The sequence below is a fragment of the Poromitra crassiceps genome (genome assembly GCF_964638095.1).
Source record: "Poromitra crassiceps genome assembly, chromosome: 17".
NCBI lineage: Eukaryota > Metazoa > Chordata > Actinopteri > Beryciformes > Melamphaidae > Poromitra > Poromitra crassiceps.
In genome coordinates, this window is record NC_139635.1 from 26189248 (window position 1) to 26261336 (window position 72089).

The following is a 72089-nucleotide window of genomic DNA, read 5'->3' on the forward strand; positions in this document are numbered from 1 at the left end:
ACTCTCAGATTGCTTCCACCCAGTTTTAGCAACAAAAGCTGGGACAAAGTTCTCTGTCTCTCTCTGAGAACTGAGTCTAGTCTTCATTGGGATATACTGTACATCGTATGGATGGATGGGAGGAAGGTTACACTCACATACCATGGGTTGATATAATGCGGTAGATGGAAAATAAATTAGATTAGGGACATAATAACAAAAGTGTCGTACTTTGAGCGTGTCCCCGTCGGCGTACAGGACATAGACGGTGACCTCGATGTTCTTCTGGACGCTCTTGCCCCCCCGCTCAAACTCCCCTCGCTCCAGCGTGAGGTACAGGTCGTTACGTATGTCACCTGGGACACAAAAACGTGGGGAGGGGGGAAGGACATGGTTAGGCCTGACACACTCATAACTGCATGAGAAACGTTCTACACCGTTCTCGCAGGAACGTCCTCGCCTCAATGTCACTGCTAGTCACAAAAAACAAGACAGAATACATCTCCAGAAATTCCCAGACTAGGATCAAAACAACATGGCGTGGTTAACCTAGTGTCCTCTAGAGAGAGAGTGGCGTCAGCGGAGGACCAAAATGCGAGACCCATTAGCCAATGAACAGCCAGGAATGGGTCTCGCGCTACTTTTGCATGCTAAAATAAAGCTGATAATGTACAATTTGATTCAAGGGAAGAAAAACCCTTTCAGAGTACAACACAAACTGTCTATTTTGCTGCAACTCGACAGTGCTGCTTAATCCAGGACCTTACTTCCTGGAACTCTTGAGAGTAAAAAAGTGGTCCATTGGAGGGAATGGAGATGTCGGGACTCTTCTATCTACACGGCTCTGGGTTAACCCATTGATACCTGATGCAGCATTTGTGTGTGTATCCCTTTAAGACCGCGAACCGCGTCGTCCGCAAATGCTGCATCAGGTATCAATGGGTTAATAAGATATAATGTACACGTGCACAGACCTTTCAACCAGCCTCTGCTTCACACATGAGCCCAGAGTGGTCAACATAAATTAGGCCACAGAGGCACCACACAGGGTTGGAAAGATGTGCACCACACCTCATTGTTCTTGTCAATGAAAAATGACCCACCTGAGTTGTTGTAATACACTGGAGCTCATACGCCCCAGCACCCCTTTGTAAGGTCAGCGCTTAATGGAACCAATATCAGTGCGGCAACAGTGTTGGGAGAGATATCGCCGTTATTTATAAGATCAGATGATAGTTATTTATATCCAAGTCATTTCCCTGGGGGACAGATGAGTCACAGTGAGTGGTATTGAGAGGTATTTAGACCGAGTGGGGAGAAGAGGAGGGGAGAGAGAGAGGTGTGTGCGTGCGCCATACGCTCTCAATGGAAACCGAGCAGAGCTGATGAAACAAATCGAAATAAACACACACACACAAATGCAGGGTATCTTTCTCTCTCTCTGCTGCTCTCTCTCTCTCTTTAGATCTCTCTGAACAGTTCTTGTCTTTATCATCTGCTCAGCACCTCCTGACCTAAATGCTGATCTCATACAAATGAAAGCCATCTATATAGCCCTCCGCGGCACAGAGCCAACGCGTTGCTGTGAAAACAGACCTATGTTGCTATTTCATCTGTAGCATCGCTCTCTCAGCTCCGCCCACGCTGCTGCTCCCCGCGCTACATCTCCTTCAACGTTACCCCCCGCTGTTCCTATTTTTCTATTTGATCCCTCCCCCCCTCTTCTCCACGCTCCCTACATGGCTCTCTCCTCAGGTCTCACGCAGGCGCAGAACGTATGTGCTTGTTGCCCGTCGGCTGTCGTGTTTGTTTGCAACTTTTTGGCCCTGACACAGGAGACGTGAGGTGACGTAACGGTTAGCATCTAGTTGCCTCTAGTCCTTTCAAGTGTTTTCACTGTGTCAGACTCAGCACCTATAGACAGACTGGTTGAACACGCTTCTGTCTCTTCCTTGCTCACAGCACCAGGCAGTGTCTTTCCTGCTGGCTGAGATGGCCATGAAGGTGGAGCTGGCCAGGATGGCCTACCAGCGCTCGGCCTGGGAAGTGGACATGGGGCACAGGAACACCTACTACGCCTCCATCGCCAAGGCCTTCGCCGGAGACATCGCCAACCAGGTGGCCAGTGACGCCGTGCAGGTCTTTGGAGGCAACGGCTTCAACAGCGAATACCCGGTGGAGAAACTGATGATCCAACAGGTGGGTGACGTTACAACAACAACAACAACAACAACAACAACAACAACAACTTAAGTGTTTGGGAAGACCTCACACTCTAATCCTGGGATCTCTCTCTGCTTTGCAGATCTACGAGGGCACCGCTCAAATCCAAAGAATGATCATCGCCCGCGAACACCTGGGAAAATACAAGAAATGAACTCTGCATGCCTGAACAGATTGTGCTCAAAATGTCCTTTGTTGTAATATTTTTTTATAAACATATTCATGCAAATAGATATGATCAAAGCATTGCAGGATAGGTCCAAATGTAAATTGCCTCACGTCCAGCACTTATCCATGCCTTGTTCTTTTTGCTATCACAGTTGACTGTAACCAATCAAACAAATGTAAAATAGAGCAGCAATGCCAGTGTGAACAATTTATTATTTTATAACCCGACTGCCAGATACAACCACTCTTGTTGAATTTAATAAATTATGTACAGTAAGAGGAACATGTTAATTTATGGATGGTGTCTTATGTCATTGTTAAATTAAATGTGAAAATGCATTGTATTGTTTGAAAATGGCAGCCTGCCGAATTGAGGGATGGTCAAAGGGATGTCAGTCATTTTTGTAACAAGGTCGTCATTTTAAATTAGGGGGGTATAAACAAACAGGTATGCAGGAATGGATACAATTTATATTGTTGGGAGGAACTGGGGAATAAAAATGGAAATCAGAAGAAAGAGGAAAGTATGGAAATTCACCATCGCACTGCTTCACCACCTGCACTCTCATTGTGCATTCTATATTTCATCTTTATCAGTGCCTAAAAACTGATCCCACGGTCATGAAAAACCTGGAAAATTCGTGGAATTTCAAAATCTTGTTTTGCAGACATGGAAAAGTCATGGTATTTGTAAAATCCTTAAAAGTTTTGGAAAAGTCATGGAATATTTGTCCAGTGTAGTAGCCTATTGATTGAGTCACCACCTCACATTAAATGGAGATTATATTATGCATTCCTGAAAATTATTAAATGTGTATGCCTAAACCAGTAGGTGCTCAACCTTGCCCTACTTAGGAGCCACATTTTATTTGTATTTTTTATTTACTAGCAATCTTGCACTATGCGCACTCGATTCCTAGGCTCACCCGCCCTGCAGCTCGCCCATTACATAATGCACATGCTTGGCCTGTAATAGCCTCACCCAGGAAATGTGGCATCACTGATTACATCATCACTGAACTTGTAGCCTCAGCCAGGAAGGATGACATCATCACTGATGATGCAATCAATCACCTAATTAAAAACTCCCATCACCTGCATGGGTGCGCATAGCTGTGGCCGCGCGTGTGCGTGTGCGGGGGGGGGCTGCCTCCAAACAAACTAACTTTTCTTTACAGCATCATGTTTTGAATAGAACATCTAGTCGCAAAACAAGTGCAAGTAGCATACTAACAGAATTACTGTATGTTACAGAACACAGTTATGAGTAATTTCGTAGCTTTGCAGCATGTCTTCCAAACAAAAAATATTTCCTTTTCACAGAGAGAGGGGGTGCACCGTTCCTGGAGGTACTGCAATACCAGGTCGATGCGTGGAGTGGACGGAGCAAGCCCCTATTCTATCTCCCAGTTCCAAAAATCAATTTAATATATGGTCCCCGGGTAGGGGACGTATCAGATATTAAACTGATAAGAACAGATTTTTTTTTTTTTTTTTTTGGAAAAATATTTTTATTTATCATCATCAAATGACAAAACATGAAAGACATTACAATACAGTACAGAAATCATAATTGCATATCCCGTTGTAAACTTGGCATTAAACAAAAGTGCATGTAGATACAAAAAAAGGTGGGATATCTTTTCACTCAAAAACAAACAAGTGCAAAACCGTTAAATAAAAGACTACCCCATCCTGAGATACAATAAATGTACAAAATTACAGACTCCTCATACAGTATACTGTAGTCTTCCCTGAGAAAACAGGCCACAAACCTGGCTGTCACCATACTTCTAAGAAAAGAAAAACTCTTGAATGTAATATATTTCACAGCCTAGACATGAGCAGATTTTTTTTTTTTTTTTTTTTTTTAAGAAACTCAAAGAAAAGGTTACATTTTCATTCAAAATAAATAAATGCAAACACCATTCAGGGATATCACATTCGTGGGTCTGTCGGGAATATAATTTTCCATTTGTCCTTAATGGAATCCCAGCCCCATTTCTCTATCTCAAAACGACATATCTTTTGGATTTCCATTTCTACCCATCTTGTGACCCCACAAACCGTCCAATCAAAAGAATGGTTGACAACCGTTTGTCTGGCGTTCCATAACTTGGCTTTGACCAGAGAAATTAAAGTGACAAAAGGCAAAATATTTTCCTTTTTTACATTTCTTGGATTAAAGTGCAACACTATCTCATAGTCAACTGAAACAATACAAATAAAACGACGCTTCAAATTCTCCCACACAGATGAAGCAAATTGACACTCCCACAGAACATGACATATTGTTTCCTCAGCCAGACATGTACCTCTTGGACAATATTTATTCCATGTTAGCTTATGATCATATAAAATGGAGCGGACTGGAAGTTTCCTGTGTAATACAAGCCAATTAAAATCTTTCAATCTATTTCCTAATCCCTTTGGTTGAGGTCTCATCCAATTTATCAATCTTATGTGAATGTTTTCTGTTCCGACCAATTTCTCTACTAACTTCTTATACAAAATTCTATGACTTTTAACATCATCTTCGTTCTGACACTCAGTGTTTTTCTTTGACCAGTTCACAATATATCTAAAGTGCTTGGGCATAGTTTCTGCTTTGGGTGCTCTATTGTCCCACACAGTCAAAAAACGAAAAGGAATAGTGAGCCAAAATTTTAAGAACACTTGACATTTGTGTACATAATCCCTTGATAACAAAATACAAATATTGGAAAAAAATAAAACATCTAATTTCAGGGGAATGTTAGGAAGGTCTCTTCCACCATCTCCTATAGCCTGATAAATCCTGTCTCTTTTTATGTATTCATATCCTCCCCAAAAGAAGTTGAACAGTGCTCTAATCAGGGGTCTCCTTACAGGAAAGTGCATTGGAAAGACATAAGACAGATGTAGTAGTGTTGGGAGAATGCCTGCCTTTATCGCCATTACCTTCCCAAGGTATGTCATCTGACGATTTTTCCATAGTCCGATCTTCTGATTAACTAACTTTAATTTTTGGGACCAGTTATAGCTCCTGTCACCCTCAGGGTGTCCAAAACTGACACCCAGTACATCCATGGGGCCAGTACATAGACTTAGCCCCCCAACTAAATCTCTCCTCCAGCTCCATTTCCCTAAAAACTTATATTTTGTTTTCTTTTTATTTATTTTTGATCCCGAAGCAAGGGAGAAATCCTCCAACACCTTTAGAGCTTCCTTCAGGCTACTGTCATCCATCAGATATAACATTGTATCATCAGAATATTGTGACACCTTCAAAACCTCACCCCCTGGGAGTGGTATCCCTCTAATGGTTGTGTTTGCCCTAATTGCACATGCCAACGGTTCTGCATATAAAACATAGAGTAACGCGGATAAGGAACAACCTTGACGGAGGCCTCTCGTTTGTTCTATTTGTCTACTAAGGTTACCATTCACATTTACCCTGCAGTTAATGTCATTGTATAGAATTTTTATCCATGTTGTGAATTTGGAGCCAAATTCAAATCGATCTAAAATCCTCATTAACAGGGAGTGGTTAACTCGGTCGAAGGCTTTTTGTTGATCTATGCTAACACAAATTACTGACAGGTTTCTGTCTTCTATGTACGCCAGCATGTCTCTATGTAGTTGGATATTCCATGTGATTTTTCTCCCTTTAACTCCACTTGTCTGATCCACACCTACTATAAAGGGCATGGCTGTGGATAGACGGTTAGTGATGACTTTGCTCAATATTTTATAATCCACACACAACATTGTGAGTGGCCGGTAATTCGCTAGTAACGTTGGATCATCTTTTTTGTATAGTAAGGATACCACTCCCTCACGCATGCTCCTATTCATTTTGCCAGATTTGTAAATATCATGGTATACTTCCAGCAGGTGACACCCTACTGAATCCCAGAAAGACAGATAAAATTCTTTTGTAAGTCCATCTATTCCTGGTACTTTATTGTCCTTCATAGACTTTAGAGCAACATATAACTCTTCTATTTTTAGTTCTTTATCTAATTCCTGTCTAATTTCCTGTGATATGCTTTTGTCTAAATATTCTATAAATTTGTTTCCTTTTTCTATATCAATATCTTCCGCTTGGAAGAGTTTGCCACAATGCAGCCTAGCCATTTCCACTATCTCCTCTCTGTCCACACATAAATCGCCATTCTCTTTCTTTAACCCCTGTATTACCCTCTTTTTCCCCCGTGCACGTACTGTTTTAAAGAAGTATGCAGAGCATTTCTCATCTTCTTCGTGTTTCTCCCTCTGCAACTTGAAAGCAAAGGTTTGAGCTCTCTGTTCAAACATGTCCTGTTGTTTTTTTTGTAGCAAGTTTAAAATATCTCTATCTATCTTTGTTCCCGATGTGTTGTTTTCAACATATACATTCTGAATCTCTTTTTGTAAGTTGTAAAAGGACTTATATTGATTTTTTGATCTTTCCTTACAACAATCAGATATGTACCGCTTTATTCTATTTTTTGTGTCATCCCACCACTCCATGACCGAGTGATATAAAGTCTTCAACTCTACACATCTTCCAAAAAAGTTTCGAAAATTATCTCTGAATTCTTTGTCTGATAATATATCGTTGTTTAGCTTCCAGTAGCCTTTGCCATATTTTTGTGTGTTTAGGTCTATCGTGACAGAAAGGAAATTGTGGTCTGTGTAAAACACAGGAGATGTTTGAACAGATAAACCTTTTGTACCCTGTGGGATGAAAACATAGTCTATTCGACTCCTGTTCCCTCTGCTATTTTCCCACGTGAAGCCTGGTTCCTTTTTGTTAGACACTCTGTATGCATCTATAAGGTTAAATTTCCCCAACAGGGATTTGAGTGGCAACACATTACTTCCTTTATCAAGTGAGGTGTTGAAATCACCTGCGACGTATACAATTCTGTTTGTCATAAAGCAATTGTCCAGTGAATTCAGGAGTTCCCTACGGGCTGCAGGTTGTGTGTGTGCGTATACGTTAATTATTCTTATTCGTTCCCCTTTCCAGTTTAAATCAACCACCAAAACCCTGCCCTGGACAGGAGAAAAGCTACTTTTTATTTCCATGTCCTGCTTATTTCCACATAATATTCCCACCCCAGAAGAATACACTCCCCCCACGCTCCACCTGGAATCCCCCTTTATCCACTCTTTAGTGAAGTCAGAAATGTCGTTTTCATTTCTCAAGTGAACTTCTTGTAGTAAACAAACGGCAAAATCAAGTGTGGCTAAATGGGAAAAAACTGTAGCTCTTTTAGTTGTTTTTTGAATCCCTCTGACGTTCAGAGTGATGATTTTAAAACCCATTGGCCTACATTTATGGGGGGTGTATATACATTAGAGTTAGCTTATCAGTTGAAAAAAAAACTCACATTAAGGATTTCCTTTTCTTCCACTTTCAGTCTCTGGTGCAGAAGCCTTGAAGGGAGACTGAGAGAATAACCTGTTGGAGCGTCGTCTTTCTCCACCTGTCACCTCCTGGCTGTGTGGAGCGGCCGGGAAACCACTGGGGGGGATGCCCGAGCTGGTTCCGCACAGCTGGGAGGGGCCTGTCTGTTCGTTGTCACCTTCGCTGAGCCCATCATCTTCTTCACTGGCGCTGAGCTCATCTTCCTCCTCTAGAGTGCTGTATTTGTTGCTGGTGGGTAGTTGTTGATCTGGTGTCGTTAGTGGTGGGGTGTTGGGGCTCATTAGTTTTCTTTTCTTTCTCCTCCGTCCTCGTTGGCCTTTCGACAGGCTCCACTCGTCTTGGGCTGGGGTCAGTGGACCCGGGGCTACCTGGACGTCCGTCCCCGCGCTGTCTCTCTCCCCTGGCTCCTGTTCGTCGCTGGCAGTGGCTGGCGTGTTGGCTATCTCGGTCTCGCTGTTCTTCTCAGTATTGCTGTGGTCTTGTCTTGTCTCCGTTTGTGTCTTTACCGGTTCATCACGTGTGCTCTGGTCTTCTTGTCCTGTCGCTGTCTGTGTCTTTGCACGTTCTTCACGTGTGCTCTGTTCTTCACGTGTGCTGCTCTGTCCTTCTTGTTCTTGTCCTGTCTCCGTCGTGTTCTGTGTCTTCTCACGTTCCTCTCTCAATTCTTGTAGCACCACCTCAATGTCTCTCAGTCCTTCCGACTCCACTGTGGCGTCTTCCCCGCCCTGTACACGAGGTGTAGCCGCTTTGTCTTTTAGCACCGCAGCGTAGGACTTTGGTTGCTGACAGTGCCTTGCAAGGTGTTCTTCCGAACCACACAGGTCACATTTTTTCGCTTCATGGCAGTCTCTCATGCTGTGTCCCAACCCCCCACAGTTCCGGCAGCGGGTCTGCGTGCAGTTCTCTGCCACGTGTCCGTGTGTGTTACATTTCCTGCAAAAGCGTGGCTGTCCAGCGTACATGAGAAACCCACGGTTTCCTCCGATGGAGAAGGAGGCTGGGGGGTGTGCGTATCCATCATGTCCGCCGGTCTCATCTTTCAGTTGAATTCGAAACTGCCTTTTCCCCGTCCAAATGCCCAGAGCGTCTTTTATCTCTTTGACACCAGGCAAAACCTTAGCGTACCTGCCGAGGAAGCAGCGGAGTGTCTCTTCCCCCACCCAGGGGTTGTACATGTGGACGGTCACGATACGGTTGTTGTTCCGACACAATGACAAAACTTGGAAAGGCTTCAGAGTCGAGCTAGCTAGCTGCACGGCTAGCTCACGTGCTTCCTCCATACGAGGAAAGGTAGTGAAAGTCACATCGTAGTAGCCACTAGCTATGTTCTGTTGCAAGCAGAGGAGGTCGTCTGGTCCCAGTTTCAAAGCGTCGAAAAGCATGCTTCTTCCAAAAGCAACTCTGTTCGGCAAAACACCTTCTTTCTCCGTAGATTCAAAACGCAGCGTGTTCTTCAAGCTGAGTCCGGGGAATCTCTCCGCCGACTGCATAGTGGCCAATGCTGACGCCATTGCCACCTGTTGGTTGGGATGAGTAGTTTCTTCTACCTGGGCTTGATCTGATCTTAGCCAAAAGGCCGAGAAGCGATACCGCAATGCTTTCGGAGCGACGGGGGCATTCTCCGAGGTGTCTCTCTCTGTCGCGGTGTTCTACTGAATTCCTACGCAAGACCACAGAACAATATATAAAGAAAATGCTGTTCAGCCGGTTATGAGTAAAACAATATCAAAACGCTAAATATGCTTTTTTTTTAAGAACACCAGAATGCGTCTTTTCATCCGTTTCTGGTCACGTGTTGTGCCACAGCCCAATAAGAAACGAGTACGATCTAAAAAATTAAAATCCTAAATACTTCTTTTAGCCGTAAAGTTGTCGTCTCGGATAAGATGGAGATGCACCAGAACTGATTTTCCGAAAAGAACAGTGTCCGGATTCAGTGAATTTCAACATTGTTTCAAGGGAGGGAAGAAAGTTACATTGTTGCAATCTGACGCTACACGCACACACACACACACACACACACACACACACACACACACACACACACGCACACACGCACACACGCACACACGGAGCTCTGTCTCCCTCATGTGAAGGACCAGGCTAACTGCACCCATTCACACCTTTCTATTTTACTTCACACATACAAACTACTTTGCACTGTATACAGTCAGGGATATCGAACCACCTTGAGGCACAATACACCTTGTATTGAATTTGGGCGTAGCCGTAGGTGTGTGTGGTACACGCATCATGCATGCAGCTTGAATGGTCTGAATAGCGTATTAATGTTGCAGACTATGCATTTAGCACAAAGCTTCTGCTGAAATAATAAACTATGCTACTTAAAATAATAAAGCAACATGAAAATTAAGGTAAAACTGAACTTTTTTCCCGGATTACAATTAGGTTTGAAAGTAAAAGAGATTAAACCTAGACAGGAATTTTAAAATATAGCCGTGAAAGATAGAAACGGTCCTTCATGCCACAGGGATGAAGAGAGAGGAGAGGTTGAGATGACAAAACCAGTAGTTGGATTGTTAAATTGGTCTACAAGGTAGGTAGTAGATTCCAGCTGTCAAAAGAAGACAAAAGACTTGCTCCTGGCCAATCCCGGCGCTTGACTGCTGCGTAGGCGGGCACAGGGCGTGGTCTGGCTCAAACCGCGGTGGGCTCCATAATAACGCGTAAATAAACGGTTCATGTGTGAAATCCAACAACTACCGTGAAAAAATTATCGCATCCGCCCGGTGCAGATCCTACACCGGATCAGAAGCATCGGCAGTTGCGGGATTTCACCACCCATGGATTTCACGCGATATCTTTTTTTTTTTCCCATGATGGCGAAGGCATAACCCGCCCCTCTCTGCCTCTGATTGGCCTAGCGTCAAACGTTAATCCAATCACATTCGCTTGGCTACCCCTCTCTGCCTCTGATTGGCCTAGCGTCAAACGTTAATCCAATCACATTCGCTTGGCTACCCTGCATCTCTTTCTACAGTCTGTGGTCAGACTCATTGGGTCAGACAGACAGACAGAGCAGTTTTGCTTGCTAGCCTGCATGAAAGACGCCACTGTGTGTTTGTTTTGAATATACTCTGGTCTATGGTTTATAACGCTGCCGCTACTCTTGGCAGTGCACTTAATGTATCCGCACCGGATCTGTTGATCTCCATTCGTAGTACAGACCCCTGGAGGACTAGGCCTCTGATTCTTTCTTTGTCCTCTGATCCAGTCTACAACTACTGCCCACAAGCGAGGACAACTTTGGAAACGCAAAGACTCAAGTAAGGCTGAATCATCTAGGCAGAATTAGATTAGCTTTATTGTTAGCGTCTAGTGCATAATATGGAATATATCTTCTAGAATCATTGAGGATTGTGAAGATCTCCATTGTTTATTGAATAGTGATTACTAGAGATTAATCTAACGTGCACACTGCACAAGTCTCTCTCACTAGAGAGTGATCTCCCTTATTAGTCCCTTAAAAGTCCTCTCATATCCCAACGAATTGACTCAGTTTTAAGGGTCTTAAACCAAGGCTCTGATGGCCTTTGCACTCTCTCTCTCTCTCTCACACACACACACACACACACACACACACACACACACACACACACACACACACACACACACACACACACACACACACACACACACACACACACACACACACACACACACACACACACATTGTAATTGCCTACTGTTTGATATAGCCTATAATACAATAAATCAAATTCATTGATACAGTAATCTGCTTATTGTCTTTCATTTATTCATTGAAACCATCCTCTATTTAAGAACTCACAAATCTTCAACCATTATGATTGCTAATATTTGTATACCTTCACCTAAGTATGATTATCTCAATACATTTTAAGCAACATACCATTACATTTTGAACAATTTCCTAAAGAGATTGAGACCCCAAATTTAGAATTGAATTTGACAAGACTGATTTAATTTAAACCTGTTGTGCCTACAGAGCTGCTCGGTGGGAGGACAGACATCTGGTGTAGGAGGGGAGGAACGTTGTGGAAATGAATTCTTCAGAAGAGGTGAGAGAAATCACTGATGATGCAACTCACACATACACACTGTTCCTCTGTCCTAATTCTTTCTTTATATCTTCCTTTATGGAAACAGAGAGACACCAACAGACCCAAACATCACCGCTGTCAGCAGTGTGACGACGCATTCACAACACTTCAGAGCTTAAAGCATCATCAGAGAGTTCACTCAGGGGAGAAGCTTTACTCCTGTCAGCAATGTGACAAAGCATTCAAAACATCTTACAACTTAAATATTCATCAGAGAGTTCACTCAGGGGAGAAGCCTTACTCCTGTCAGCTGTGTGACAAAGCATTCAAAACATATCACAACTTAAAGATGCATGAGAGAGTTCACTCAGGGGAGAAGCCTTACTCTTGTCAGCAATGTGACAAAGCATTCAAAACACCTCACAACTTAAAGATTCATCAGAGAGTTCACTCAGGGGAGAAGCCTTACTCCTGTCAGCTGTGTGGGAAATCTTTCAGTCAGTTAGGTAACCTAAAAATACATCAACGCATTCACACTGAAGAGAAGCCCTACAACTGTGAGCAATGTGGGAGCAGTTTCAGTGAGTTAGGTAGCCTAAAAATACATCAACACATTCACACTAAAGAGAAGCCCTACCTCTGTGACCAATGTGGGAGCAGTTTCACTCAGTTAAGTAGCCTAAAAACACATCAACGCCTTCACACTGGAGAGAAGCCCTACCACTGTGACCAATGTGGGAGCACTTTCAATGACATAGGTCACATAAAAAGACATGAACGCATTCACACTGGAGAGAAGCCTTACCACTGTGACCAATGTGGGAGCAATTTCACTCAGTTAGGTCACCTAAAAAGACATCAACGCATTCACACTGGAGAGAAGCCCTACAACTGTGACCAATGTGGGAGTAGTTTCACTCAGTTAGGTAGCCTACAAAGACATCAACGCATTCACACTGGAGAGAAGCCCTACCGCTGTGACCAATGTGGGAGCAGTTTCACTTTCTTAGATAGCCTAAAAGTACATCAACGCATTCACACTGGAACGGGCTACTGGTGTGACTGCTGTAAGAAAATGTTCAGTCAGTCATCTAATCTGAAGAAACACCGCTGCGTCCCTGCCGAAGAGCGCCCTCCACTGTCTGCAGGGGGAACAAGCTTCTCTCTGTCCAACCAAACATGTCATGCATCAAAGTTCACTAACAGCAGAGACTGACTATGCATAATTATGTTTGTTTCTCAGCCATACATCGAATGTAAATCATGTAAAAATGTCACTACAAAGTAATATAGTTTGGATGGAGAGCTTGTGAAACTGTGATGGTTAAGTGTCTGATTTGTGTTTGTGATTACTACTGGAGAATAACGTGGAGCTAATGTCATAATCATTTTTTTATTTTTTCTTATGACATTATAGACATAACATTCACATTAACATGTTGGCTGCCTCCATTCCCCTTCCCCATTCACCATGTCCTGTACACACCAAAACATATAAAAGAGCATACATACAATCACATATACAGTGCAGATATATGCATGCAAGCACGCTATACAATATGATACACTTTACATCACTCGACATAGGCTACCGGTATATTGTTTTACTAATTCGATTGTATCTGTAAGAGCTTCAATTGTTTCCCTTTTTGCACCATTTACCCTTGCTATGGATGCTTCTAAAACAGGAGTACTATGAAATAAAGACATCCACTGATCTACTTTAAGGACATGGGGTGGTTTCCATCTCATTACCAGAATCTTTTTTGTAGCTGTAAGGCCAGAGAAAAATATTTATTTGGTTTTACCAGATATATTGAGGGAGGAATCATCATTTAACAACATAACATTGGGTAAACAGGGTATTTTAGAGCCAATGATATCTTGAAAGTGGAAAATGCTTGATTTTCACGGTTAGGAATATGCTTGAATGTGAATATACTCATTGAAAAGTGTTTATCAACATAATCTGGTCTTTCAAATTAAACTTTGAAAATAATTACACACTAAAGAAGGCTAGAATAGCTAGATCCTCTGTCTGGAAATAAGCAAGCGTTAAATAATCATGATCAAAACATACAAAGTTAATATGAACAGCTGGTAAAATAAACAGTGAAAATATACATTAATTTCTGTGTGTGGTATATTTTAATTTTCTTTTCATTCTTAAAAAAAACATTCCTTCTCAAACTTACCAATGCTACATGTTATTTATTCCTTCTCAAACTACTTCCTACATGGTGCTACTCTAGTCTATCAAAATATCTTAGCTGTCATTGATTGTGTTGCATAGTTGTTTTCTGTACTGTTGACAAAATGTGATATTGTAAGTCGCTTTGGACAAAAGCGTCAAATGAATGTAATGTAATATGTAAAGGAATATTGTAAACTTTATTTTTTCGCAATTGCATTTACAGTATCACTTTTAACTAAACAATTTAGATGTGATGATAAAGGCTTAGAGAGTCTGGAAATGTTTGTTTTTGGTACCTTGAAAGTGCTTGAATTTTATTCTTAAAAAGCTGTATATTGTCCCTAAAGTTTACTAACATAAATTTAACATAAACAGTGACAAAAACAAAGGTGAGTTCATATTAAAGCCACAATGAATTTAAACCACATGTCTTCACTGTATTACTTCTAGCCTGGCATGAACTGAAGTGACTTATACCTTTTTTACATCTAAAGTAGGCTACCACTTATACACTTTTTTTTACCCAGGTAAGCAGCATGTTCGTAGTCTCAACGCCAGACCCATGAGAGTTCTTATGCTGATACACTACGTTACTGCATGCTGCAGATAATTTATGTAGTATGCAGAGCACAGCGATTCAATGTAATATTTGAGTCTGGGAGAGACTAGCTAGCATATTAGTAACAGTCATTTGACACATTGACATTGCCTCTCAACATATTACAGCTGCTCCTCTGCTGCGAGCGTTTCAGTGCTGGTAACACTTTACAATAAGGTACGCAAGATTTACAGTAGTTACTAGGGATCTAATGAGGAACTAACTATTAGCCAGAACTAGAACTAGCTTCATCAGTTCTGGTCTGCACACCCAGAAGGACCAGTAGTATTGAAGTAGCGGGGCAGAGCAAAAGTATTGACTGGAAGCAGCAGTGTCCTCCTCCAAGGCTGCAAGCTCTCTTTAGAGCATGGAGCAGGGTAAATCCTTTACTAAATCTATACTTAACCTTGTCCATAGGTCCATTTGAAAAGTGAATGCAGGATTTAATTTTTTTCAAAACACGTGAAAAAATACGTGAAAAATCTTTTTGAGAAGAAAATAACACTTTTATTTTGTTAATGAACAGCCTGACACACCAGAGTAGTCTGTAGTACTAGAGTAGTCTCAAAGAGATAGTTCAGAGATACAGTAGTATTGGGGAATTTTACTGTTTCCCAGAGTCAGAAAGAAAGAAATGCCTTTTTATAGTCTGAAGCTAGCTTGTTTCAATTGTTGAGATCAAATAATAGCACAATCATGATCTCATAGGCATCCAGGAATCATCATCATCAGTATATAAATGGGAGCTAGGGCTCTGTCTGTTGTCATAAATCCCACTGAGACATCATCAGTGATGTCATAAATCCCACTGGGACATAATCAGTGATGTCATAAATCCCACTCTGACATCATCAATTATGTCATAATTCCTCAAATCCCACTGATTAAATCCAACTGTGACATCATCAGCGATGTCATAAATCCCAGTGTGACATCATCAGTGATGCTGGTGTCATTGGCCGCGCAGCGCCCGAGCTGGAATCGAGCGTGCGTAGCGCTTAAGATCCCTAGTTTAGCAAAACTATGGTAAACTGGGGAGTGGGGATGCATTGTCTGAAGGGAGACCCACAGCCTCAGACTTTAAAAACCCCTGAGTAGCCTATTTAGTTGCCATTTAAGAACAACTAACTTTTCAAATATATATCTGGTGTTACAGTAAAGACCAGTGGTTCAATTCCTGCTGGTTCTGTGTATCTCTATTTTTTATAAAATTTTCTCTCAATTCAATGACGTACGGCTAGAATATATCAAAACTGAAATAATCACTCGTACCTTATTTACTGTAGAGTGTGAAGTCATTCACTGGAATAATAGCCTACTTAACTAAACTGTATTCCTTATATTACTGCCTAACATAAGCATTTGGCCACTTTGTAATTGATGTAGAAAAATCAGTTACATTAGTCGTATTTATGTAATCAATAGTTTAATGCAGTTAGACACAGCCTAGTTATTAATACTGTACTAGTAAGGCATAAAGACACAGAGACACATTGACCTATGATCCATTTTGCAGCTCCTCTCTGCTCTGCTCCACTGTCTCTACAGGGTCCTCCTGTTCTCTCCGTTATAGTCAAAACATGCTACTTGTACCACACCAGGGCTATAAAGGCTTCTGTTCTCCATAAATCATTACCGTATATAAATGTGTATATGACATTAAGTGAGTACAGAGGTGCATCTCTTTGCAAAGAGAATGTAAATGCATTCATTTAAGACGACTTGAAGACTCCTGCCTCAAGCTATTTGATCTCAAGTGGGTTTTCTTCATTGTTACCTTTTTGGCTTTGAAATTCTGCATCAGTAATATTATGGTTCATGATATTTCCGCCTTACTGTATAAGTTAACCTAAAACCTGATTCTATAGCTGAAATAGGACTTGTTTCTGTCCAAATGTATTTGTTGTAATAAAGAAATAAAATAAATGGTGAGGGTTTACAGTATGTATATAGCTACCCTGTTCCAGTGACCCAATTCTCCTCTGAGGAAAGTTTGTTCATCCAGTTATGAAAATATACCTTAGACAAAGGAGGAACCAAATTGCTAGTTTTGCTAGAGTTTTTATTCAAATACCAAAAATGAATGAATAAAGTATTGTGTTAATGAATCAACAATAATCAGAGTCTCATGCATTGATTCCAGGAAAGTGTCCCTCATTAGTGGAGTCAATCGAGAAAATAAAATAAAAAATAAAATGGAAAAAAATCAATGACTAAAAAATGGAGAGAGGAAAAAAGTAACAAAGACAAAAGAGGATGGACCTGATGGACCGGCATGATTCCATAGGCACCTTCTTGCTTGTCGTGAAGGGGCTAATAACGCTCCAACATTTAGGCTAAAAGGGGCATGGCCATTTTCAAAGGGGGCCCTTGACCTCTCACCTCAAGATATGTGAATAAGAATGGCTTCTATGGGTCGTAGCCACGAGTCTCCCCTTTACAGACACGCCCACCTTATGCTAATCTCATGCAAAATCAAAACGTCAAAATAAAGAAGATGCCATGTTTGCATGCAGGATACATGCGTTATTTTCACTGACTGTAAAGTTGAGACTCTTGTGAATTCAACGAGCCCAATTGTATTCATGTGTGATATTACAGTTAGTCCCCATAGCAGCCATTTCATTGTAGTGAGACCATTTTTCAAAAGTTGACCTCACTGAATAAAATGAGCTATTGTGACCTCTAGGATAATCACAGCCTCACGAAAATACAAACTACAGATGTAGGACATTCAGGGGCTGTATGGCTTTCCTAAGTAGGCTATAAGGCTATACTATATATAATGACAATAAGGGGGTTTTGCTAAGCAATTTCCAGAACAAAATTGCTCACCACCCAATTGCAGCGAAATGCAATTCGCAAATCAGGACATGCAATTCTCCAGATTGCTGCGTCGGCGGGCGCAGGGCGTGGTCTGCCCAAAACCGTGGTGGGTTCTGTATTACGCGCCACAGAGGTATCCCCACTGGCACGCCCACTTAGGAGACCAAAAGAGTAGGCCCTACCATTTCCACACAGGTGTGTGTTGATGCAGAAATGGCTCGCCTTCAGAAATCGCTTGGGTATTTGATTGGCTGTACGTCGGGCACGTGGTGGGATTAACGTGGGCAAAATGGCCGACCACTTTAGATTAGCTAACAAGATAACGCTAAGGTACTGATGATGTCAGACATAATAGACATTAAAAATATGAATCAGGGTTAGGATTAGGATTAGGGTTAGGCTGATCCTCCCCCCCCCCCCCTCTTTTTGTTTTTATCTGCCCCGGGATCTTTTATACAGTCAATGGCCGTAACCTGGTCAGAAAAGTCTTTCCAGAACGCACAGTGCGGTGCGTGTCAACCATACCTCAAAGACCCTGGATGTATTCCATGGCTTCCTCTGGGCTGTCAAAGTATCGGGGGCGTTTTCCCACGAGAATCTTCAGACTTGCAGGGTAGATCATGGTGAAGCTAATGTGGCGTTCATCGAGTACACTTTTGCAGCGGGCAAATGCATCTGCCTTCGATCCTCCTTCCTCAGAGAAATCCCCGCAAATAAGCACCTTGTTGTTATTCCAAATTAACGGTCTCTTTGCCACTGATGTAAACATGATGTTTTGGATATCTTTGAAGCAAGTAAAGCGGCCCATGATTGGTCGTGGTATATGTGGTTCTTCGTTTCTGTTCCAGATAGGTTGCGGTTCTGTTGTTTTTCGTTTCCTGTTCAACACCCTCTGAGCGCTTTCCACTTGGATGCCACCGATGCCCAGGGTCGTTGAGATGAATTTGCTGAGGAATCCAGTGATGTCGTTTTTTTCGGCCCCCTCCGGTATCCCGATAAATCGGAGGTTGTAGCGTCCGGCTTTGGTTTCAGCTGTCGCCAGCCTCTCTGTCAGAAGTTCTACAAGCAGGGGAAGGCCAGTTTATTTACAGAGCACGTTTCAGACACGAGGCAATTCAAAGTGCTTTACATAAAACATTAAAAGCATCAAGACAAAGTGAAAAGATTCAATTCATATAAAATAATCAAGTCAAATAGAGATTTTTTACGAGGGATGGGCAACGAATTTCGAATTTTCTAATCATCGTTTTTATTGTCAAGATCGACTTTTATTATTGAAAGTCAAAAATAGTTTATTTATTTTAGTCCGTACGATGTTTGTTAACGCGATATCTGAGGAACGCCTGGACGGAATTTCATCAAATTTGTCTCAAACATCGACTTAGACTCAAGGATGATCTGATTAGATTTTGGTGGTCAAAGGTCAAAGGTCAAGGTCACTGTGACCTCTCGAACGCCATTTTCAAGCTTGTTAACGCGATATCTCAGGAATGCCTTGACGGAATTTAATCAAACTTGTCTCAAACATCGACTTGGACTCAAGGATGAACTGATTACATTTTGGTGGTCAAAGTTCAAGGTCACTGTGACCTCTCACACACCCAATTTCCAAGCTCTGTAACGCAACATCACAGGTGCGCCTTGACGGAATTTCTTCCAATTTGCCTCAAATGGCGATTTGGACTCCAGAATGAACTAATGGCGGAGGCATAAGTCCACGTTGCGGTCGTTCTAGTTTCGTAATTGCATTTACAGTATCACTTTTAACTAAACAATTTATATATATGTGATGATAAAGGCTTAGAGAGTCTGGAAATGTTTGTTTTTGGTACCTTGAAAGTGCTTGAATTTTATTCTTAAAAAGCTGTATATTGTCCCTAAAGTTTACTAACATGAATTTAACATAAACAGTGACAAAAACAAAGGCGAGTTCATATTAAAGCCACAATGAATTTAAACCACATGTCTTCACTGTATTACTTCTAGCCTGGCATGAACTGAAGTGACTTATACCTTTTTTACATCTAAAGTAGGCTACCACTTATACACTTTTTTTTTTACCCAGGTAAGCAGCATGTTCGTAGTCTCAACGCCAGACCCATGAGAGTTCTTATGCTGATACACTACGTTACTGCATGCTGCAGATAATTTATGTAGTATGCAGAGCGCAGCGATTCAATGTAATATTTGAGTCTGGGAGAGACTAGCTAGCATGTTAGTAACAGTCATTTGACACATTGACATTGCCTCTCAACATATTACAGCTGCTCCTCTGCTGCGAGCGTTTCAGTGCTGGTAACACTTTACAATAAGGTACGCAAGATTTACAGTAGTTACTAGGGATCTAATGAGGAACTAACTATTAGCCAGAACTAGAACTAGCTTCATCAGTTCTGGTCTGCACACCCAGAAGGACCAGTAGTATTGAAGTAGCGGGGCAGAGCAAAAGTATTGACTGGAAGCAGCAGTGTCCTCCTCCAAGGCTGCAAGCTCTCTTTAAAGAGCATGGAGCAGGGTAAATCCTTTACTAAATCTATACTTAACCTTGTCCATAGGTCCATTTGAAAAGTGAATGCAGGATTTAATTTTTTTCAAAACACGTGAAAAAATATGTGAAAAATCTTTTTGAGAAGAAAATAACACTTTTATTTTGTTAATGAACAGCCTGACACACCAGAGTAGTCTGTAGTACTAGAGTAGTCTCAAAGAGATAGTTCAGAGATACAGTAGTATTGGGGAATTTTACTGTTTCCCAGAGTCAGAAAGAAAGAAATGCCTTTTTATAGTCTGAAGCTAGCTTGTTTGTTGAGATCAAATAATAGCACAATCATGATCTCATAGGCATCCAGGAATCATCATCATCAGTATATAAATGGGAGCTAGGGCTCTGTCTGTTGTCATAAATCCCACTGAGACATCATCAGTGATGTCATAAATCCCACTGGGACATAATCAGTGATGTCATAAATCCCACTCTGACATCATCAATTATGTCATAATTCCTCAAATCCCACTGATTAAATCCAACTGTGACATCATCAGCGATGTCATAAATCCCAGTGTGACATCATCAGTGATGCTGGTGTCATTGGCCGCGCAGCGCCCGAGCTGGAATCGAGCGTGCGTAGCGCTTAAGATCCCTAGTTTAGCAAAACTATGGTAAACTGGGGAGTGGGGATGCATTGTCTGAAGGGAGACCCACAGCCTCAGACTTTGAAAACCCCTGAGTAGCCTATTTAGTTGCCATTTAAGAACAACTAACTTTTGAAATATATATCTGGTGTTACAGTAAAGACCAGTGGTTCAATTCCTGCTGGTTCTGTGTATCTCTATTTTTTATTAAATTTTCTCTCAATTCAATGACGTACGGCTAGAATATATCAAAACTGAAATAATCACTCGTACCTTATTTACTGTAGAGTGTGAAGTCATTCACTGGAATAATAGCCTACTTAACTAAACTGTATTCCTTATATTACTGCCTAACATAAGCATTTGGCCACTTTGTAATTGATGTAGAAAAATCAGTTACATTAGTCGTATTTATGTAATCAATAGTTTAATGCCGTTAGACACAGCCTAGTTATTAATACTGTACTAGTAAGGCATAAAGACACAGAGACACATTGACCTATGATCCATTTTGCAGCTCCTCTCTGCTCTGCTCCACTGTCTCTACAGGGTCCTCCTGTTCTCTCCGTTATAGTCAAAACATGCTACTTGTACCACACCAGGGCTATAAAGGCTTCTGTTCTCCATAAATCATTATATAAATGTGTATATGACATTAAGTGAGTACAGGGGTGCATCTCTTTGCAAAGAGAATGTAAATGCATTCATTTAAGACGACTTGAAGACTCCTGCCTCAAGCTATTTGATCTCAAGTGGGTTTTCTTCATTGTTACCTTTTTGGCTTTGAAATTCTGCATCAGTAATATTATGGTTCATGATATTTCCGCCTTACTGTATAAGTTAACCTAAAACCTGATTCTATAGCTGAAATAGGACTTGTTTCTGTCCAAATGTATTTGTTGTAATATAGAAATAAAATAAATGGTGAGGGTTTACAGTATGTATATAGCTACCCTGTTCCAGTGACCCAATTCTCCTCTGAGGAAAGTTTGTTCATCCAGTTATGAAAATATACCTTAGACAAAGGAGGAACCAAATTGCTAGTTTTGCTAGAGTTTTTATTCAAACACCAAAAATGAATGAATAAAGTATTGTGATAATGAATCAACAATAATCAGAGTCTCATGCATTGATTCCAGGAAAGTGTCCCTCATTAGTGGAGTCAATCGAGAAAATAAAATAAAAAATAAAATGAAAAAATCAATGACTAAAAAATGGAGAGAGGAAAAAAGTAACAAAGACAAAAGAGGATGGACCTGATGGACCGGCATGATTCCATAGGCACCTTCTTGCTTGTCGTGAAGGGGCTAATAACGCTCCAACATTTAGGCTAAAAGGGGCATGGCCATTTTCAAAGGGGGCCCTTGACCTCTCACCTCAAGATATGTGAATAAGAATGGCTTCTATGGATCGTAGCCACGAGTCTCCCCTTTACAGACACGCCCACCTTATGCTAATCTCATGCAAAATCAAAACATCAAAATAAAGAAGATGCCATGTTTGCATGCAGGATACATGCGTTATTTTCACTGACTGTAAAGTTGAGACTCTTGTGGATTCAAGGAGCCCAATTGTATTCATGTGTGATATTACAGTTAGTCCCCATAGCAGCCATTTCATTGTAGTGAGACCATTTTTCAAAAGTTGACCTCACTGAATAAAATGAGCTATTGTGACCTCTAGGATAATCACAGCCTCACGAAAATACAAACTACAGATGTAGGACATTCAGGGGCTGTATGGCTTTCCTAAGTAGGCTATAAGGCTATACTATATGACAATAAGGGGGTTTTCTAAGCAATTTCCAGAACAAAATTGCTCACCACCCAATTGCAGCGAAATGCAATTCGCAAATCAGGACATGCAATTCTCCAGATTGCTGCGTCGACGGGCGCAGGGCGTGGTCTGCCCAAAACCCTGGTGGGTTCTGTATTACGCGCCACAGAGGTATCCCCACTGGCACGCCCACTTAGGAGACCAAAAGAGTAGGCCCTACCATTTCCACACAGGTGTGTGTTGATGCAGAAATGGCTCGCCTTCAGAAATCGCTTGGGTATTTGATTGGCTGTACGTCGGGCACGTGGTGGGATTAACGTGGGCAAAATGGCCGACCACTTTAGATTAGCTAACAAGATAACGCTAAGGTACTGATGATGTCAGACATAATAGACATTAAAAATATGAATCAGGGTTAGGATTAGGGTTAGGCTGATCCTCCTTCCCCCCCCCTCCCCTCTCTCTTTTTGTTTTTATCGGCCCCGGGATCTTTTATACAGTCAATGGCCGTAACCTGGTCAGAAAAGTCTTTCCAGAACGCACAGTGCGGTGCGTGTCAACCATACCTCAAAGACCCTGGATGTATTCCATGGCTTCCTCTGGGCTGTCAAAGTATCGGGGGCGTTTTCCCACGAGAATCTTCAGACTTGCAGGGTAGATCATGGTGAAGCTAATGTGGCGTTCATCGAGTACACTTTTGCAGCGGGCAAATGCATCTGCCTTCGATCCTCCTTCCTCAGAGAAATCCCCGCAAATAAGCACCTTGTTGTTATTCCAAATTAACGGTCTCTTTGCCACTGATGTAAACATGATGTTTTGGATATCTTTGAAGCAAGTAAAGCGGCCCATGATTGGTCGTGGTATATGTGGTTCTTCGTTTCTGTTCCAGATAGGTTGCGGTTCTGTTGTTTTTCGTTTCCTGTTCAACACCCTCTGAGCGCTTTCCACTTGGATGCCACCGATGCCCAGGGTCGTTGAGATGAATTTGCTGAGGAATCCAGTGATGTCGTTTTTTTCGGCCCCCTCCGGTATCCCGATAAATCGGAGGTTGTAGCGTCCGGCTTTGGTTTCAGCTGTCGCCAGCCTCTCTGTCAGAAGTTCTACAAGCAGGGGAAGGCCAGTTTATTTACAGAGCACGTTTCAGACACGAGGCAATTCAAAGTGCTTTACATAAAACATTAAAAGCATCAAGACAAAGTGAAAAGATTCAATTCATATAAAATAATCAAGTCAAATAGATTTTTTACGAGGGATGGGCAACGAATTTCGAATTTTCTAATCATCGTTTTTATTGTCAAGATCGACTTTTATTATTGAAAGTCAAAAATAGTTTATTTATTTTAGTCCGTACGATGTTTGTTAACGCGATATCTGAGGAACGCCTGGACGGAATTTCATCAAATTTGTCTCAAACATCGACTTAGACTCAAGGATGATCTGATTAGATTTTGGTGGTCAAAGGTCAAAGGTCAAGGTCACTGTGACCTCTCGAACGCCATTTTCAAGCTTGTTAACATGATATCTCAGGAATGCCTTGACGGAATGTAATCTAACTTGTCTCAAACATCGACTTGGACTCAAGGATGAACTGATTAGATTTTGGTGGTCAAAGGTCAAAGGTCAAGGTCACTGTGACCTCTCGAACGCCATTTTCAAGCTTGTTAACGCGATATCTCAGGAATGCCTTGACGGAATTTAATCAAACTTGTCTCAAACATCGACTTGGACTCAAGGATGAACTGATTAGATTTTGGTGGTCAAAGGTTAAAGGTCAAGGTCACTGTGACCCCTCGAACGCCATTTTCAAGCTTGTTAACACGATATCTCAGGAATGCCTTGACGGAATTTAATCAAACTTGTCTCAAACATCGACTTGGACTCAAGGATGAACTGATTAGATTTTGGTGGTCAAAGGTCAAGGTCACTGTGACCTCTCAAATGCCATTTTCCAGCTTGTTAACGCAATATCTCATGAATACCTTGACGGAATTTCATCAAATTTGCCTCAAACATCTACTTAGACTCAAGGATGAACTGATTCGATTTTGGTGGTCAAAAGTCAAAGGTCAAGGTCACTGTGACTTCTCAAACGCCATTTTCAAGCTTGTTAACGTGATATCTCAGGAATGCCTTGACGGAATTTAATCAAACTTGTCTCAAACATCCACTTGGACTCAAGGATGATCTGATTAGATTTTGGTGGTCAAAGGTCAAAGGTCAAGGTGAGCTCTCGAACGCCATTTTCAAGCTTGTTAACGCGATATCTCAGGAATGCCTTGACGGAATTTAATCAAACTTGTCTCAAACATCCACTTGGACTCAAGGATGATCTGATTAGATTTTGGTGGTCAAAGGTCAAAGGTCAAGGTGAGCTCTCGAACGCCATTTTCAAGCTTGTTAACGCGATATCTCAGGAATGCCTTGACGGAATTTAATCAAACTTGTCTCAAACATCGACTTGGACTCAAGGATGAACTGATTACATTTTGGTGGTCAAAGTTCAAGGTCACTGTGACCTCTCACACACCCAATTTCCAAGCTCTGTAACGCAACATCACAGGTGCGCCTTGACGGAATTTCTTCCAATTTGCCTCAAATGGCGATTTGGACTCCAGAATGAACTAATGGCGGAGGCATAAGTCCGCGTTGCGGTCGTTCTAGTTTCGTAATTGCATTTACAGTATCACTTTTAACTAAACAATTTATATATATGTGATGATAAAGGCTTAGAGAGTCTGGAAATGTTTGTTTTTGGTACCTTGAAAGTGCTTGAATTTTATTCTTAAAAAGCTGTATATTGTCCGTAAAGTTTACTAACATGAATTTAACATAAACAGTGACAAAAACAAAGGCGAGTTCATATTAAAGCCACAATGAATTTAAACCACATGTCTTCACTGTATTACTTCTAGCCTGGCATGAACTGAAGTGACTTATACCTTTTTTACATCTAAAGTAGGCTACCACTTACACACTTTTTTTTACCCAGGTAAGCAGCATGTTCGTAGTCTCAACGCCAGACCCATGAGAGTTCTTATGCTGATACACTACGTTACTGCATGCTGCAGATAATTTATGTAGTATGCAGAGCGCAGCGATTCAATGTAATATTTGAGTCTGGGAGAGACTAGCTAGCATGTTAGTAACAGTCATTTGACACATTGACATTGCCTCTCAACATATTACAGCTGCTCCTCTGCTGCGAGCGTTTCAGTGCTGGTAACACTTTACAATAAGGTACGCAAGATTTACAGTAGTTACTAGGGATCTAATGAGGAACTAACTATTAGCCAGAACTAGAACTAGCTTCATCAGTTCTGGTCTGCACACCCAGAAGGACCAGTAGTATTGAAGTAGCAGGGCAGAGCAAAAGTATTGACTGGAAGCAGCAGTGTCCTCCTCCAAGGCTGCAAGCTCTCTTTAGAGCATGGAGCAGGGTAAATCCTTTACTAAATCTATACTTAACCTTGTCCATAGGTCCATTTGAAAAGTGAATGCAGGATTTAATTTTTTTCAAAACACGTGAAAAAATATGTGAAAAATCTTTTTGAGAAGAAAATAACACTTTTATTTTGTTAATGAACAGCCTGACACGTCAGAGTACTCTGTAGTACTAGAGTAGTCTCAAAGAGATAGTTCAGAGATACAGTAGTATTGGGGAATTTTACTGTTTCCCAGAGTCAGAAAGAAAGAAATGCCTTTTTATAGTCTGAAGCTAGCTTGTTTCAATTGTTGAGATCAAATAATAGCACAATCATGATCTCATAGGCATCCAGGAATCATCATCATCAGTATATAAATGGGAGCTAGGGCTCTGTCTGTTGTCATAAATCCCACTGTGACATCATCAGTGATGTCATAATAAATCCCACTGTGACATCATCAGTGATGTCATAAATCCCACTCTGACATCAATGTCATAATTCCTCAAATCCCACTGATGAAATCCAACTGTGACATCATCAGCGATGTCATAAATCCCACTGTGACATCATCAGTGATGCTGGTGTCATTGGCCGCGCAGCGCCCGAGCGTGCGTAGCGCTTAAGATCCCTAGTTTAGCAAAACTATGGTAAACTGGGGATGCATTCTCTGAAGGGAGACCCACAGCCTCAGACTTTGAAAACCCCTGAGTAGTAGCCTATTTAGTTGCCATTTAAGAACAACTAACTTTTCAAATATATATCTGGTGTTACAGTAAAGACCAGTGGTTCAATTCCTGCTGGTTCTGTGTATCTCTATTTTTTATAAAATTTTCTCTCAATTCAATGACGTACGGCTAGAATATATCAAAACTGAAATAATCACTCGTACCTTATTTACTGTAGAGTGTGAAGTCATTCGCTGGAATAATAGCCTACTTAACTAAACTGTATTCCTTATATTACTGCCTAACATAAGCATTTGGCCACTTTGTAATTGATGTAGAAAAATCAGTTACATTAGTCGTATTTATGTAATCAATAGTTTAATGCAGTTAGACACAGCCTAGTTATTAATACTGTACTAGTAAGGCATAAAGACACAGAGACACATTGACCTATGATCCATTTTGCAGCTCCTCTCTGCTCTGCTCCACTGTCTCTACAGGGTCCTCCTGTTCTCTCCGTTATAGTCAAAACATGCTACTTGTACCACACCAGGGCTATAAAGGCTTCTGTTCTCCATAAATCATTATATAAATGTGTATATGACATTAAGTGAGTACAGGGGTGCATCTCTTTGCAAAGAGAATGTAAATGCATTCATTTAAGACGACTTGAAGACTCCTGCCTCAAGCTATTTGATCTCAAGTGGGTTTTCTTCATTGTTACCTTTTTGGCTTTGAAATTCTGCATCAGTAATATTATGGTTCATGATATTTCCGCCTTACTGTATAAGTTAACCTAAAACCTGATTCTATAGCTGAAATAGGACTTGTTTCTGTCCAAATGTATTTGTTGTAATATAGAAATAAAATAAATGGTGAGGGTTTACAGTATGTATATAGCTACCCTGTTCCAGTGACCCAATTCTCCTCTGAGGAAAGTTTGTTCATCCAGTTATGAAAATATACCTTAGACAAAGGAGGAACCAAATTGCTAGTTTTGCTAGAGTTTTTATTCAAATACCAAAAATGAATGAATAAAGTATTGTGTTAATGAATCAACAATAATCAGAGTCTCATGCATTGATTCAAGGGAAAGTGTCCCTCATTAGTGGAGTCAATCGAGAAAATAAAATAAAAAATAAAATGGAAAAAATCAATGACTAAAAAATGGAGAGAGGAAAAAAGTAACAAAGACAAAAGAGGATGGACCTGATGGACCGGCATGATTCCATAGGCACCTTCTTGCTTGTCGTGAAGGGGCTAATAACGCTCCAACATTTAGGCTAAAAGGGGCATGGCCATTTTCAAAGGGGGCCCTTGACCTCTCACCTCAAGATATGTGAATAAGAATGGCTTCTATGGGTCGTAGCCACGAGTCTCCCCTTTACAGACACGCCCACCTTATGCTAATCTCATGCAAAATCAAAACGTCAAAATAAAGAAGATGCCATGTTTGCATGCAGGATACATGTGTTATTTTCACTGACTGTAAAGTTGAGACTCTTGTGGATTCAAGGAGCCCAATTGTATTCATGTGTGATATTACAGTTAGTCCCCATAGCAGCCATTTCATTGTAGTGAGACCATTTTTCAAAAGTTGACCTCACTGAATAAAATGAGCTATTGTGACCTCTAGGATAATCACAGCCTCACGAAAATACAAACTACAGATGTAGGACATTCAGGGGCTGTGTGGCTTTCCTAAGTAGGCTATAAGGCTATACTATGACAATAAGGGGGTTTTCTAAGCAATTTCCAGAACAAAATTGCTCACCACCCAATTGCAGCGAAATGCAATTCGCAAATCAGGACATGCAATTCTCCAGATTGCTGCGTCGGCGGGCGCAGGGCGTGGTCTGCCCAAAACCGTGGTGGGTTCTGTATTACGCGCCACAGAGGTATCCCCACTGGCACGCCCACTTAGGAGACCGAAAGAGTAGGCCCTACCATTTCCACACAGGTGTGTGTTGATGCAGAAATGGCTCGCCTTCAGAAATCGCTTGGGTATTTGATTGGCTGTACGTCGGGCACGTGGTGGGATTAACGTGGGCAAAATGGCCGACCACTTTAGATTAGCTAACAAGATAACGCTAAGGTACTGATGATGTCAGACATAATAGACATTAAAAATATGAATCAGGGTTAGGGTTAGGCTGATCCTCCCCAACCCCCCCCCCCCCCTTTTTGTTTTTATCGGCCCCGGGATCTTTTATACAGTCAATGGCCGTAACCTGGTCAGAAAAGTCTTTCCAGAACGCACAGTGCGGTGCGTGTCAACCATACCTCAAAGACCCTGGATGTATTCCATGGCTTCCTCTGGGCTGTCAAAGTATCGCGGGCGTTTTCCCACGAGAATCTTCAGACTTGCAGGGTAGATCATGGTGAAGCTAATGTGGCGTTCATCGAGTACCTTCTTGCAGCGGGCGAATGCATCTGCTGTCTCCGAGAAATCCTGGCAAATACGCACCGTGTTGTTATTCCAAATTAACGGTCTCTTTGTCACATATGTATATATGATGTTTTGGCTATCTTTGAAGCTCGTAAAGCGGGCCAAGATTGGTCGTGGTTGTTTCATTTTTCGTCGTTGTTTTGCTTTTCCTTTCCTACTACCGGTATACGTTTTACTATCACTGTGTGATAGTAAACTCTTCTCCACCCTCTGAGCGTTTTCCACTTGGATGCCACCGATGCCCAGGGTCGTCGAGATGAATTTGCTGAGGAATCCAGTGATGTCGGTTTTTTCGGCCCCCTCCGGTATCCCGATAAATCGGAGGTTGTAGCGTCGGGCTTTGGTTTCAGCTGTCGCCAGCCTCTGTGTCAGAAGTTCTACAAGCAGGGGAAGGCCAGTTTATTTACAGAGCACGTTTCAGACACGAGGCAATTCAAAGTGCTTTACATAAAACATTAAAAGCATCAAGACAAAGTGAAAAGATTCAATTCATATAAAAGAATCAAGTCAAATAGAAAGAGATTTTTTACGAGGGATGGGCAAGGAATTTCGAATTTTCTAATAATCCTTTTTATTATCAAGATCGACTTTTATAATTGAAAGTCAAAAATAGTTTATTCTTTTCAATTATTGTTTATACAAAAAAAAATTTTTTTACCCGCGCCTGTCTCTTTCAGAATGACACCGTTTGTCCATGTGACGTTGCCGTAGCTGTAGGAGCTGTGCAGTGCGCACTGGAGCAGAATGGCTCTAGGCTCAGCTGACAGTAGTGCAGCACCCAGTAGCTCTAGAAACGCTAGAAATGTAGTAGAAATGGTCTTGAACTGTCTATATTACAGCAACACTTGGTCACAAGGAAAAGGCTTCAAGAATTGTTACTGCATGAAGAAAAGCTGATATTCTGTCTTAGGACTGGGGGATAAAAGATAGCAATATATATCACGATAGAGACTTCATCAATACAATAAAAAATGGTTTGATAGGGACAGGGGCGGAGCTACACTCTCAGTCCAGAGGGGGCGGACCATTCTCAGTGGGCCCTAAGTTCTGATTAAGTCATTTTAAAATCCTTGCCGAAAACACAACTTGTCACTTATTGAGCCAAGTAATATGTCCAAGAAAGCATACAGTGAAGCCACTTTACAGACAAGCTATTCTGAAGAAGAAGAAAAACAGGCAGCCAGTCCTGTTCAACAATCTGGGTTTCTCATGACCCCCCATGAAAAATCGTTGCCCACCCCTGGCCTACATGGTAGGTAGTGTTTAGCCTGGGTAAACCCAGCCTCCACGTGACCTCTATCTATGCGCTCTGTCACAAAGAGTCTGGAGGATGGGCCATTCAGAGCGATTTCTGCGGACGGGGAGGGGCGGGTGTACCTCCCTTGATAGACCACTCCATCAGCCAACCAGCTTAGCACACAGAGCACATGCGCAGGGCAAAAGATGGCGTCATCACTCGGCGCCCTTTGTTATTAGCAAAAGAGCTAACACTACACATTCAGTACTGCTAGCACGCGATGGCTTCAACCAATGTGAACGATTTTTGCAGGTTTTGCAGAGAGTATTATTTCCTCCAGACCTCGCGTCACCAGCCTGCCGCTTGCATCTTCCTATCTTCCACAAAATCGAGGTAATCTTATTTTCTGACGTAATTGCATAGCATGACATTAACGCTAGCTACAGTACATGTCCATTTGTCATTACAGGAGGAGCATACTCAGGGCATAATACTCATCTACCAGCTATAGCGTTATATATCTAGCTAACGTTAGATCAACTATCAATCAATGAGGGGGAACAAGGGGGTTAAACTCCTCTGGATAGTTTATCCACCTCTGCATTTCTGCATTTACAGTATTTACCAATCGCACGTATTGTTGGGTAAGCAAACATTAACGTTATACAGTGATTAACAGTGTCATTCGTTTCTTCAAGGGGTAGCCGCCGTCCAGTACCAGTGATGGGACACACAACAGAGGATCAAATGATTTGTGAAGATCAAAACTATAATATTCTGTTATCTTTTGCCAATAAACATTGTCAACAAAGATAGCCTTGTTGTATATTATCATGTATAAAGATTGTTGATGTCAAGTGAACACAAACTACGAACCGAAGATTGGAGCAGAGGACATGACGACAGAGAAACATAACCGACCAGCAGTCTGCTTCAATCAATGAATGCTTTATATTTATTGAAATGAAATATGGTGATATCTGGTGGTCTGAAATTACTCTCTCTAGCTAGGGTAACTGGTTTCTATTGTGTCATATTATTGTAACGTCTGAATCATCGTTTCATAACTTTATAATAGCCCAACGTTACTGTATAGCCTGGATGACGTTAGCTAATGCTACCCAGCCTTACATTGGCATATGCTGCCTTTAGCTTGTGGTATTATGGTACAGTAATATTGTATAGCTGGCTAGACAGAGGAGTTTATCTGGAATCAGTGTGACAAGATCCCTGCTGCTAGCTTGTCTGCCTTTCTGTGTCACAGAGTATCTAGCTACAGTATCTTAACAGACTGCATTACATGCTACACCATGCAAATATATTTCGATATAATTCAAACAATTAGCCCAGTGCCCACCATACCATGGGACTGTACAGTATTGCTGTGAAAAAGTTACATTTGATTGTGTCAAGTGTTACACGTTATAGACATTAGCTGATCACCACAGAGCTGCACAGACCAGTTTATCAGAAAATGTTGCGTAAAATGTGGCCAGGTGATCAGCACTGAAGCCCCGGCTTGTATGGTCGCTGCCCGTCTGCTAAAATTCGATTTCGATATAGGTGTTATTTTGATCAACAGACCTCATAACGGGGATCTATACTATTACGTCTACTAACATCATTAAAATATCATAAAGGTAACGCTGTTTCTGGTAGTTTACTTTTAATCTATGGCTAGCCTGCCTTGGCAACTGGTTGTGCTGTGGTTGGGATCATCTGGTTTCCTGTGGCTGGTGTTGACTGGTATTACATTTGACAAACAACTATATTACCTTTGAAATATTTATGAGGAAAATAATTCAGGAATAAATTTGAAACTTTGGTCTGGCTCACTCTGAATGTAGTTAACACTTGCTTTGGAGAATTGTCTGATTGCTGACTGCACAGAACAAGTTATGAATGTATAACTTTAACTACACTTTTTTTTGCTGAATAAACAAACGGGTCTAGCATCAAATTATTCAGTTTAAGGATCCTTATGTGGAAACATTTTGAGAACCACTGTTTTGAAGTAGGCTACTATTAATGTAGCTGTTTTTATTCTCACATGACAATACAACAGAATAGAGTGTCAAACAAAAACATCTTTATTCGGTTCCATTCAAAAAAGTACAATTTGGGCTAAGGAAAGAAATCCTCAGGGACTTCTACATTACGTATGTCCATTACGTATGTCTAACGTTTAATTGTATGTTTAATAAGGAATATGCTATTTGCACCTGTATGTCAAATACGCCGAATTTAAAATGCCGAGTTTAATTGTATGTTTAATAAGGAATATGTTATTTGCACCTGTATGTCAAATACGCAGAATTTAAAATGTTTAAGCACGTCTAAAGTATGCACCCGACACGTGCACCTATGTGCAGTGAATATGCCACTGTCTCTGACTTGTCTTATCACTATACTGCCTTATTGCTTGTTGTGTCTCCTGTTGTTTTTGCACCCATATGCCCTGTTATATTTGTACTATTTGCACTATGTTGTAAACGGAGTCCACAGCACAAGAATTTCACACGTGATACTTGTACCATGGAGTGACAATAAAAATCTTGAATCTTGAATCTTGAATTTGAGTATGAACAGTACAACAGTACAGTATCGAAACAATATGAAGTTCCGTTGGCTGCCATTAACCTCACACATCAATCATTGCAGCCGGACTGGTCATTTGACTTGACTGCCCATAGATCCTCCTTGTACATAATGCCTTGATTTATTCCGTGGTTCTTAACTCCTGCTTCTGTTTAGTTCAGCATTACAGCCTTGTTCGGATTTACTGGCCCAGTTGTGCTGCATTTACAGCTCGTTTGTTTTAAAGGTTTGATCAGATTCTTTGTGTCATCTACTCTTGTCTCTTGCCCAATGTACAGTCATCTTTTATTTCATGATTTATTGAATAGAGTCTCCTCAAATTTGGTGGTGTTTCACCAAGTGGATGCAGAAATCCTCCACATCTTAATACAGTGACACATATTTGAGTTGTCTGCAGACGCTGTCAGAGCCATCAATGGTGTACCTGGGCAAGACAAAAACAATTAGTGACTCAAACAAATATTATTAAACACGTTGAAAGTGAGCATAACTAATAATGCATGAACAGCATTATTGCCCTATTGTAGATTAGTGACTCAAACAAATATTATTAAACACATTGAAAGTGAGCATAACTAATAATGCATGAACAGCATTATTGCCCTATTGTAGAATAGGGCAATGGCCCTGAATTAGATAAGCCAATAACATAAACAAAACATAGTTAACTACACCAGATTAATGAATTCATTCATTAATTCATTAAAAAAAACTCCAAAAAAACAAGCCCACATTATGTACATGAAGGCAGTGGTTCTCAAACTTTCAAGTCAAGGACCCCTTAACTGACACAAATTAGACCACGGACCCCAATTTGACAAGATTTTGTGACAGGATCCCCCATTTGATAAGAGCCTTGCATGTTTTATTAGAGAAAGTATGAAACTCATGACCGACTCAATAATATAATCTCCATGTGGATTTAGAGCCTCAAACATTCATAACATTAATCTAAAACATTCATAACGTTAATCTATAGATCTTGAAATACAATTAGTTTGTATTTACCATTTGTGGGTGACGTGTGTTGGTGGGAAAAATCTTCTTCATCACCAACGGAGCCAGTTGATAAATCAAACTTTTCCCAAATCCAGTCGGGAGAACAGCGAACACATCTTTCCCCCCGAGAAACTCCACTAGTGCACGCTCTTGTTCTGGTTTAATTGCAGTGACTGAGTCTATTTCTGCTACAACCGAACTGACAGCTGTTTTCACTTGAATTTCCTCAACCTAGCCATAGCTAGCTTCGTAGCTATGCTCCTGAGAGACCAAATGCTAATAGCTAGTAGCGCAGCAGCCGCGCAGCTGTTACACGTCATTGACAAAGACGCAGTCGCTGATTGGCCGATCACGGCAGGAGCTGATGTTGGCAGTCACGCCGTCACTCACAGCTCTTGCACACCTACAATGGCAAAATCGCTTTTCCGCTGTGTTGCAGCGTTTTGTGGGCGTGGAAACCAGCTTCCAGCTTGGAGCTGTAGAAACGTTTCCAGGTAGATGTACACAGAAGGGTGGTTGGACGAAATGTGTAGGAAGAGCTGTCATTGGGTAGCTTTAACGAAAGGTCCCGCCCCGCGAGCGTGAAGCCGCTCGGAGACAAGCCGCCTCTAGTCTGCGACAGCGAAACGCTGTGGGCGGTTCCAGCGGCATGGGGCGCGAGGTCGAAATGGACCAATCAGACGCGGAAATAGAGCAAGACAGCCTATCAAGATGCAGCGTCAAAGAGGCTTTCACGCTCTGCATGCCGCCGAGCGTTTCATGGTGTGCAAGAGCAAGCGTCGTTGTGCGATTGAATTCGCCTCGTGCCAGAAATCGCTCTGAACGGCCCAGCGTCCAGACGCTAGTGACTGAGAGCGCATAGATAGAGGTCACGTGGAGGCTGGGTTTACCCAGGCTAGGTAGTGTTACCTTTTTATTTTTTAGTGATAAGCACTACTACCTCACAAGCTGTGCATAAAAACAAATGCTGTAAATTGTGCAAGGAACCCTCTAACCACCTCTAAAAATATGAATGTTTAGCCTACATTCGGAATTGACCAGAAAGTAGCCTACTTTTTGTTAAACATGACCAACACACTACAGCAGTAAAAACAATATGCTACATGGTGTGAGGAAACCTCTGTAAAGTAGTATGTGTTACACTATGGAAATTATCTCTCTCAGTGAATCCTTTGTTGTTGGAGGGTTTGTTTTCCATCAACTGAGTTTAACCCATTGATACCTGATGCAGCATTTGTGTGTGTATCCCTTTAAGACCGCGGTTCGCGGTCTTAAAGGGATACGCACACAAATGAGGGATATACACGCAAATGCTGCATCAGGTATCAATGGGTTAAATAGGCTACATCATCCTAACTAGAGAGCTGCAGGTACCGTCGCGGGTTCCCTCGGGCCCGGCCAATACGGGCTGGGGCCGGGCTTTTTATTTAATGAATAGCTCCGAGCCGCCGGAGCGGGGCCGGGTTCGGGCCCGTTTCAATAATTAATAATTAAACTAAATAAAGTTGTATTACTCGCTTCATTTTACACAGCAGAGTGAGACAAAGAGGGGGAGGAGCGCACAGACACACACACACACACACACACACACCGTCCTCACACACACACACCCTCACCGTGACGTTTTAGTCTGCCACTCCACAATCCACATGTCATGACATGTTTCGGTCAGCTGCTGTCAGCGTAAAAAAAACAACAAAACAAGCCGCGTGTGTCCGTGTCGTGAGAGAGAAACAAGATCGATGGACATAAAACAAAGTTTGCGAGGGGAAGAGTTAAACAGTCCCCACTGCAGTACTGGAAACATTTCAACCTGTTGAAAACGAACCCATCTACCATACATAACGTGACGTTATTCGATGCAGCTATAAACGGTAAGTCTGCTGTTTTAATTTCGATATGCTTGAGTGACATAATGTTTCAGTTTGTGGGCATTGTTGCTGTTGGCAATTCAACGATCTAACGTTCTCTTTCTCGAGACATGTCTGGATTTTGATAGGCTACGGTAGCGCTTGTGTGTGTGTGTGTGTGTGTGTGTGTGTGTGTGTGTGAGAGAGAGAGAGGAGGAGAGAGACAGAGAGAGAGCTGCGGTGGTTGTCTTTAGAGTTTAGGCAACACAGTCTCACTGACAATTGACCTATCGCTAAGCCCCACCCCCCGTGCTAAGCCCCACCCCCCGTGCTAAGCCCCACCCCCCGTGCTCACTCGGACAAACACAGGGCACGCTGTCAGGAATTTAATGGCAGCCGTCACTGTCAAAGTTATATCCCAAGAGGCTCTAAACAACTTTTTGAGGCCTGATATCATCTAGAAGCCATCATAAAGTACTTCACTGTGCCATGGAGGGCGATGTACAACATTTAAAGCTATCGATAAAAATAAATTAGATAAGTGCATGGAAACGGCTTTAGCGAATCTTTAACCAAACATGCACTTTTAACGAAGGAAGACAGCGGGGATAACAGGCGACTGACATCCAGAATTTACATTTTATTCACTTGAGTAACCTCTCCGTGGATTATATATATGCCGAATTGAAGATGGCAATCTATTTTATGTAGGCCTACCTCTGTATAATCAAGAAACTTTAAATTAATAGTGTCGATGTTTTTCATAGCGAGGCAACAGCACGCACGCATGGGTGTAGCAGATCAGCAGAGGCATAGCCTACAGCAGACCACTTTTTCCATCATGTTTTCTCTTTAGACTACCGTAAATTTCGGACTATAAGCCGCGGCTTTTTCCCCGTTTTTTGGCCCTGCGGCTTATATAACGGTGCGGCTTATCTATGGATTTTTTCGGGAAAAACAAAAAACAAAAAACAGAATTCTCTCTTCTTTAGCACTCTTTCGAACTATAAATCCACTTCTGTTTTAATTTCCTCTCTTGCCCTCTTTTCACCACACCGCGGACACTGTGTGCACTGTAAAAAAAAACACAGGTGGTGTTGTGTTATGTTGTTTTGTTGAAATGTTAATAAATGGGAGCTTCCTCAAACAGCCATCTCTTTCCCGACAATCCCCTCTGTGCATGAACCCTTACATATGGTAATTAAACATTAAAACACAAAAAAAAAAAAAAAAAAAAAAAAAAAAAAAAAAAAACATTAAAACACCTGCGGCTTATAGTCCGGTGCGGCTTATATATGTAACAAACAGGCAATTTTGCTGCTGCGGCTTATACTCCGGTGTGGCTTATAGTGCGGAAATTACGGTACCTCACATTTATTTGGGGAACGAGATTAATTCCCTCGTTTGAGGGTTTGACTGGTGCCTGGCGATGTTTTAATCACATCAATCAATGCGCCTCCTCTTCAACCAACTCCATCACTTGCATAACGTAATGGCGGGAAACTCGCATAATTCAGCCTTTTCTTTTGCCGACTTTCTGAATACCACGATGATTTCATGATACCTTTGGATCACGGAAGGCAAATGAGGGAGAAGACTCATCTCGCTGTCACCACGATTGCAGATAGGGCTGCACGATACTGGAAAAAACTGACATTGCGATATTCCCCCGCCCATGAGATATATATTGCGATATGAAAAAATACAGATTTTCACCAGATTACCAGAATAGCTCTATTTGAAAGAAAATAATATTTCTAGAATGATTGGGATGATTTTGTAGAGGAGTCCATCTGATTTTGGAGGGGAAATTAGGTATTTTAATGTTTCTCAACCACTGGGCTGTGACCTACTGGTAGGCCTCAGAGCGTCATCTATCAGGGTGCATACACATTTTGACCAATGGATTTCCATGACTTACATACATGAAAAAGTGAGTGAGTTATGACATTCTACTTTAAAATGTCACTAGCCTATGCTTCACTTAGTGTAATGCAGCCTTTAAAACCAGGGAAAGACAACATGTATGCTGTATCACCATATTACCATCCAACATCTAAGACCATATAGTCTCATATCACAATATTGATATAAATTTGATATATTGCCCACCCCTAATATTGAGTGCCAGAATCTACCTCCCAATGATGCTATTTGCAGAAAAACATTAGATTTCATTGATTATAATCACTGCTTTCAACTTCTTTCGTTCTTCTAACATTTCAATAAATCAACAATGAAACACCGCTGCCACTTCACAGTTCACACACTTGGTCTGACCCCCCGGGAAACCCCCTCCAGAAACTACCAAGTGGTACACTCCGCATTTGGGGAGTTCCGGTTTTTGAGCACACGCAGGGCAGTACAGAGAGACGAGGATTCACATGCAGCCGACCGGTGACAAACAATTCATTCGTGAAAAGTAATAAATATACATTTAATTGCCCAGCTATGTCTATTGTCTTTTTATTTTCACTGACATGTTTTGTGTAAATGAGTCGCTATGTATCTATCATGTGATGCAACATCAGACTGAAGGGGAGACAGCCGCAGTGATACACGGACAACTTCTCAGTAATCACTTCAGCCTTCGTGTCATTATAAGTTGCCGTCTTGCTTTTTGGTGTTTCAAGAGTAAATATCTCCACTCCATGGACATGAGTTACAGCAGCCAGCCTGCTGTATACTAGTGCGCTGCAAGCTGTGGACAAGTCCGCCTCCGCAATTACATCGTTTACAGACAGGCTACTGTCAGCAACCCAACATAAGCAAAAACAATTCAATTGAGCTCTCTGTGCATGTCTGTTGTGTTGAAGCTAAGCAATAAATGAGTGAGTACAGTAGCGGGGCGTCTCTCTCCTTTGAGAGAGCCTGCATTTCACTCAGTAGGCTACCCCTAAAGTGAGAGTTTATCAAGCAACATGACGAGTTAATTTGCTTTTGACATCGCACGTCCTGCGATGTGACTATCGCGCATGCGCACATTGCGATGACGATGTGTAAACGATATATCGTGCAGCCCTAATTGCAGATTTAACGTCCAAAACAGCATCAAGCTGTGAGTGGATCTACGTTTACTAGTTTCTTATTATCCATTGCCTGGCCTCCCAGGATACCTCGTAATGTTGCATTTACCCCCCGTGCACATCGTTTGACCATTGTTCATTTCTACTTATAACTGTATGAAACACCATAAAACCAGAGGAGAATCCCGATTTCTTCTGCTTCTCTGTGGAGCTCTCGGCTCAGGTTGTCCGAGTGTATTGTGGAGCTGCACGCGCTGTGATTTGCTCGTCTGCGTTCGGGGCGGGACTTAGCGATAGGTCAATTGTAAAATAGCAACGTTTTGGATGCTGCATGCACAGCACAGAGAGGGAGAGAGAGATGTGTCGTCATATCGTGATATTGACGTCGGGCCGCGCGGTCCTCGGGGCCGGGCTGGGCACGCGCCTGAATGTCACGGGCCGGGCCGGGCTGGGGCCGAAATTTCAGGCATGAACAACATGTCGAGAAAAATCCTTATGATTATCATATTGATTTCAAACATATCACCCAGCCCAATTTCATACTCAGAAGGCTGCTTCCTTAAACAAATAACTTTAATAACGAATATTTAATATTAAATTGTCCACCCATCGGCCACAATTATAAATGACAGAAATCCACGGAGCGCAACGCTTGTTAGACAATAGTGTTTTCCATGAAGACACCTGTCAGAGTTTTGTCAGGAGGTGGAGGTGGCCGCCTCGTACTTCTCCATGCAGGATAAAACCCTGGTCACTCTCACACTGCTGACACCGTCAACCGGGATACAATCAAGTGTGTCGTCTTTACCTCTCTCCTCTGCCTCTTGGCTCTCCTCTTTCTCTTGTCCGACAACAGGAGGAGTCTGGCGAGAGAGAGACTCTGCTGGCTTGGTTGGAGCGGCGGGAAGCGGAACTTTGGGTAGCGCTGCAGCTGATGCTGGGGAGGGAACAGGAGGAAGAGTCTGGAGAGAGAGAGAGAGAGAGAGAGAATATCAGAATTCAATAAAGTGTCTCGAAGTGAAGTTAGAATTACCAATCAGGCAATCAGTTATTGCAATGCATGGTTACCAGTAAAATACACGAAGGGAATGATCTCCAAACTCGTGTGACATTAACGGAAAACTGCTGCTACAGTCCTGGAACTCGGAGAAGTGTCCAAGATTTGATTTGTGGCTTAAGGAATTATGTCTTACATCTAGAGAAAATCCGATTCACTATCTCAAACCGAGAAGGGGTATTTCAGAAAATTTGGCAACCCATTGTCAGCCTGCTGGGAAAGTATAATGATTGAGGTTGTGTCTTCTGTCATTTCCATGTAACTTACATCCGATAACTTGTATGTAACCTTTCTTGCGTATCACCACCATCTTGTTTTTATTTTTATATATATATATATATATATATATATATATATATATATATTGTATGTGGGGTTTGTCGTTTTTTGTTTGTTCTGTATTGTATTTTTGTGATGTCTTTATTTTCTTATAAAAACTAATAAACAAAGTTATAAAAAAAAAAGGACAAGCAGCCTTCATGTCATTAACATAAAGTAAAAATGAGAGAGGTCCCAAGACACTTTGCAGCTGACAGAGTCCCATTTGTATCAACCATTTGGCATGGATCTGTTATAAGATCTGACCCACGTTATGGCAGAATTGTTAAAGCCAAGTTTATAAAGTAGGATTCAGTGATCAACTGTATCAAATGCTTTTTGCAAATCGAGTAGAACGATACCACAACATTTACCATCGTTGGCTTGTTGGTTGGAGCAGCAAGAAGCCGATCATTGGGTAGCACTGCAGCCGATGAAGGGGAAGGGACAGGGTGAAGAGTCTGGAGAGAGAGAGAGAGAGAGAGAGAGAGAGAAGAATGATCTGAATTCAATAAAGTGTCCCGAAGTGAAGTTGGAATTACCTTTGCTTTTAATGAGCCTGATTATGACATTTACATTATGTCATGTAGCAGGTGCTTTTATCCAAAGCGACTTACAATAGTACATTTTGCCAACAGTAGTGAAATCAAATGTGCAACATAGTCTACATCAACCAAGACACAGTCTACATCAGTGATCCTCACTATTTCTTCGATGAGAGCTGCACTGGCAGGACAAAGTCAATAGGAGAGCCACTTTTACAGCAAAACACCAAAAGCCACCCCAACCAAGCACATCTGCCTACCATTTTTTGGTGTTTTATTGTTTTACACACACACACACACACACACACACACACACACACACATATATACCAGTTTCCCCTAGAAAATCTTTCAGGGCTGGAGGGTTTTCGAAACGTACCCCGACCGCAACGGTGGGGGCCGTCGCTGGCGACGCTAAAGTTTTAGCTAACCTGTTCACATCTATGTTCGCAATGGCATCCCAAGTATCATACTATTATGGGATGCGATGCGAACAGTTGTATTATGGGATGTGCATTTCCCAGGCAACGACACACGTTGACACGTTTTGGAACAGCGCTGCACGCTGGCACAATGCTCCTAAAAGCAAAATGCTTATTGTTTTGAATGATTTGGCACCTTCTATTACTGTCAACACCAGTATTGTTGTCATTAGCCTCTGGGGCTCTGGCTGCAGCTCTCTCCCCGGACTAGGTCGGAGGATCAGAAACCGGATAATCCTCTGAAGTTGTCTGTTATTTTCATGTCCTAAAGTAACTACCGGTAGTAAAGTTACTATTTTAGTAACTGTAACTGAGTTACTAAATTAATTCAAGTAGGATTAAAAATATATTGTCTCTTGCCATTCACCACCATGCATATGTTTTCACACGCTGGTGCGTGTAGAGGACTGGAAGGGGGTGGGACTTTGGCTCTCAATAGTATAGTAGTACCTTCAATGTATTATAGACACATTACAATGTTAATGTTACATCAGTGATTTGTGACACCATCTATATACTCAGTTATTGTTTTTATGTTCAAAGTACCTCAAGGAATTCTTCAAACTGAGGTTTCAGCAGCAGCATCATGGTTTCTGCCTTGTCAAGGCACGCACGTCTCTGCAACATTTCAAACTCCTTCAAGAAAAAAGATTCTTATTAAAAATGGTTAAAGGTCCCATTCCGTGCAAAAGCTGTTTTTACTTGTAAATGCATATATACTGCTGTCATCCCTCCCTGTAATGAGTGGTCACAACCTCAGAACTGCCACAGTTGGATTTGTCCCTATCCAGCTTCCCCCTGCAGTCTCCTTCAAGCCACACCCCCAAACGCTCTGTTTCCCAGACGGGGTATCGGGACGTCACGATGGTCCTCAAGCATACTGCACGGGTCTCTCTCACACTAGACTCAGCCCTCAGTCTTAATCCGTTTCACTCCTGTAAGACTGAGAATATTACTATTTAAATCTTTGCATAACATTAGGTGGCGCTGTTGGAAGCCTTGCATCGGAGAACCAATCATGAGTGTTGTGGGCGGGCCTGCTTTCTGGGGGCAGTTCTCATGCAGAACCGGTGTCTCGCAAAACATCGTCGCATTTGCGGAGAAACATATTAATCACTTAGAAACAAACATAACCTGTTAATAGGACGTGTTTCATCTGGCCCCGGCGGCTAGAGGTCTTTCCCCCAGCGATAAACCCGACTCCCGACGCTAACGTTACAGAGCCTGCTGATGACTTCACAGTAGCAAGTGGACCACTTCCGGGTAGGAAAAATGATTGTAAAATAAACCACAGCTATAAATTTTGTTTGGAGCATATCAGCTTCATGCTCTGTGTTAGGACTATGATAAATGGCATTGACGCTACCAAATAAAATTCTAATAATAAATGTAGGCGTGTCTGCTGCCGGCGGTTCTCGCCGGGCTCGGAGACACAGTTTCTGACAGTGAAATTCCCAGACGTTTGGTGGCGCAGCTCACCAAACGTCTGGGAGCCGAGACTACTCTCACACAAGCTACCTGCACTATTTTGTCTATAGCCACAAAATTAACACTTCTAGCTGGAGCGACGCCAACTGTACGTGATCCAGCAACTGCGGAGGTGCATTCGGTAAGTCTAGGCATTTTGAGATGTCCTCTTTAGCGTAGCAACGTTAAGTTAGCGATAGCGTTAGTTGTGGACACAACCTAGCGTGCTGGTCCACAGATGCTAATCTGATTGGCCGCTGGGAGCCTGGGGCGGGCTCTCCCTCAGCGGCCAATGGGAACTGTTAGTTCTGAATATATTATAGAAACAGACCATTCTTGGGACGCAACGAGATGAGGAAGGGACAACTCCGTCACAACAAACGGGGTTGCTATATTTTCGACAAATTAATCCAGAATCATGTTTTATGGACCAGAGACACACGTTTTTAAGAGGTTACAGCTGCACGAATTGGGACCTTTAAATGAAAAATAATGAAAACATCAAGATTCAATAGTTCATTGCCATATCAATTAAAAATTGATTGGAATTTGTCTTGGCATATGCTCAAACAGACAAAACAATCACAGTGACAGACTATGAAAGACAGACAATACAACTACACATCTGTTGCAATAAAAAAAAAGTGTATGATGCATTAAAATGTCTGGTGCATTAAAAGACTAGGGGGTCAAATTAAATTGGGCTTGCAGTGATTGCAGTTTTTGCTTGCAGTGATTAGTGATTTGACAATGTGATATGGAGTCAAAGATTTGATGACATAGGACAGCAGACACACAAATGTGATGATTTTCATGCCATCAAATATTTCATCCTGTCCATGTTCAACCTAAACTTCTCTTCATTGATATTGTCATGTCAAAGTGTCAGTGTTACCTTTTTGCCGCGCAGGTGTTCCTGAGAGTGAAGGTGTTTCTCCACCGATGATGCCGACTTGGAGACATAGACTTTGCAAGCTGCACAGTGGAACATGGCCACCTTCGACATGTGTTCCTCATCCCGCAGTGCTGACAAAGCAAGGATCCCATCGTTATTTCAACTTCATTTAATCGGAAGAGAAGATATTTGAGATAATACCCGTGTCTTTTACAATTTGCGACCACTCGACGTTATTTACCTTCAACTGCACCTTCCCCTACGGCCTTAATTCCTTGCCGGATTTTGAACAGCATGACTTCCTGCAGGCATAAATAGAAAAAAATCACTGTCATGTCCAGAACTGGCCAGTAAACATACTGGGTTGTATCTACTGTAAATGGAGGAAGAGAACAAGAAGCTGAACTGAAAGAAGTCTACGACAGGTATCTCAGACTCTGAGCCAACTAGGAATACCAGAGTGTTAAATATAATAATCATCTTACCGTTTAAACATCTCAGGAAATTTAGACCTACTAACTTAAGGCCTCTGCACACAAATGAAACAGATCTGAATGAAACTGCTGACGCTGCTTTTCTCAGAGCAAATGAACCTTGACCTTTTTTTTCCCGGGCATGGATCGTCTTTTCCAGCCATTGCTTGCCTCATACAGTCACACTTAACACTTACTGCAGTTTTTTTACAGCTTTCCTCTTTGTTGTGTTTTGTTGCTATTTAGTTTCTGTTATCCAATTAAGTTGTGCTCATTAGTGCGCGATGCTTTTAGAAGCCCCATTTTTAAATCACCTGTTTAATCACTTCTGTGGTTTTGTAACTGTGACAATAACTTGCCAGTACTTCTAGATTTCAGTTGCTGGCTGCAGACTGGTTGGGGACTATGTGTACTGTAACTCACAGCAGTGTCTCCTCACTCACTTCTCCTATCCATTTGCCCAGTCACTCCCGACATTCAAAATGGCGACCTTCCAGTCCTTGGCCAGAAAATGTGACTCAATGCAGCTGATGCGAACAGCGCAAGTATAATATAATGTGGATGGGGAGATTATGGAGAGAGTGAAAGCTATTACCAAGCATATGCACTAAATTCTCTCCTTGGGCTAACTTCTAGTCATTGAAATCCTAGTGAAATCACACAATTGACTCATTTTGCTGGGGACTCCCCTGCGACCCCCCTCGTCAAGCTGACGTTCGAGTCAAGTCGTAAATGCTCCTAGTCGAGGCTGACGTTGTAGCATGTTTCCATCTTCACACACACAGCCCGCCAGGCTGCCATGACAACCAGCTTCACACACAGCCCCGCCAGGCTGCCATGACAACCAGCTTCACACACACAGCCCGCCAGGCTGCCATGACAACCAGCTTCACACACAGCCCCGCCAGGCTGCCATGACAACCAGCTTCACACACACAGCCCGCCAGGCTGCCATGACAACCAGCTTCACACACAGCCCCGCCAGGCTGCCATGACAACCAGCTTCACACACAGCCCCGCCAGGCTGCCATGACAACCAGCTTCACACACAGCCCCGCCAGGCTGCCATGACAACCAGCTTCACACACAGCCCCGCCAGGCTGCCATGACAACCAGCTTCACACACACAGCCCCGCCAGGCTGCCATGACAACCAGCTTCACACATGAACAAAAGGAAAAGCGGGCACATCCACTCGGAGCTGCAGGTGCAGGACAACAATGGCAATAACAATCTGATGAAGGTCTCACGACCGAAACGTCAATATAACAAAAAAACTGTGAGTTAAGTGGATGCAGTGTGCAGACTTCACTTCTTTTTGAAACCAGCTTCACACACAGCCCGCCAGGCTGCCATGACAACTTGCAGCCCTTCATCAGTTCAAGAGGTTTTGCAGGGAGCATCCATCCACACACTGCATCTCACCTGTAGGGAGGCTACAGCCATACAGTGCATCATCTCACCTGTAGGAAGGCTACAGCCATACAGTGCATCATCTCACCTGTAGGAAGGCTACAGCCATACAGTGCATCATCTCACCTGTAGGGAGACTACAGCCATACAGTGCATCATCTCACCTGTAGGAAGGCTACAGCCATACAGTGCATCATCTCACCTGTAGGAAGGCTACAGCCATACAGTGCATCATCTCACCTGTAGAGAGACTACAGCCATACAGTGCATCATCTCACCTGTAGGAAGGCTACAGCCATACAGTGCATCATCTCACCTGTAGGAAGGCTACAGCCATACAGTGCATCATCTCACCTGTAGAGAGACTACAGCCATACAGTGCATCATCTCACCTGTAGAGAGACTACAGCCATACAGTGCATCATCTCACCTGTAGGAAGGCTACAGCCATACAGTGCATCATCTCACCTGTAGGAAGACTACAGCCATACAGTGCATCATCTCACCTGTAGGAAGACTACAGCCATACAGTGCATCATCTCACCTGTAGGAAGACTACAGCCATACAGTGCATCATCTCACCTGTAGGGAGGCTACAGCCATACAGTGCATCATCTCACCTGTAGGAAGACTACAGCCATACAGTGCATCATCTCACCTGTAGGAAGGCTACAGCCATACAGTGCATCATCTCACCTGTAGGGAGACTACAGCCATACAGTGCATCATCTCACCTGTAGGAAGACTACAGCCATACAGTGCATCATCTCACCTGTAGGAAGACTACAGCCATACAGTGCATCATCTCACCTGTAGGGAGACTACAGCCATACAGTGCATCATCTCACCTGTAGGGAGGCTACAGCCATACAGTGCATCATCTCACCTGTAGGAAGACTACAGCCATACAGTGCATCATCTCACCTGTAGGAAGACTACAGCCATACAGTGCATCATCTCACCTGTAGGGAGGCTACAGCCATACAGTGCATCATCTCACCTGTAGGAAGGCTACAGCCATACAGTGCATCATCTCACCTGTAGGAAGGCTACAGCCATACAGTGCATCATCTCACCTGTAGGGAGGCTACAGCCATACAGTGCATCATCTCACCTGTAGGAAGACTACAGCCATACAGTGCATCATCTCACCTGTAGGAAGGCCACAGCCATACAGTGCATCATCTCACCTGTAGGGAGACTACAGCCATACAGTGCATCATCTCACCTGTAGGGAGACTACAGCCATACAGTGCATCATCTCACCTGTAGGAAGGCTACAGCCATACAGTGCATCATCTCACCTGTAGGGAGACTACAGCCATACAGTGCATCATCTCACCTGTAGGAAGGCTACAGCCATACAGTGCATCATCTCACCTGTAGGAAGACTACAGCCATACAGTGCATCATCTCACCTGTAGGAAGACTACAGCCATACAGTGCATCATCTCACCTGTAGGAAGACTACAGCCATACAGTGCATCATCTCACCTGTAGGAAGGCTACAGCCATACAGTGCATCATCTCACCTGTAGGAAGGCTACAGCCATACAGTGCATCATCTCACCTGTAGGAAGGCTACAGCCATACAGTGCATCATCTCACCTGTAGGAAGGCTACAGCCATACAGTGCATCATCTCACCTGTAGGGAGACTACAGCCATACAGTGCATCATCTCACCTGTAGGAAGGCTACAGCCATACAGTGCATCATCTCACCTGTAGGAAGACTACAGCCATACAGTGCATCATCTCACCTGTAGGAAGACTACAGCCATACAGTGCATCATCTCACCTGTAGGAAGACTACAGCCATACAGTGCATCATCTCACCTGTAGGAAGGCTACAGCCATACAGTGCATCATCTCACCTGTAGGGAGGCTACAGCCATACAGTGCATCATCTCACCTGTAGGAAGGCTACAGCCATACAGTGCATCATCTCACCTGTAGGAAGGCTACAGCCATACAGTGCATCATCTCACCTGTAGGAAGGCTACAGCCATACAGTGCATCATCTCACCTGTAGGAAGGCCACAGCCAGGTCGTCGTAGTTGTTCTGCTGCTTGATGTGCTCCATGGTGTCCCAGTGGCTCGTGCTCTCTAGGTGATCTTCCAGCTCCTGCATGTTGGAGAACTCCACCTCACACAGCTCACAGGTGAACGGGCTCCTAACGCCAAATGTAAAATACAGACACCACATTCAATTTGCAGACCATTAACCCGCAGAACAGCCAAAAAGCAGACTTTCAACACCAACAGCTGATGGTCTTCAGTCCATTTGAAACGAGGGCTCCCGCACACCCTACCTGACGATATTACATTAAAGAAGCCATCGAGCCTAACCTCCAGTGTTTCCCTTACCGACGGGACCCCACACAAAGCATGTCATGAAATCAAAGTAAAGAAAATGTGAACACAATAATTTAGTAGCCTAAGTAAATTATTTTTTGGGGGGTGTATTCTTTCTATCATAGTAGTATCTTCTCACATAGGAGTGAACTGGGGTGTGTCATATCAATTAATTAATTTTCAATTGAATGGGGTCATTAACTCATTGAGTGCCAATGACGACTTTAGTCGTCAATTCGGATAGTAACGTTGAGTGCCAATGACGACTAAAGTCGTCAATTGCGTTTTTTGACAGTGGGACATGGATCAAAGCCAGATCCATCTCCTGTAAAATTTTGGGGCATGTTGAATGTGTATAACCTATTTTACCGACCCATTAGGTGGCGACAATGCTCTCCAGATTAGAGAAAGGCGAGGAAAAAAGAGAGAAGAAGTCATGGGGAAACGGAAATCGCATCGATATGCATGAAGCATAACGTTAGCTGTGCCTGTGAACAGCAGTCAATCTGCTGCCACAATTGAGCCCCTCTGTCTCCGCTGCGATAGCCCCTCCATATGATTTAGTTGCCGACACCAGCGTCTTTCTGAAAAGTTACATTATTCTCAGCTGGGAGCCGGCGACATGCTGTGAAAAAGCGGGGTGCAGCGCACTTTTCAGTGCAGAGCAAACGCAGAGCAAACGCAGCAGAGCCACCAGACACTCCCACGGAGGAGGAGGAGGGGGGTGGGGCACGCAGGGCAGCATAAGCTACAACCATTGACAGTAAACACAGACCCAGACAGCAGGCTCGATAGACAGAGACAGGCAAACAAGCTAGAATATCTGATGCCCACCAGCAGTAAATCAAGACCAGCAAGAAGGTGTAGGGTATGCGCACGCAGGGGCCAGCGCTGCTGGTTGCAGCTAAAAAATATTATTTGGCCAAAAAAAAATCCTTTGTTTTCACTGTTTTATTGAAGGAAATTATTTTTGAGGTGTCATTACATCAGAAAATATTACCTTCAGAGTCAGTGATGTGCTTGAAATGCTTAATTTCACAAAAGGCTGAATATCTCAGCTTCTAAATTGAAACGCGTTTTTTTGCTGAAATCAACCTATCTTCTCCGGCTGATAACTAAAGAACGGAAAATGATATCAATAAACTTTTTTTTGCAGATGATAGAAGAGAGTCTCATCGTTCTTTGTGCGTGTTCGGTGTTTACATAGTAATATCACAAAATATTCTGTGGGCCTCGAGAAATCACTGAAAACGCTCTGAAACTCTGGCACTGGGAGCGTCCGTTCTCCAAAAGTGGCTGGCACTCAATGAGTTAATAGCCAGTCGTCTCCATTGTTCAGTCAACAAGGTTTGGTTTTGGGGTAGAGCTCGACATGCACGTGACTTTCTGTGATGTTTCCAATGGAGATACATGTAATGACTGGATAATGACTCCAATCACTAGTTGACCGTCTTGTCTACAACAATGTGTGTGATGTGTCTGTCATGCATACTGTATGTGGCTGGGGTCAGTCACCATCAGCAGCCAAATACATCATTTCCTTTCAACAGAAAATGCATATTCAAGTATTCAGTTGGCTTAAAAGCAGCCACCGACTCAGAAGATCATGAGCATCAACATCCTCGCTGCTTACTCTTCCATTTCCATCAGTCTTCCACTCCTGTTCCTCGTCACCTCGGGCAGAGGGGTGTGTTGGTCCACTGCTACAGAGCAAAATGATACACAGAATCACTACGACGATACAGTTTTAGTATAGGTTCATATAGAAAATACACAGCAGAAAAGTATTAATACTCTGTATGAATAAGAGTTGAATTTTTAAACTCTTTCAATTTTAAACCCATTGAAATGGAAATTCTTTAGAAGAAGATACTTTATCCAAACTTCCCCCTCCAAACAACGAATATTTCTAGTAGAGAAGCGACCGACCGACCGACAGAGTGACTATAGAGCTGCTGGACTGGTCGCAGCTAAAAACAGGCATCCAAAGTGAGGGGGCCAAGGGGGGCCATGAGGCTGAGAGGAGAAAACTAAACACAAGGAAAGAGTGATGATGGTCTCTAAGCTAATCGTGCATTCCTTTATAACTGGGAACTGGTAATCTTACGACTTCAAAGGTCATGAGCTGGGACGGTGACGTCACCAGAGCTGGTATTTCCCATTCCAAACTCGTAGGAGCCTCAGCAGCCCCGACCTCAAAAATCCAACATGGTTGCGCCGCGCAACAACAGTAGTTATAATCGTAGTAATGTTGTTCAGCACTTCTGTTTTGTTTGTGTCTCATTAAATCAGCTGTACACACAGCACTGCCTAACTTCTATCTGCGTGGATATGAGACTGCAGTGTTTGTATGCTCAAAATGCTGTGAAATGCCATGTTTTCAACTGTTATTGCTAACAATGGCTAGCCTGGCTAGCGACTGGATCTGACCAATGAACAGTGAACTTCCCAGCTCAAGTTTTCTGCAAATGGAACGCTAACAAAACGGATGTGACGTCATTTAGCCTCCACATCCCAGTTATTTTGCGATAAAGGAACGCACGATAAGAGCTGCTGATCACCTGGTGTCCCAGCAGGAGACTGTCTCTCTCGCTCATGTCTGGCTCCTCTGTGGAGCGTCTCTTCACCTGGTGTCCCAGCAGGAGACTGTCTCTCTCGCTCATGTCTGGCTCCTCTGTGGAGCGTCTCTTCTGTGCTGGCTTGGTTGGAGCGGTAGGAAGCAGATCTTTGGGTAGTGCTGCAGCTGATGGAGGGGAGGGGACAGGAGGAAGAGTCTGGAGAGAGAGAAAGAGAGAGAGAAGAAATATCTCAATTCAATAAAGTGTCTCTAATCAGTTATTGCTATGCATGGTTACCACTCAGTAAAATACACGCCGTGAAGCATCTCCAAAACTCGTGTGAAACATGATTAATTACTTTGCTTTTAATGAGCCTGATAATGAGATGCACACGAACCAAAACAGTGTCTCAGATGTGGAGCCAAAAACCACAATTGCCCAAAAGCACATAGCACTGGCACACAACACATTCTACAATGCAGTGCAATCTAATTTACTTTCTAACAACGTTAGTTTCAGAATCCAACAACGGCTCAAATTAATCAGATTTATTCATAATTTTCCGGAGATGACCGATGGCATGACAATCTCTTACCTGTTCCCACATATCCTGACATGTCCTTCTGACTGTGGCTGATACTCCACCTTGGTAAACTTGGTGGAGACAATCTAACAGTCGTGGACATCTGCTGAGAACAGAAAGGGCACCATTGGCACCAAATGACCATGGTAAGAAATTATTCTGAAGAAAACAAAGAGAATGTTTACACCCTTTTCAACAAAATAGTACAACATAGACATCCTACATCAGTGATCAACTTGTGGCCCGGGGGCCAGATGCGGCCCGCGATAGGGTGCAGAGTGGCCCCCCGACCATTTTCTAATTCAGAATGAAAACTAACATGAAATAAAGTTTGACTGAGCTCCAGCTAAATTGTCAAATGCCGCTGTCTGCTCACCAACCAGGCACTTGTAGGCTACTGTATGTACTTAACTAACTTAAACTAACTGTGTGCACAAAATTGTCAGACTAAACTCCGGCTGACACCCCAAAAACCTACAATCCACTACAGAAAAATGTATATTAATGTTTGTTTATTAGCTGGCCCCTGGCCTCCTATAATTTTATGAAAGTGGCCCCCGGGCAAAGCAAGTTGAGCATCCCTGTCCTAAATTCTGTTGAGCAAGACCAACCTCTTGACATCACATTTCATCAAAGTCTCCCTCCCGGCTTGCTTCAGCATCAACAAACCTCTCTCCTGTATTCAGGGATTGTCGTCCTCTCTTCCCCGTCGGACCTCTGCCCTCTGTACAACGCAGGGAGTGTGGATATCCCGGATGGAGCCATCAGCCGGGTGGAGGAGGCGAGACCGAGCCTGTCAGGGCTGTATCCTCTGCGGTCGAGTGGCCTGTTAACGGAGCTGTAACCCGCTCGTTCAAGTGGTTCTGTGTTCGGGCTATAAGCCCGTTGTTCAGGTCCGTTACTTGGACCTTGACACTCCCATTTCCCAGTTTCCATTGCAGGGCTAAAATCCCGCCCTGGCTCAGAGTAGGCCGAATCCCAGTGCGATGACCTGTCATGATAATGACCTGTATCTGGAGACACATGCTCATATCCACCATGTCTCCGGTCGTTCTCCTGCTCAGGTCGGTGATAGTCGCCTTCTCTGCCCTGCAGCATCTCAGGCTCAGACTCTGATGACTCGGGATCGTAAGGGTTGTACAGCTCAGCCCTGAGAGAGAGAGGAGGCACACACAGGATGGTACAGATCAGCCCTGAGAGAGAGAGGAGGCGCACACACACACACACACACACACACACACACACACACAGGATGGTACAGCTCAGCCCTGAGAGAGAGAGGAGGCGCGCACACACAGACACACACACACACACACACACACACACACACACACACACACACACACACAGGATGGTACAGCTCAGCCGTGAGAGAGGAGGCGCGCACAAACACACACAGGATGGTACAGCTCAGCCCTGAGAGGAGGCGCACACACACACACACACACACACACACACACACACACACACACACACACACACACACACAGGATGGTACAGCTCAGCCCTGAGAGAGAGAGGAGGCGCGCACACACAGACACACACACACACACACACACACACACACAGGATGGTACAGCTCAGCCCTGAGAGAGAGAGGAGGCGCACGCACACGCACAAGCACACGCACACACACACACACACACACACACACAGGATGGTACAACTCAGCCCTGAGAGTGAGGTGGAATTGAGAGAGGAGGCGTTTCTGTGCGTGTTTTACATCAAGTCAACCCACACTTTTTTTATCAAGGTTTTTCCCCCCAGATTTTTCTCCCATCTTGTATTTGGCCAATTCCCCCCACTGTCCCACTCCCAGTCATTGCTCCCCCCCCTCTGCCGATCTAGGGAGAGCCATAGACAAGCTCGCACATGCTTCCTCCGATACAGGTGCAATCGCCAGCCACTTGATTGGCATGTTATGTTCAAAATGTGCTATACATAACGTTTATTATTATTCTTTTCCGCTGATGGTGAGGAGGAGTTTCACCGGGAGGACGGAGCCGGAGCGCATGGGAGGATCACACTATTCCCCCCAGTTCCCCTCCCCTCGACCGACCAGAGGAGGTGCTAGTGCGGTGACCATCAGAACTCATACCCCACCGGCTTCCCACCTGCAGACACGGCCAACTGCTGCGTCTGTAGGAACATTTGACAAAGCCTGAAGTAGCGCTACCGGAAATTGAACCCGGATCTCCAAGGTGGTAGGTGGTAGGTGGTAGGATCCCCCCCCCCCATCAACCCACCTTTCTGTGTCATAGCTTTAGCATTCCATTTACTGCTTAGATGACACAGAACATCTGTGACACCACACACGATTAAGCATTGTCTGTTGGCCGTAAACTGTTCTGACGGACGGTCTTACTTTTGGGAACTGCCTGTGCTCCGGTCTTGAGAGCGGACATCTTGAGGGCTACCTTCCCCTGTTGGTTTGAACAAAGTCTTCCATTGACCAACAGAAGGCAGAGCTGGGGAATAGAAAAATAAAGTGGAAATGAAAACAATCCATTTTTGAAAGACTGGATACTTTCAGACAGAGAAAATATCTTTACACTTGCCTCTGCAATATAGCGCCAAGTGATTCCAAAAGTAAAATGTTGTGTTTTGTTTAGATCTGTTGACTATAACTAAGTATGCCAAGTGTTTAGGGCCAAACATAACATTATAATGCCTACTTGTGAGTTATGAGTAAATACATGTGGGGCTTGCAGCCTGGCATCATCACTCTTCTAGTTCATACATGGGCAAAATGCGGCCCCACCCAGCGAGCATTTTTAGGTTGAAAAGACGTTTAAAAAACGTTTAGGGTAAACGTTGAAAAAACGTGCAAGAAGGTTCAAGAGTGAAAGTTTTTTCACCGACTATTTGCAGACGTTGATTAAACGTTCACATTTAGACCATATTTCACCAAGATCCTAAATTAAAAATGCAGCACCACTCACGGGATTCGAACCATGTTCTCCCATCTCCGAGGTTCAAACCGAGCGCTCTACGGAATGAGCTATTGTATTATCTGGGGAGCCGGGTACATATACTGTATATACTCTATCTCGCACACAACTTGTAGACTACACGATTGCAGGCTCAACGATCGGGAGGACAGGTTATTTTACGTGATGTGTACAAGACTATAATATTATGTAACAGTCTAAAGTTATGTTGTGTGTGTGCATCTATAGTCTGTAGGCTTCAGAGGTTAACTTCATTTAACACCAGAAACTCAGGGGGTATACAGAGCCTCGTATACAGTCTGTTACAATAACATAGCGTGCCCAGACCACCTCGTTCCACACTTGGTGCAGACCGGTGCAGACATGCTTTGGTCTAGTCAGTCACAGCTAGCTAGTGACTAAGTAGACTACTTGTGCATGCGCGTTGCTGCAGGAACTAAATTCATTATTTTATAGTATTGCGCTAAACTATTAACCATATGTGTCCTGGAAGCTTTTTGCTGGCACCACATAGCCTATATAGTCCCATATTTATTATATTTCATGTGACATAAAATGCGTTGAAATGTAGTTTTTGTGTAGACCAGATTTCAACTCTCAGTTACACAATAAATTGGACAAATGCCAATTCACACACTATCAATATTGTCTCTATTTCAAGCTACAACAAACGTTTTAACAATATGATTAACCAAATTGTGTTTTTTGACACGTTGACGTTGTAACCGCATTTTAGCCGGTTGAAAAGAGGGTGAAATTAGGTCTTACATGTTCAAACCCAATATCACCCAGATTTCAACTAAAAATCAACGTTGAAAAAACATTTTGGACCGGACCTGGCCCCTGGACCATCTCAATCCGGCCCCCAAGGTCCTCAAAGAAAAACAAAACAACCCCCAAAAACTCAATAAAAGGCAGAATTATGTTCATAAATCTAATCTGCTACAGCCATTGGATTTGTATCACTATTATATCGGGAGATTAACAAGAAATTACTAATCACAATGGGAGAGAGGGTTAAAAATAGGGAGACTCCCGCGAAAATCTGATGTGTTGGCAGGTATGATGTCCAATGTTGCAGCCCTTCGCTTACTTGATGTAAGTCAGTATGGCCCTCTGACTGGATTTTTTTTTTGCCCACCCCTGTTCTAGATAATGTGTCAGATCAGTGTTTCCTAAAGAATGATTGTTGAGTAGGGATGCACGATATATCAGCAATCATTTCGGTATCGGCCGATGTTAGTCATTTTTTAGCATATCGGCATCGGTCCGATGTTGCAATGTCATCAACACGGTATTTTCACATTGAGAGGAAACAATGCGATAAATCTACGATTTATGAGCTTTTCTAAATGTTTTGGAAATAAATAAATGCATCATTACTTTTACAAATTCACAGTGTTTACCTGTGTTTTGCAGTAGGCTATGTACAAAATTGTATTAGGCTATCATAGAAATGTACTAAGGTTGCCCCATGCGACCCTAGTCTGGGCACCTTCCACCCCGCTTTTTGTCATGGGGGCGTAAACCCCGGACCCAGAATTCACACCGGATGGCAATGCGCCTAACAACGTCTTTGTTGCCGTTAGCTTGACGCGGTGATGTTACCTAAACTAGAGTCTGATCAAAACAAAGCTAGCGTTACATAAAACAAAACGTTTATGCAATATGGCATCTCCGCCACCACCGCCTGACACACCGGTCAAAACGGTGAAAGAGGATTCTGATACTTGGGTCAAATTGTCAAATTAACGTGAAAGTTGACGAGCTAGAAACGCTGCCATCCGGTCTAGGGCGGGCTCTAGGCGGGAACCAGTAGGGTGACAAAATCAATTGTGGGCGGGAGCCAGGCTCTTTCTCGCCGAGAAGAGCCTGGTGACGCGAGGTTAATGCGACCCTACCTGTGACTTCAAAGTGCAGAAATAAGGTGAGTTTAAAGCCCGACACAGATTACCTAACGAAAATTGAATGGTCGGTGTGAGGGCTCTTACTACAGTGTAGTGTTGTGACACGAACATAGAAAGAGCCTGAGGGCTACATAGAAATGTGAGCCTGAGGGCTACATAGAAATGTGTTTTTATACAGATCATAACAACATGGGTAAAATATACAGATTCATTTAACCTGTACTTTTCTGTGTTGGTTGTGTGCTAGGTGCTCTGTTAGCCATGTTAGACAGCTTCCTTGGGGTTTTGATAGCTTGCTTCAAGCTATTGGAGTGTTACCACACTTTCTTTGTAGTCTTGGGGTTCTCTGTTGTCAACAGAAGACAGAAAATATAGCAGTATGAAGTTAAGTGACAACAATAACGTTACCACAAAACAACCGAATACTGAACATTAACGTGGTAGGGCACTAGCAACATTAACGCTAACACGAAATCAGCCAAGGTAGCTAGCTTCGCTATTAGCTTATAGCTACCATTAGCTGCATACACACCAAATAGCTAAGTGAAAATATCTACGTATAATTAAGCATTCCGTTTTATCACATGCATAACTGGTTATATTAGAAAGCAACTAACGTTAGTGTCAAGGACTTTCTTCATTCAATTTGTTTCCCTGAAACTTCTTCCACTGCTTCCTTCTTCTTCTTCTTTGCGTCCACTGCTTCCTCTGGTTCGTTCGTTCAATAATACCTCCCGAGTTAGCTCCAAGCTATGCAATAGGTCAGTTCCTGTGGTTTTGAAGATCACATAGGTCTAAAGTTAACATTAACATTCTATTAAATGATGGTATGGTCTAGTGCAACTAAGGAAGACATGCATAAGTTACAAATTGTTCAAAACAGAGCTGCTCGCCTTGTTCTGAAATGCCCTTACAAAGCTAATGTTAATGTTATGCATAGTAAGTTTCAGTGGTTAAAGGTTGGGGATAGGCTTTCTTATAATCTTCTCTCCTTTTTTCATAAAATTTGTAGCTATACAATTGTATACAATTTGTATATTTGTATACATCTTTATACTCTAGGATCTGTCATATTGAAGATATTCATGATTATCAACAAGACAAGTGTCTAGGAGATTACTTGTATTGCCTACCACAAATTTAATATCTAGCCTACTCAAAAATCTGTTATGTATAGAGCCACTGCATTATGGAACAAGCTGTCGGATAGTATGAGTCTTTAAGTCTGTTCAAAAAACATCTTAAAAAGAGTCTATTGATTGAACATTGGTTCATGTGAATCTGAATTTGGTGTCGGTGTTCGTTAATTTATTTATTTATTTTTTATGTTTATCTGTAAACTGTTTTAATCAAAAGCTTTATTATTGTATTTTAAGAAAGCTTACATAGCATTACCTCATTTTTTTTCATGATTTAAGTTGTACAAACTGTAATTGAATAATTGTATCCATCAAATGTATGTCATTTTTTTAAACTTTTATGTTGTGGACCCCAGGAAGAATAGCTGCTTCCATGTGTGGCAGCTAATGGGGATCTAAATAAACAATAAACAATAAATAAATATTTCAGAGCAAACAATTGAATATGAATATGCAATACAAATGCTACGTTACCCGTAAATACACTACGTTTTCCGTAAATAATCCAATGATCTATTGTTTTTGTTGCATTTTATTTTATTTGTATCTGGTCGGACATATTTTAATGCGACACTTCGAAGCGCTTCATAATACAGTACCCATATTGTCCACCAGAGGTCAGTGTAAGCCAAGTCCTACAGTCTCTCTGTGCAAACCTGAAACCATTTTGCTTTTTTAGGTCAGTGGCTGAAATTCACTGTTTTTACATGGTTTTTACCCTGAATCCAGTTTTCCTTCAGTAGAGTAATGTGTACAGTACATTACTACATTAGTACATTATTGTACTGTACTGTACTGTACTGTACTGTACTGTACTGTACTGTACTGTACTGTACTGACGGTTTCAACTCGACAACATACTTCCTGTTGCAGTGTTTGGACTTTTCTGTGTTTTATGGCGTGCTTTTATTTTGAAGTCCGGAAAAGGAAGTGGACTGTTGTTCGCTTGGAGGACATGACACATATCAGTTGTCCAGTCTACAACTACTGCTCACAAGCAAGGACAACTTTGGAAACGCAAAGACTCCAAGTAAGGCTGAATCATATGGGCAGAATTAGATTAGCCATATTGTTAGCGTGTAGTGCATATCATTGAATATAGCTTCTAGAATCATTGAGGACGATTGTGAGTATCTCCTTTGTTACTAGCGTAGCTAGTGGCTACTGGGTTGAGGGACATAGGGATGACCCCCTGGGGGGATAAGGCTAGAGACGAATCTGGTAACGTGTGCACACAACACACACACACACAGACACACACACACACACACACACACACACACACACACACAATCTATTCATGTTACAAATTATGTATTTGGTATAAAATTCACGCTTGAGTTGTTTTGATAGCCTACTTACTGTATGATATAGCCCAGCGTTTCTCAACTGGTGGGTCGCGTCGCGGGGCCGTTTTGATTGGGTCGCGGACATTGGCCCAATTTTTTTTTTTTTTTTTTTTTCATATTTCATTTGAGTTAAATTCAGATTATTGAAACTGGATTAGCCTGACCAGTTTTACTTGTTTAACAAGCTGAAGCATATGCTCTGCCTGTAATTCAAGAGAAGTCTGGCTTTTCATTTCATATTTCATATTAGTTCAATTCAGACTATTGAAACTGGATTAGCATGACCAGGTTAACTTGTTTTATTATTATTATTAACTTGTTTAAAAACATATAGGCATGCAATTCAAGATAAGTCTGCCTTTTATTTCATATTTCATACAGTTCAAATAAGACTTTCTGAGCATGACCAGTTTGACTTGTTTAAATTTAAAAACATATAGGCCTGTAATTCAAGTCTGCCTTATTTCAATTGGTTTTTAGCCCTAGTTGCACTTCTGTTGCACTTTTTTGTTCATTTGAGGTTTATAACAGTGCATGAAGGCATTGTGTATTAAATGAATGCGCTATTTTCTGTGCAATAAATTTGAGTGGTTTAAAAAAAAATCTGAAATTTGGGTCGCGACTTCATGACAAGGAAAATAGTGGGTCCTGAGGCTACAGCAGTTGAGAACCACTGATATAGCCTATCATTAGCCACTTTCACACAGATCGCGCAATATTGCCATTCAGAAGGGCTGCAACACCTTGCCACACAGAAATTGTTTTCACACGGAGCCAAGCAGCCCCACCATATTTCGGCCCGGGGTGTGCTTTCAGGCAGTCTCACGTAGTCAGACCCACCGTCGACGTCATCAAGCTTCCAGCGACGAATGGCACTGCGAGCAGATTACATCCACCCAGGGCTTACAATTCACTTTGCAAACTAGGGGGGAATTCCCCCCTTATGTTCTTCAGATAGGGGGCATTTATCCTACATTTTGGGGGGAAAATAGACTAAAAAATATAGACTTTTTTTCAGGCAATACTATAACCGATAAATACCTGCTTCTCCTGTCCAATAAGCGATAATATTGTAATTTCACATTTTTGTATTTAAAAAGGGAAGTAGTTTATGCACACCTGAGTCTAAATTACTATAGTTTTTGTCGTGTTTTTCTGCAGCGGAGCCGATGCTCAAAATTGTAAACTGCACTACACCCTCCCAACCACTGAGCACCGAACTGTGCTGCGCTGTGGAGCACCTAAAAACTTCGGCACTGGCATGTGAAAAAGTGCTCGGTATTGGAAACTACGCACTATTTGGGAGTGCCAAGGCACCTGCATCTTGGATAAAAACATTGGCTCGGAGGTAGGTAGTTTTATTGTGATTGATACTATAGCCTATAACGTGTATATCGCGTGCAGCCAGGCGTGCAGTGGCTGTGGGGGCCACGCATCCGAGACTCTGAAGGAAGAATGACTGAAGAGAATATTCTCGCGTTGAGGCTAGTGTTCTACTAGCGATAAGGACGATATGACTTCCAGTCGGATTTTCAAAGTAAATGATTCTGCCCAAGTCTAAAGCACTCAGAAGCAATTGAAAACGTTTTATTTTTGTATTTCTATGTGAGAGATTTAGGATGACAGCGCCGCACGCTGTGGCACAAAGCAGGGTGAGAGAGAGAGAGAGAGAGAGAGAGAAAGACGCTACAAATTCCAAGGCACACCAATGCGTGTTATGAAAATATTTAGGCGCACTGGAAGATTTTAAGGTGGCAAAATGCATGTAAATACACGCACGCTGGAGCCCGAGCCCTCAAGCTGCTGGGTATTAGGGGACTGCACAGCAAGAGAGCCATCAGGAACATCACTGATGCTGCTGAGAAGGCATCAAGATGGCTGTGGATCAAAAGGGGTGATCCGTGGAGAACACAAGCTACCTAGGCAAAAGTCGGGGACTGATCGTCCCTGGCTGGATCGCCTGGGCGAGGGTGTATGATGTTGAGAGACCCGAAACGCCTGTTGACCCCAGGTTACATCACTGATGATGTGTCTAGTAGGCTGCACCATAAGGTGTGTGTAAAATCAACACAGTTGAGTTGTTTTGATACTTAGTTACGGTTTGATATAGCCTATATCATTAATACAAGAAATCAAATTCATTAGTTAGTTTAGTTTATTGTTTAGTTGGACAGGACAGTGCACATTAATAAAACAGTTTACACATATAGAATCATCCATACATGTCAACAGTAAATATGCCGGGATTAGCCGAAGCTAGTTTTCACCCGTAGTCCTCAGGACATAAAGAATTAAAAACTACAAGGTAGCTACAGGAATAAAAAACAATACGGAAATAAGAAGCAATACGGGAATAAAAGCAATATAATAAAATAAAAATGCACAAGGGATAACAATACATACACAGGATAATAAAAAACAATACACTCAACAAGATAAAAAACAATACAGTTAAAGTGCACGGGAGACAAGATCAGTACAATAAAGTGCTGATACAGTACAATAAAGTGCAGAATCAAGGACGTTAGTTATAGGTTATGGGTGCAATGTTGGTTAGATTTGAACCATTCCTTAAGTTTATTTTTGAAGGTGGGGTATGTAGGGCACTCCCTTACTGCGGCCGGGAGACCGTTCCAAACCTTACCACCCACGATGGACAAAACGTTTCTCCCAAATGCAGTGCGTCTGTGGCCCAACTCACAGTCTCCTCTTTGACATGCCCTGGTAGTCATGCCCTCCACGGCCCTCCGCTTAAAAAACTCTCCCAGAGGGGGTGGGGCAAGTCCACGGAGACACTTAAAAACAAAGCAGGCCTGTCTAAAGGTTTTAAAATAGTCAAAATCAAAGAAATTATGCTTTTTTTAAATGCTACAGATATGGGCGGAGAGGGGTTTTTTGTCGTAGATCTTTAGGGCTTTTTTTAAAAGAGATTCAATCGGCTTAAGAGCAGTTTTACAAGCCAAGGACCAGCTCGTTAGGCGGTAGTCGATGTGAGAAAAGATCATAGAGTGAAGGAACATCAAGGCAGCATCGTCAGTCAGGAAATTTCTGATTTGTCTGAAGTTCGCCAGGTTGTATCTAACTGAATTGATACATTGATACAGTAATCTACTTATTGTCTTTCATTTATTCATTGAATCCATCCTCTATTTAACACATTCACTGCCAGACGTTTTTTTTTTACTGTAGTTAGCTTCTGCCAGAGGGTTTTTTTGAGGATTCTGGCTCATATTTCAAGACCCGAGGATTCTTTTCTGCTAAGATTTTGTGAACACACAATATCTCAAAAGAACTAATAGAATGTGTGCTTTCTCTGTCTAAAATAGTTAGTTTGTAGAGTTAGTAGTTATGTAAGCATTAGCAGTTGAATACAGCATGGTTTCAGCGTCAGAAAAATTATTCAGAGATAAACGGCTTTTTGTGAAATTCGATAGAACAGTCACTTTAACCATTCATTTTTGGCATCAGTAAGAGTCAGACATCTAAACAATAGTTTTGAACAGTAATTTCCTCCATAACAGCAGGAAACCCCCCTCTGCTTCCAACTCCTCCCTCCGTGGGCGTTCTTCTTGGCTGCAGCGGCCGTCACAAGCTTGTCACCAGTCTCACTGCTTTGCTGCTGCTGCTGCGTGTCTGCGCGGCCGCTGTTTGAGGAAGTCTGGATGGACTCGCTCGCTTCTTGGAGTTTTGGTTGAGAGAAGCTTTTGCGATTCTGGTCATATTTATGCTGCGTGTTTCAAAGTGTGTTCCACCTGTAATCTATTATGCAAATTTGCAATCCCGCATCGCCAGCAATCAGCGCGAAAACGAAAGTGTTTTCCCCCATCCATTTTCATGAGAATGGCTGCTTTTTGCTTGCCTTCCTCTAGTCAGGAGAGCACTGTCGCCACTTAGTGGCTCGGTGGAATGGGTTGTAAACGTTCGGTGGCTCCAATAATTATATAAGAGATGTAAAAGGGTTAGATGCACATCCCACGGTCAAAAAAAAAAAAATCATTTTTTTGACGTATTAATACGTCATTGGCAGTCAACCGTTGGATTATTTTTGACGTATTAATACGTCATTGGCAGTGAACGTGTTAAGAACTCACAAATCTTCAACCTTTAGATTGCTAATATTTGTATACCTTCACCTAAGTATGATTATCTCAATAAATGTTAAGCAACATACCATTCGATTTTGAACAATTTCCTAAAGAGTTTGAGACCCCAAATTTGAAATTAAATTTGACAAAACTGATTTAATTTAAACCTGTTGTACCTACAGAGCTGCTCGGTGGGAGGACAGACATCTGGCGTAGGAGGGGAGGAACATTGTGGAAATGAATTCTTCAGAAAAGGTGAGAGAAATCACTGATGATGCAACTCACACACACACTGTTCCTCTGTCCTAATTCTTTCTTTATATCTTCCTTTATGGAAACAGAGAGACACCAACAGAGCCAAACATCACCGCTGTCAGCAGTGTGACGACGCATTCACAACACTTCAGAGCTTAAAGCGTCATCAGAGAGTTCACTCGGGGGAGAAGCCTTACTCCTGTCAGCTGTGTGGGAAATCTTTCACTCAGTTAGGTAGCCTAAAAGCACACCAACGCATTCACACTGGAGAGAAGCCCTACAACTGTGACCAATGTGGGAGGAGTTTCAGACTGTTATGTACCCTAAAAGCACACCAACGCATTCACACTAAAGAGAAGCCCTACCTCTGTGACCAATGTGGGAGCAGTTTCAGTAGGTTAGTTGGCCTAAAAACACATCAACACGTTCACACTGGAGAGAAGAAGCCCTACAACTGTGACCAATGTGGGAGCAGTTTCTCTGACTTAGGTCACCTAAAAAGACATCAACGCATTCACACTGGAGAGAAGCCCTACCACTGTGACCAATGTGGGAGCAGTTTCTCTGACGTAGGTCACCTAAAAAGACATCAACGCATTCACACTGGAGAGAAGCCCTACCATTGTGACGAATGTGGGAGCAGTTTCAGTCGGGTAGGTAGCCTAAAATTACATCAACGCATTCACACTAAAGAGAAGCCCTACCACTGTGACGAATGTGGGAGCAGTTTCACTCTCTTAGGTCACCTACAAGTACATCAACGGATTCACACTGGAGAGAAGCCCTACCACTGTGACCAATGTGGGAGCAGTTTCCGTCATTCAAGTGCCCTAACGGCACACAAACACATTCACACCGGAACGGGCTACTGGTGTGACCGCTGTAAGAAAATGTTCAGTCAGTCATGTAATCTGAAGAGACACCGCTGCCTCTAACCTGCTGAAGAGCGCCTCCACTGTCTGCAGGGGGAACAAGCTTCTCTCTGTCCAACCAAACATGTCATGAATCAAAGTTCAGTAACAGCAGAGACTGACTATGCATAATTATGTTTGTTTCTCAGCCATAAATCTAATAAACAATGTAAAAATGTCATTAGTAATATAGTTTAGATGGAGAGCTTGTGAAACTGTGATGTTATGTGTCTGATTTGTGATTACTACAGCAGAATAGCATGGAGCTAATATTTTTTTCTGGCCCACCATGCAGAGCGTCATATTTTCTATTGACATATTGAATTCAGATCATTCAGGGTTCGTATAGTCTTGAAAGTGTGGGAAATGCTTGATTTTCATGGTGAGGAATATGCTTGAATGTGAATATACTCCTTGAAAAGTACTTGATTTTTAACATAATCTGGTCTTTAAATGAAACTTTGAAAATAATTACACACTAAAGAAGGCTAGAATAGCTAGATCCTCTTACTCTGGAAATAAGCATTAAATAATCATGATCAAAACATACAAAGTTAATATGAACAGCTGGTAAAATAAACAGTGAAAATATACATTGATTGCTGTGTGTGGTATATTAAAAGAATATTGTAAACTTTATTTTTCGCAGTTGCATTTACAGTCACTTTTAACGAAACAATTTAGATGTGATGATAAAGGCTTCGAGACAAGTCTGTAAATGTTTGGTTTTGGTACCTTGAAAGTGCTTGGATTTTATTCTGAAAAAGCTGTATATTGTCCCTAAAGTTTACTATGAATTTAACATGAACAGTGACATCAACAAAGGCGAGTTCATATTAAAGCCACAATGAATTTAAACCACATCTCTTCAGTGTATTACTTCTAGGCTAGAAGTCCTAGCCTTATAAATTAAAGGGCTTTTAGTGGTGAACTCCACACATTATGGTCAGAGAGGCGGGGTGAGGGAAGGAGAGAGTGATGGACAGGCAGCTGCAGGGCCTGTACCTTTAATTAATGGTGGCCCAGCTGCACGCCAGTCGCTTATGTGGACGTGTTATGTGGACAAAAATTCACCTGTGTTTCAACCATAGACTGTGGGTTTCAATAAGGTCTGGTTAACAAATGTTTATGGGAACGCGAATTTGGGTTCAACATGATACTCTTCATAAACGTCAATAACGTTTATGCCTTTTGAAGCGTTTTATAAAAATCATGTTTTTTTTACGCATTTACGTTCCAAAAGTCATAAAAGTTATTCACCTCTTTGTAAAGATTATCATGCAGAACCCAGATTCGCGTTCCCATAAACTTTTGTTAACCACAGACCTTATTTAACGCATTTAAGCGAAACCCCCATGTAAAAACCCATAGACTTTTCCACTGAAGAACCCGGAAGTATACTTCCGGACTCATTCCTGCGGCTCTGCTCATTTGATTGGCTGTACGTCGGGCACGTGGTGAGATTAACGTGGGCAAAATGGCCGACAGCTTTAGATTAGCTAACAAGCTAACACTAAGGTACTGATGTTATCAGACATGATATTAATCAGGGTTTGGGTTAGGGTTAGACATGGGTTAGACCATCTATGGGTTAGACCCCGTTGTGGGCTCCGTGACGTGAACGAGTTCCGGTTGCCAGAGCTAGCACATATAAGAGTTCCGGGTGGACGTTTAGCCTTCAAAGTAAAAGCGGCGTAATTCATGTACTTACATTTTTCAGCACAAGGCTACCTGCACCCCCACCCCACCCCGCTGTAACAGTTGCATGTTTTTTTTTTTTTACTCCTCCCGAGTTTAGCTGAGTGTGATGTCATAGAGGGGGTCTACTCGAGCACGTGCATACATCGTTTGTGCTGCCACTTTCGACACAGGGGTGTACAGTGTCTAATATTTGTCTGAAAATGTCACTATTAATGCCTTTGGGTGGGTTTGACGGCCTACCATCTTTTTTTACTTCTCCCGAGCTTAGTTGATAGCTTGATGTCATAGAGGAGGTCTTGTCTTCCTGAGTGTGTATAGGCTATGTTTGGCAAGCTGCCACTGAACACACCTGTCCAGTGTCCAATTTGTAAACTGTATAGCTTAATTTCAATGCTTAGTTTATTAGTTTAATGTGGGAAATAATCATTTTTCAATCGTCTGTCTACTCTACAATTGTGCAGAATCGTAATTTTATTTTGAAAACCCTCACTGGAACTTCTTATATTCGCTAGCTCTTATATTCGCTGGCATTACACAGGCCCGGAGGACTAGGCCTCTGCTTTGTGCTCTGATCTACAACTGCCCACAAGCAAGGACAACTTTGGAAACGCAAAGACTCCAAGAAAGGGTGAATCATCTGGCCAGAATTAGATTAGCCTTATTGTTAGCGTGTAGTGCATATCATGTGGAATATATCTTCTAGAATCATTGAGGACGATTGTTATTATCTAATTTGTTTATTGAATAGTGATGACTACTGTGTTGATAAGGCTAGACGAATCTGCAACACTCTCTCTCTCTCTCTCTCTCTCTCTCTCTCTCTCTCTCTCTCTCTCTCTCTCTCTCTCTCTCTCTCTCTCTCTTATTAGACAGTAATGGTATAATACTTCCCGTGTATTTACTGTAAAATTCACGCTTGAGTTGTTTTGATTACTGCTTGATATCGCCTATCATTAATACAATAAATCAAATTCATTGATACAGTAATCTGCTTATTGTCTTTAATGTATCCTATTCATTGAAACCATCCTCTATTTAAGAACTCACAAATTTCCAACCTTTAGATTGCTAATATAATATATATAATAGGCTACTTCACCTAAGTATGATTATCTCAATCAATGTTAAGCAACATACCATTACATTTTGAACAATTTCCTAAAGCGTTTGAGTCTCAAACTTTGAGACCCCAAATTTGCAATTAAATTTTACAAGACTGATTTAATTTAAACCTGTTGTACCTACAGAGCTGCTCGGTGGGAGGACAGACATCTGGTGTAGGAGGGGAGGAATGTTGTCTAAATGAATTCTTCAGAAAAGGTGAGAGAAATCACTGATGTTGCAACTCACACATACACACTGTTCCTCTGTCCTAATTCTTTCTTTATATCTTCCTTTATGGAAACAGAGAGACACCAACAGACCCAAACATCACCGCTGTCAGCAGTGTGACGACGCATTCACAACACTTCAGAGCTTAAAGCGTCATCAGAGAGTTCACTCGGGGGAGAAGCTTTACTCCTGTCAGCAATGTGACAACTCATTCACAAGACTTTGGAACTTAAAGATTCATGAGAGAGTTCACTCAGGGGAGAAGCCTTACTCCTGTCAGCTGTGTGGGAAATCTTTCAGTCACTTAGTTAGCCTAAAAACACATCAACACATTCATACTGGAGAGAAGCCCTACAACTGTGACCAATGTGGGAGCAGTTTCAGTCTGTTATGTAGCCTAAAAATACATCAACGCATTCATACTAAAGAGAAGCCCTACAATTGTGACCATTGTGGGAGTAGTTTCAGTAGGTTGGCTTACCTAAAAGCACATCAACGCATTCACACTGGAGAGAAGCCCTACCACTGTGACCAATGTGGGAGCAGTTTCAGTCAGTTAGGTAGCCTAAAAATACATAAACGCATTCACACTAAAGAGAAGCCCTACAACTGTGACCAATGTGGGAGCAGTTTCACTCGCTTAGGTCACCTAAAAAGACATCAACGCATTCACACTGGAGAGAAGCCCTACAACTGTGACCAATGTGGGAGCAGTTTCCGTCATTCAGGTGCCCTAACAGCACACAAACGCATTCACACTGGAACGGGCTACTGGTGTGACTGCTGTAAGAAAATGTTCACTCAGTCATCTCATCTGAAGAGACACCGCTGCCTCTAACCTGCTGACACTGTCTGCAGGGGGAACAAGCTTCTCTCTGTCCAACCAAACATGTCATGACCAAAGTTCAGTAACAGCAGAGACTGACTGTGCATAATTATGTTTGTTTCTCAGCCATAAATCGAATGTAAATCATGTAAAAATGTCATTAAAATGGCTGTTTATGAGCTGGGGCGGGTGCACGCTCAGGGGTTTGGCTGTAAATGCTTGGCTGTTTCCGTGTCACTCGTGGCATGCTGTATTAATGACATGATGTTGTTTATGAGCCACGGAAGAGAAGCGCTCTTGTTTTTTTCATGCAGTCTATCGAACGGCTCTGTCGAGCCATTTTTTTATTGTATTGATCACGTGTCTATCGCGATATATATTGCTATCTTTTTATCGCCCAGCCCTAGTGATATATCACGATATTTTTCTGAAATATCGATACAGTATTGCGGGAAAAAAGTATTGCGATATATTGCCGTATCGATTTTATTGCACAGGCCTAGTGAGTATGATGACATCATTTTCTTTCTTCCTTTCTTTCTCTCTCTCCCTCCCTCTCCCTCCCGGCCAGGATATTGTGATACAAACATCCAAGAGAATGATCATGTTTCATAAAGTAATCTCTTTCATACACACTTGTCTAATTGTATCACAATTAGACAAATCTGTGTGATTTCTCCATCAATGTCCATCAATTGTCCAACATATATCCTAAGGGAATAGATGGTCGCTCATGCCTGATGGTGATGATGCACTTTCATGTTAATTAACCTCTCTCTTAGCGCTTTCAGACAGACACGGTTCTGGTTCTGGCTCTGGCTCCGTTCTGGAGTCTCAGAACCTTGGTGCTTTCTGGCGAACCAGCCCGTGTTCACACCAGTTTAAGCGGAACCAAAGTGGGAGGACATTATTCGGTAGTCCTTCTTCAGTTTATTTTTATTTTTTTAAGTTGATTAATTATTTGGTCTGGCGTTCGAGTGAACCCAGCCTTGGCCGTCTCTTCTGCAAGTTCGGCATATGACTTGCTCTTTCTTGTACTGCTTTCTAGCTTTTCTTGAGATTCGGTAGATGCCCAAATCGCCACTAAACATTTGGTTTCCTCAGGAGACCACTGCAAATTATTTTTCTCTGTGTTGTCACTGCCTTCTTCTCCTTCCTGCTCGTTTTCACAGCCTAGAATGAGACACGCCCACTGATGATGTCACGGTTCCCAAGGAAAAACAACAATTTTTTGGTTCCGCTGAGAACCAACTTTTCAGGTTCCGAATCAATTATTTTTTCGGTCTGAACGCGCCGGCCAGTTCAGATTAGGGTTCTGGAACCGGAACCGGCACGGAGCCCTGCCGGTGTGAAAGCCCTATCTCTGATGACTGTTCTTCACATCCAACGAGGCCTATCTAATCCATATTGTTAAAGGGTGTTTTTAAATGTTTATGTGGGGCACATATTTTGAAATAGGAAATGTGTTTAACCAAACATGACTTCTCCCTTTTTAGTCAACTTTATTTTCCAAGTATATATTTTTAGTAATTCAGAAGAGCTAGGTATATTTACAGTGTTAATATCAAGGCTGTAGCCATGGGAGGACCAAATCTGCTGAGGGGGGTCCCCGTACCACCACCACCTCCATTAGGGGTGGTAACCGCAGAGTAACTCACAATATGATACTATCACGATACTTGGCCCTCGATAACGATGTTATCACAATACAGCAATTCTGTCTACTAGACTTAACAGCCAAACTCAAAATTGGTATAGTAGCTCCTCTCAGTCTCTAAAAAACAAATTACAGACTGCTCAAAACAAGCTAATAAGAGTAATTCTTAAGCTGCCCCCTCGCATTCATCTGGACGCAACTCATTTCAAAAGACTACATTTTCTCCCTGTTGAAAAAAGGGTGGTGCAAATTAAGATGAATATTTCCCACAAGATTATACACAAATCTGCACCTCCCTACTTAGCTAACAATTTTAATCCAGTTAAAAACAATCACTCCCACAATACAAGAGGCAGTCATACTAATTTTATTCCCATGAGATTTAAATCCTGTTGCGGCAAAAATAAAATTTTAAATACTGCTACAGGTCTTTGGAACAAGCTGCTTGTCCCCCTCAAGCTTACTTCGGTTCAGAGGAGTTTCAAATTTAATCTCAAAATATGTCTGTTAAAGAATGAGATAGATTATGTTTTGCACTTGTGTTTTTTGACTTGTTTTTCATTTTACTGATTGTTGATTGTATCACTGGTTGTTCTAATTGTCTTACTTATTTGTGATTGAGGACCACAATGGAAATAAGCCTTCGGGCTTTCTTGTGTGTGAATCATCGACAATTTTTGAATCCGATATGGAGACTGATATGGTGATCAGCCATTCATGTATGTTTAGAATTTTGTCAAATAAATACTAACTAACTAACAGCTGTTTTGAGCAGGTGTGGCTGGCCTGACAGATCTGCCAGGCCGAGGGATAACAGAACCAACAAAGGATTATGAAAAAAACACGAAATAAACACAGCAGTAAAACCACATAGCCTACAAAACTACGACAATTTCTAGTTCACCCCAAAGACAAGATAGAACCGGACAAAAAATGCAACATAATTTACGACATACCATGCAGGTCATGTAACAAAACATACATTGGAGAAACCGGAAAAACATTCACCACAAGAAAGAAAGAACACCAAAAGGAATGCGAAAAGGAAACCGCAGGAAGACTCTCAAGAACACAAAAAGAAAAAGCAGAGCAAGAAAACCTAAAGTCAGCAATATCAGACCACTGCAACAGACAAAATCATATCATGGACTGGGACCAAGCCAAGATCACTGGATCGGAGATCAATAAACACAAACGCTGGATTAAGGTAACCTCGCGTCACCAGGCTCTTCTCGGGGAGAAAGAGCCCGGTCTCCGTTTACAAGGGATTTTGTCACTCGGCCTGTTTCCGGCCTAGACAGGAAACAAGCAGCGGAAACAGAATAAGAAAATCAAACAACAAAACAAAAGATGGACGTACCGAACAAAGTTTTTGAACAAGTTCTTGTAGCTAGAAACATCGCGGATTCACAATATCACATATTTTAAGCCAATACAGAAGCTTTTTTTTTTTATCAGGCTCTAGCTAACGTAACCTCGCCGCGTCAAGCTAACGGCAACAAATACGTTTTTTGGCGCACTTGTTTCCTGTTTCCTTGGTTTACCCCCCCAATGCCAAAAGCGTGCCCAGACTAAAGGAGGCAAAGTTAATTTTGGACCCTGCAGCCATGTCTGCTTTTTAGAAACCAACCAGCATTGATGAGAGGCTGAAACTGAAATCTCTCCTCCGCGTTCCCTCCTGGCGCCCTCTCACCTGACAGCGATGGGAACGGTCTGCCTTTGGCGTTCGAGGGCAGGGAAGAGAGAAGGAAGCGACTGAGAGAGTGACTGGGCCCGCTGAGGTTCTGGCGTATACATGTAATGTAATGTATACAATGCAATGCAATGTAATGCACCTCCTCCATTATTCACCTTATGTGGCCCCGCCCACTTGACCCAGTTGTGTCATGACTTCCTGTTCAAAACACCGTCTGTTTGACCTGCTCACTAGTACTGTACTGTCACAGGAAGTGTCAACACAATAGGAAGTAACTGGCTGTGTTGGAACATAAGGTGAATAACACAACAAGGGATTTTAAACTGGCGGCTGCCGTTTAGAGAAGGTGCCGGCCCCTCTGTGTCCTGGCCCCTCTGTGTCCTGGCCCCATGGATCTGTAATAATAAGTGTGGCCCTCAAAGTGGCTGCCTAGCTAGCGGTGGTGGAAGCCACTTTTTGGTTTTGAACGTTTTTATATAGCGGGATATTTTTTTCGTTTCTTTTTTTAATAAGCATTCTAAAACTGCCAGTCAATGTGTGGCTGCCTATTTTTCTGTGAAATGCATTTTTTCCCTGCTCTCGTAATACTGAACTTGCTCTACATGCTTGACTTGGAACCCAGGCTTTGAATGCCATTCTGTGAGAGGTCCTGTGTTGCTCAATGCGTAGAGCGAGATTATAGCCAGCATGCACGTGTCCTCATCAACACTAGGTGGTGCTCACATGCCATTGTTTGCCTTGTAATACAGCCACATGGAAGCAGGAGAACCTCAACACACAGATGTCCTTTAGGCCTATTTTAAAGACCGCCCAACCAAAAATAGATGCGTTAACTCCACGTTGCTACACTTTGTCCACAGGATTCACAATCACACCAGGCCATCAGTTTGGTTCGGGATCACATTTGCACAATTGCTTACACACATTTTCTGAAACTAGGGCTCATCATCATCATCATCAATCATCTTCGAGCCCTTATCCCGGGATCGGGTCGCAGAGGTAGCAGGTCCAGCAGGGGAGCCCAAACGTCCCTTTCCCTGCATGGCAACATTAGCCAGCTCTGACTGGGGGATCCAGAGGCGTTATATATATATATATATATCTCTCTACCTAGCCCTCGCTCTGACTGCCCCGTAGTCTCTCATCCCAGCTGGACGTACCTGGAAAACCTCCCTAGGGAGGCCACCAGGTGGCATCATCAGATGCCCGAACCACCTCAACTGGTTCCTTACACAGCCCGTTTTCTCAAAACACAAAATGCAAACCCCCACAAACAGGCCATGGTCTGGACCAGTTAGTGAGTGGCCCCTATGGTCATAATTCACCGGTCTGTCCACGGACCATGGTCCGGACCAGTTAGTGTGAGGCTCATGTCAGTGGTCTGTCTGTATAATACATTTTTGCTTTAATTATACCGATTAATATAACAATAATAATAACAATAATCTCATATACAATTGACTCAGTGGGTGGTGTCCGGTGTCAGTCATGACAGTGATGGAAGTGACATCAACAGTGAGGTGGGTAGCGATGTATAAGTGGGTGTCTG

General features: G+C 42.5%; 2 protein-coding genes across 4 annotated transcripts in view; both read right to left on the bottom strand.

The window, feature by feature from the left end:
- Positions 1–1055, bottom strand: part of LOC310792293 (dedicator of cytokinesis protein 3-like) — a gene marked incomplete at both ends in the record, with an annotated part of 29361 nt that extends 28306 nt beyond the window's left edge. The window contains 2 exon segments of the mRNA XM_083654014.1: positions 211–335; positions 1046–1055. Coding sequence (XP_083510140.1) covers positions 211–335; positions 1046–1055 — 135 coding nt within the window.
- A 21793-nt stretch (positions 1056–22848) lies between these two features.
- LOC310791921 (uncharacterized protein) lies at positions 22849–56297 on the bottom strand. Of its 3 annotated transcripts, none has more exons than XM_083653604.1 (14): positions 56207–56297; positions 55813–55935; positions 53097–53199; positions 51401–51881; positions 50744–50837; positions 50152–50364; positions 49224–49293; positions 47262–47409; positions 43592–43652; positions 43351–43481; positions 41535–41624; positions 40336–40422; positions 39395–39548; positions 22849–23437 (listed from the first exon to the last, which is right to left on the bottom strand). In XM_083653604.1, the coding sequence occupies exons 2-14, from the start codon at positions 55850–55852 to the stop codon at positions 22905–22907; spliced, it is 2205 nt and encodes a 734-aa protein (XP_083509730.1). In that variant the 5' UTR covers positions 55853–55935; positions 56207–56297; the 3' UTR covers positions 22849–22904. The 3 variants fall into 3 exon arrangements, with proteins under 3 accessions (XP_083509730.1, XP_083509729.1, XP_083509728.1); XM_083653603.1 differs by lacking the exon at positions 22849–23437 and adding an exon at positions 28690–29253 and having other exon boundaries at positions 50744–50834; XM_083653602.1 differs by lacking the exon at positions 22849–23437 and adding an exon at positions 28690–29253.
- Between the last annotated feature and the right edge of the window lie 15792 nt (positions 56298–72089).

Excerpts from the sequence above, each read along its gene's own strand:
- LOC310791921 (XM_083653602.1), bottom strand. The coding sequence starts at position 55,852 with ATGGCTAACAGAGCACCTAGCACACAACCAACACAGAAAA. Across the intron at positions 49,294-50,151 it reads GTCTCCTGCTGGGACACCAG|CAGTGGACCAACACACCCCT; the intron begins GTGATCAGCAGC and ends TTTGCTCTGTAG. Across the intron at positions 29,254-39,394 it reads CCAAGAGGCAGAGGAGAGAG|AACTTCTGACACAGAGGCTG; the intron begins GTAAAGACGACA and ends CCCTGCTTGTAG.